Source organism: Rhineura floridana, chromosome 5, assembly GCF_030035675.1.
Source record: "Rhineura floridana isolate rRhiFlo1 chromosome 5, rRhiFlo1.hap2, whole genome shotgun sequence".
NCBI lineage: Eukaryota > Metazoa > Chordata > Lepidosauria > Squamata > Rhineuridae > Rhineura > Rhineura floridana.
This window is the reverse complement of record NC_084484.1, coordinates 158,835,549-158,907,637: the sequence shown is the minus strand read 5'-3', so window position 1 is coordinate 158,907,637 and position 72,089 is coordinate 158,835,549. Positions and strand designations below refer to the sequence as shown.

Genomic DNA, 72,089 nt, shown 5'->3' with positions numbered 1-72,089 from the left:
ACACAGTTTCTAATTCCCAGCTTCTGCCTCACCTCAGACTGCTTCTTGACTGCTCAATCCTGACACCACCACCACCCCTGTGCTCATGAGAAGGGACTGCAATTTATATACTGACATATGAACGTATAACTCTTCCATGCAAGGGTGGTGGATCCTGACTGGCCTAGGATCTCCCTTTGCACAGAACCTGTTCTTCATGCATGCTGAACATGCACAGCAAGAGGGCATGAGTGCTGGGTCTATCAGTAGTGGGGAGAGACTAGCCCATGTGGCCGCTTGGCCCCCTCACCGATTCTTTGAATACATTAAGGGGGTTGTATGAATCCCTCTTCTGTGATTGTTCATTGAGTGTCCCTTGACTAGGAATGGAATCTGTTGTCTGGTGCCAGTTCGAAAGCATTCCGTTGACCTAAGAGGATGGCATCGATTTCATCCACTAGCGGCTGCTTTTACCGATCGGTAGTTTTTTTTACTCTGAAAAAAATCAATATTATCAATATTTTTAAAGGAAATATTGATATTTTGAATATCTAAAATGGATATTTTAGAGGCAGATTCTTTTTTTTTTAAGAGTCCATTTTCAAAAATAGCCGTGGAAATTCATTACATTAAAATCTAATCCTCAACTATTGAGAATAAGTGGATTAATGGAAAATTCAGTACCAAATCTGAATTGGGAGGAATACTAGCACATTCCTACCCTCAACAAACACAGTTATTAGAGATTTGTGCAGTAGCGGCCTTCCTGATACCAGCTTTACTGCAGCTTACCTGGATAGATTGGGGGCGGGGGTAAAAAGGCAGCAAGGACAGGGCTGTGCATAGCCACCAACAGAACTGATCTGGCTCTCCTTCCTGTATATCCATGTAGCTCCAACCTCACCACTGCCCAGAGCTTGGAAAAGTTACTTTTTTGAACTACATCTCCCATCAGCCCCAGCCAGCATGGCCACTGGATTGGGCAGATGGGAGTTGTAGTTCAAAAAAGTAACTTTTCCAAGCTCTGCCACTGCCCTCCCTCACTCCTAGCCCTATCTATGCAAGCTGCAGTGATGCTGGTGTTAGAAGGCCAACTCCACAGCTCTCCCCCACCACACAGTCTACTAAAGGATTTGCAGCCCAGTTCTGTGACTGTCTACCCAGAAGTAAGTCTGACTGAGTTCGAAAGGATTTACTTCCAAGATTTCAGCCTTACATACAAATAATTGGCACTACCCCTAATGCACAGCCTTTATATGAAGTTTATCATCGTACACTGCTCCTATACAGGTCTTTCATCTAGCCACTGATTAAGTGCTCTCTTGCTTCATTTCAACAATGGCAGGGATGAAGTGGTCCCCCAACAGTCACTGGGTCCTCCTAGGGCCATTCTTGTCTAGACTGCAGGGTGATATCTGAGGGTGCTGGAGTCTGGGAAACAATTTGGGAAGGGCAATTGAACAATAAACGGTGCAGGAACAAAGATATTTCTGAAATAGGGCCACTTAGAGGGGAAATTCCTGTGCCTAATATGAATATTAGGTCTGAAGATCTAATCCAAACTAGATCACAGCATGCACTTGGAAAGGGCCCATAGACCGGCAGCCACTGTCGGAACGATCTGTTATAGGCGAATGGCTCATCATTCATGGTACAATTTAGCATCAAAAAGATGCTGAATTTTCAATTTCACTTCATGTTCCTTGGATTTTTTTTTTAACCTTGGGTATCCTTTCTCTCTTTAATTTTGCTATGAGTTCATCAAATGTTTGCTCAGATTCTTGAAGGCAGAAAAGGAAATGAGCTGAGACAAGGCTCACCAGAGCATTACTTCGCCATGCGTTGTATGGACAACAGGGAAAATGAACTCATTGCACAGAGAAGATATGCAGAACTTTAAAAAAGAAAGATATGAAATGCTCTGTTTCGTTTTGCACTCTACAGAAAGCCTTTCATGAACATTTCCAAATCCTCCCATAATGAGACAGATATGTAACAACAATGAAAACACTGTGGAGTTTTGCACTCAGTCCCCCAAATCCTGAACGGCAGACACTTTGGGCAGTTCATACTCAGAGACGATGGTTTGAGAGAACAGGGCATTTCTGTGAAAGACTTTGTGGGTTTTTATGAGGATTTCCTTGGCTCCTTATAAGATGTGTGGAAATCCTAGCCTGCCAGGAGCTGAGGGTGTTCAGGTGCCTCAATGGCTTAACATGAGGTTCTGTCTGTGTCTATACTCGACTCAAGCTGAAGAGCTACCTGTGTAACTGGAGAGGGGGGGATAAAAGACAATTGCCTGATCTGTAGGGATTTGTGTGACCATTGTTGCACAATGCCCACGTCCCCAAGCCCAGAGGCATTCTAGGGGCAGTGGTACCTGGATTGCCATCCTCTTGTGCAAGAAACCATTAGAAATGCATGTCGGTTTTTGACTTCCCGGAAGGAGTGCTGGCTGGTGGTTGTCTCTGAGGGAGCTCTGCCTCAGAGGAAGCTTTTTTCAGTTAAAAGCCGGTCAAGAGGAATCTTTGACTGGCGTAAATGTTCTCCAAGATAAAGGAGAACCGAAGAGATTATCCATGAAACTTCGTTGAGCTGCAGATGGCTGGATTTGATCAGGAATCCCCTGAGATAAGAAGGCTTATCTAGCAGCGGAAGACGGAGTCCGGACTTCCAACAAGCTGTGCTGAAAATAAGTGAGACTTTTTTTTTCTTTCAAAAAACATTTTTAACGAGCGAGCCTCCTTCTGTCTAAATCTTATCATTTGACTTAAATTACTACCGTAAAAGAGACTTGTTTACGAATCGGGAATTCAGAAATCTGGGTGAGTCACACTTTTTTTCTTTCATATAAAGTTAAGGAAGAAGGGAGCAATTAAAAGAATTTGTTTTATTTTTTATGACAAAAAACTGGCTTAAATTTGGAATTACAAAGATTAAAACGGATAAGAGGCAACTTATTAGATAAGATGATTTGATTATTTGAAGGAAATATATCTGAGACTATTTTTTTATTCCTTTTTTCTTGGATTTTTTTTTTGAACGAATCTGCTGTTCGTGTATGTTACTAGCTGTTGGATGCTGAGAACTGGATTTGTTTTACATTCCTGAACGTGCTGGAGATAAGAACCGTGCTGGTTAGATCATATTAACAGGTCTGGAATATTAACTCTTTTATTGTTGGAGGAAAAAAAGAAACAGTTTGCCTCTAAGTTTGGGAACATTGACTAATAATAGAAAAGGGTTTTTTTTTCCAAGAATGACAACCAGAAAAGCAGCTAAAGTTTTAGAGCGAAGAGGTTCAATTGATACACAAGAAGGGATAGACATGTTCCAGAAAATCATGGAGGGGATTAATGATTTTAAACAAGAGATGAAACAAGAGATGAAACAGGACAGACAAGTTTTTAAAGATGAATTTCATAATATGAAAAAGGATTTTAAAGATTTGAAAGATCATATCAAAACAGAAGTGGATCAGATTAAAGATACAATTGGGCAACTAACACAGGACGTAAAAAATGCTAAAGACAAGGTGCAAACCTTGGAGAATAGAACAGATATTTTAAATGTGGAATTGGAAAAAAATTTGGACTATATTGCCGTTATGGAACTCAGAGATAAAGAACATTGCTTGAGATTCCGTGCAATTCCTGAGGAAACAGGTGAAGATATTAGAGAGAAAATTGTTAATGCCTTGGTAAAATCCTTGGATTGGGATGAAGACCGGATAGAATTTGAAATAGATAAAGTTTATAGAATTAATTCCAGATACGCAACAATGAAAAAAATCCCAAGAGACGTGCTTGTTTACTTTCTAAAAAAGAGGACCAGAGATATGGTTTTGCAACATCATTTTAACAATGTCTTCAAAATTGACGGTAAAGAAATACTGGTGATGAAGGAAATTCCTATTAGACTTCTACGTAAGAGAAAAGAATATGCTTTCTTCACAGAAAAACTCAAACAATGTAAAATTCAATTTAGATGGGATGTTCCAGAGGGAGTGATCTTTACATTTAGACAACAGAAGTATCGACTGAATACTGTTCAAAAAGCAAGGGATTTCTTGAGAAAAGCCTCAAAAGACATGGAAGAAGACAAATTCAAAGACATGGATATAATTCCTGGGAAACAAAGTCAACAGAAACAGGTAGAGGAAGAAAAGGATGATGATGAATTAAAGGGAGCAACAGGTACAGACTTTTCTAAAATACATGCCTAAAAATGGATTACAAATTTCTAACTTGGAATATAAATGGAGCTAATACATCGCAGAAGAGAAAGAAAGTATTTCATTATTTGAAAAAATTAAAATTGGATATAATTTGTTTACAAGAAACTCATATTAAGAAGAAAGATTCTAAATATTTGATCTGTAAAAATGTGGGTGAAGAATTTATTTCGGCAGGATCTAAAAAAAAAATGGTGTTGTTCTTTATATTAACTCACAGTTGTCTCCTAAATTGATATTATTGGATGATAGTGGCAGATTTGTGGGAGTTGAAATCACCATACAGGGTACAAAAATTTTGATAGTGGGCATATATGCCCCTAATGAAGATAAAACAAGGTTTTATACAGGACTCATGGAAAAATTATCAGAGTTTGCATATGATCATTGGTGTGTCATGGGTGATTGGAATGGGGTAATTTCACCAAAAATGGATAGACTTTCTGAGAAAAATATTAAAGAGACACAGGGCAAACTGCCGAAGATCTGCTTTGAATTGATGGGAAATTTAGAATTGGTGGATGCTTGGAGATATATAAATGACAATGCAAAGGAATTTACTTACTTTTCAGAAAGACATAAAACATTTTCGAGGATTGATATGATTTGGATGTCTAAAAATTTAGTGAAAGACATTTCCAAGATGGATGTATTACCAAAAACTTTTTCGGATCATAACCCTGTGATACTGACTTTTTTTTAAAAAAAATCTTGGATTTAGATGGAGACTAAATGAATCTTTATTACAGAATGATAAAGTAGTGCAAGAATGTAAGAAGAAATTAAAAGAGTTTTTTTTAACACAATTTATACAAAGGAACAGATGAAAATATTGTTTGGGATACAAGTAAAGCATTTATGAGGGGATATTTTATTAAATGTAATTCTGAACTAAAAAAGAAGAAACAACAGAAAATGCAATTAATTTTGGAAGAAATAAAACAGAAAGAGGAAGAATTGAAAAAGAATCCAACTAAAGTTTTCATTATAAATCAAATTAAAATGTTACAGAAACAAGTGTCAATGTTGACAATTAGAGAAATTGAAAGGAAATTAAATTTTGCTAAACAAAGGACTTTTGAATTTGCAAATAAACCGGGGAAATGGTTGGCATATAAATTAAGAAAAGAACGACAAAAAAAATCTCATTTTAAAGATACAAGAAGGAGAAGAGATGTTGACAGACAATGTAAAAATCCAAAAAGCTTTTCATCAATATTATTCAATGTTGTACAAATGTCAGGAAATTCCTTCTGAAAAAATAGAAGAGTATATATCTAAGCAGAATTTGCCTAAAATCACAGATTTCCAGAGACAAGCTATTAATGGTCCTATTACGTTAAGAGAAATATCTGATGCAATAAGTAAAATTAAACTAGGAAAGGCACCAGGACCGGATGGATTATCGGCAGCGTACTATAAATGTTTGGAGGAGGAACTCTTGTTACCTTTACAATGTACAATGAATTCAATTTTGCAAGAGGGAAAGATACCGGATAGTTGGAAAAATGCTAATATAACATTAATACCGAAAGAGGAGCAGGACCTAACTAAAACAAAAAATTATCGGCCAATATCTTTATTGAATAATGATTACAAAATTTTTACAATGATTTTGGCAGAAAGAATGAAAATAATATTGCAACAATTTATTCAGGAAGATCAAGTGGGGTTTTTACCTAAAAGACAATTACGTGGTAACGTCAGGAATGTTTTGAATGTGTTGGAATATCTAGAACAACGAAATGACATACAAGCTGCTTTGATTTTCTTGGATGCTGAGAAAGCATTTGATAATTTGAATTGGAAATTTATGTTTAAGGTTCTAGAGCAAATGGATTTTGGAGATAATTTTATAAAATGGATCAGATCGATTTATACATCACAGAAGGCACAGATAATTGTCAATGGGGATTTAACGGACTCATGTGAAATACAAAAGGGTACAAGACAGGGATGTCCACTGTCCCCTCTTTTATTTATTTTGGTTCTAGAAGTGCTGCTTAGAGACATAAGGCAAGACAAAAGGATTTCGGGAATAAAGATAAAAAAAGAGGAATATAAACTGAGAGCATTCGCTGACGACTTGATAATTGTATTAGAAAATCCCTTGGAAGGAATTAAAGTATTGATGGATAAATTAAAAGAATTTGGACCATTAGCAGGATTTAAGATCAATAACCAAAAAACAAAGATGTTGGTGAAGAATTTATCTTTAAGGGATCAAAAAGAGTTAATGGAGAAGACAGATTTTAAAATAGAAGAAAAGGTGAAATATTTAGGTATTATTATGACAAATAAAAATTCAAAGTTGTTTCATAATAATTATGAAAAATTATGGACAGAGATTAAGAAAGATTTGTTAAAATGGGTTAAATTACAGTTGTCATTAATGGGTAGAATATCTGTAATAAAAATGAATGTATTGCCGAGAATGATGTTTCTATTTCAAACAATACCTGTCATATCCTCTGATTTACCTTTTAAACATTGGCAAAAAGATATTTCTAAATTTGTTTGGCAGCGGAAAAAACCAAGAGTTAAATTTAAATTATTACAAGACGCCAAAGAAAGAGGAGGACTGGGATTACCAAATTTGAGACTTTATTTTGCTGCTTGTTGCTTAGTCTGGATAAAGGAATGGATTGTATTGAGGAACAAAAGATTATTGGATTTGGAGGGCCACAACCTGAAGTGGGGATGGCATGGATATCTATGGTATGATAAAGTAAAAGTTAATGTGGATTTTAATAATCATTTTATAAGACGTCCTTTGTTGAAAATATGGAATAAATACAAAACAAGGTTTTTTTTGAAAATACCACTATGTGTTTCAAGTCAAGAAGCATTTTATAGAAGAGAAATGGCTGGAAAAGAGAAATGGTTAACTTACCAAGAACTATTAGAAAATGTGCATGGAGAATATATAATGAAAGAGAGAGAACAACTATTAAAGGAAGGATATAGTTCTCAATGGTTTGCCTATTTACAATTGTTAGAAAGATACAAATTGGATAAGAAAATGTATGGGTTTGAAATAAATAAATCTGATTTTGAAATAGGTTTGTGTACAAATGATGAATGTATAATTGCAAAAATGTATAAATTTTTATTGAAAATGGACATGGAAGAAGAACAAGTAAAAGAATGTGTGGTCAAGTGGGCAAAAAATTTTGGTTATAATATACAAATGGATCAATGGGAAAATATGTGGAAAAAAGGTTTGAAATTTACATTATGCTATAATCTTAAAGAAATTTTTTATAAAATGATGTATCGTTGGTACATGACTCCAGAAAAGTTGTCAAAAATGTATAGTAATGTTTCTAATGTATGTTGGAAATGTAAACAACAAGAAGGATCTTTTTATCATATGTGGTGGTCGTGCAAACAGGCAAAATTATTTTGGGCACAGATAGGTAGGATGATGCAAAAAATCTTAAAGATAAATATTCAGTCAAAGCCAGAATTTTTTTTATTGGGTTTTATGGATAAACAAAAGGAAAATAAATATGGAAGAATAATATTATATATGATTACGGCAGCAATATTATTATATGCACAAAAGTGGAAAATGGAATTAATACCAACAATGGAAGAATGGCTATTGAAATTAATGGATTTAGTTGAGATGGACAAATTGACATGCCTTCTCAGAGAAAAAACGACAGATACATTTCTTAAGGAATGGAAGCCTCTTTTGGACTTTTTGTTGAAAGAAAAAAATGAAATGATGATAATGGGATTTGACGATTAATTAAGATAGACTATGGAAAAAAGTGAATTTCGTATGTTTTAGGGGATAGGTTTGATATATATTATACACTTATAGCTGATCTGTAACAAATCGGAAGTCAAGTTCTTCTTTTTATTTTTGTTGTATTGTTTTTGTTTGATTTTGTTTGTGTTTGTTTTATGAAAATTTGAATAATAAAAAAATTATTACACAAAAAAAATAAACTTAAGAAGCTGTCTGAAGGGGAAAAAAAGAAAAAAAAGAAATGCATGTCGGTTTTTTTGTAATATTGGCAGTGGAGGCTGGTCCTCAAGGGCAAATGGGGCACGCCCCACCAATTTCAGTCTGTCCTCACCCAGCCCTCATCTGCCTGCCTTTCCACTTATAACCAGCCCAGGGAGTTGCCCTGACTGTCAGCTTCCTCCTCCTTAGGCTCACTGTTGCCCTTGTAGAACTCGGCAGGGAGGAGAATGGGGAGAAAATGAGAATTAGTTGATGCCACCAGTCATTGGTTCTGGCTCCACTTATTATTGGCTTTGGCTCTACCTACTGTCGGCCTCCCTGCTTTCCATCCTTCCAGTCCAAATGGACATCAACCATCACTGAATATTGGGTTTATTGACAAGTACTGCTAGATGGAGGCAAATGGTATCAGCCAGAGGTGGTGAAGCTCCAGCCCATTGGCCTAATTAGGCCAGATAGGCCTCTCCAACCACACCCACCTGTCAGTCACCCAATAACATATGACATCAGAAAAGGAGATCTGTTATCTCCAATTTAAACACTATGATTGGAGAGAAAGGATTTCTGATCTTAGCACTAAGCATTGTTAGCAGACATGGATTTCACATTCATACATTCTAGGAGTCTTGTGAATTAGGATTTTTAGACATTGGTGTCTTGATAGATTTATCCAGTAGCTTACAGTCACACAGGTATTAAACATGAGGATATTTATTGAGCATACACACAGAGAATCAAAATATACACATTTAACACTTCATTGGAGAATAACTCAGTACCAATACATATCTATTGACATCATTAGGGATAGCTCAGTAACAATATGTGTGAGGGAATTAAGTAAACAATCTTAATCATAACTAAATTAACGTACATACACACACACACAAAGAAACAACATACAAGGCATAAGAGGAGATGACGGAGATGAGTTCAGCACAAGTGAGAAGGCACACTAGCTTGACCTTTCTCTCTCTCTGGGCTCAGTTTACAGACTAGGCCTCAGTCACACGCAGCTGGACCAGAGCATGGTTTCTGAAACACAATTGCACGCATTGCACACAGGCAGAGAGAGCAGATATGGAAGCTACAATTTGTAGGGAAAAGATCCCCAGAAGACAGGATAAAGAGCAAGATACACATTTGCCAGCCCTGGTGAGCAATCTGGAAGTAGAACTGGAGCACATTGAAACTCCTGGGTCAGGCAGAGAAACAGCAAATGCAGCAGACAGGCCCTGAAATGGCTTCTTGGATCTCTGCTTTGGGTAGCAAAGGCCCAGGGGAAAGCAGAAAAAGTAGTGGAGCCCTGAAAAGGGCGTTTGAAGCAGCTTCAGCAAGCCAGAAACCTGTTTCAGCAGGAAGGGGTCCAGAGATAATTTAGGAAAAGCAAGGGAGTCAGACCCTTGCATTCTGGCTGGCTAAGTGATTCAGCAGGTGTATTCAGGTAGACTGATATTCAGCAGAGTGGAACTGAGTGACCAAAACCCAGAACCAGTGATTCAGCAGGTAATTTCATAGTGGGACTGGGCAACCAGAACCCAGAGCCCCAGAATAGCAAATGGCTCTAGGAATCCAGTTTTTATACCTTTCTGGACAAAAGCCTCAAAGGAGAATCCAACCCTGATTCGATCAAGCAGGTATCCTTCCTTAATTTCCATACCTATTATGAATTGTATGGTCAGGGTAATGGGCTTTTATTTTTGAAGACAGGTGCTTGGTTTTAGCTAACTTGACAAGATTTGAACAATGGGCTCCTCTCCTGAGAGCCAAACGGTTACAATTGTTTTTGAGACTGCGAAAAAGACAAATAATTGGGTATTACAACAAATTAAACCAGAACTGTCAGTAGAAGCTAAAATGATGAAACTGAGGTTATCATACTTTGGACACATAATGAGAAGACCTGATTCACTAGAAAAGACAATAATGCTGGTGTTACACTCAATTCCGAGGTTCGTACCGCTGGATGAGATCCCAGTACTCAAACAACGTGAGACTCAAGGCTTCAAACCAAAGCTTTATTTCATTTGCAAACGGAGACTCACGGGCAGCTCTTGCCAGTCCAGTGAAGTCTAAAATTACAGTTCTCACAAGCATAGATATATTCTTCTATCACTAGGCAGATTGAACAAAGCACGCAGGCGGGAGTCTTGGGAATCTTGGGAGTCTTAGCCTGGCATAGTTACGCACAGCACACAAGATGATACAGTTGTATGTGAATCTCACTTGTTGTTCCAGTGTCGACCTTCATCCCTTAACCCTTGCATGTCAGACAACTTAACATTGGCTTTTACTAAAGATCTATTTCACATGGAAATTAATTCAAAATTTTCCATTCTAACAATCCTCCCTCAAAAAGCGTTTAGAGAATTAAATCATACAATCCTCTAGGGTTAGTTTCTGATACCTGAGCATCATTTGTCTTTGCACTAAATTCTTCATCGCATTTTCCATCATACATCTGACACATGGCAAAATACATGGAAGAAGCAACAAAATTAATAGTATTATACAAAAAATCACAAACATATGCCTTATCCAACCCCAATTTGGGAGCCAATTCCACAACCAGCTGATATTCACTCCATTCCAATGTTGATCCCCAACATATGTTATCCTTTTGGCATGATCCACTAACTGATTGACAATTTCAGATTTATCATCTTTTTCTATGCAGCAATCTTTACTAGTATTTAAGACTGCGCATAGTCCTCCAGAATTTGCTAATAGTAAGTCCAGTCCTTCTTGATGTAAAATTACCTTATTCCGAATCTGAGTTATTTCTTGTGTCAAGAGTTTTATGGCATCCCCAGTTGCATTTGCTACAATTTCGACCACTGCTTGTAGCCTAAGCACTCCATTTGTCAAGTGCCTGGATGTTTGTAATCCGATTGCTGACCAGGTCAACGGCTCATAATAATCTATTAAATCTTGGGGGGTCCATACTTTACTTCCCCATTGATGATTCCCTTGGTGTAATATGCTACCCCTTTTCCTTTTGTTGTTTGTATACTGGGGTCGAAATATATGGTCTCCCTTGGGCTGTATGTGTACATGTGGAATTAAATAAGCCATATAACAAGAACCTGTCCATCCCTTTGGTAGGGAAGTATATGCAGTTGTCCCACATACAAACCAATGGTGTTTGAGAGCTTTCTTTCCATCTGCCCAAATGGATGTCTGAGTCTTTGTCAAGGAACCATTAAATTCTGATAAACCTCCCTCTTGAAGGGTAGAATACCATGAACCATAAAAAGGTCTGTATGAGATACTATTTTGGGAAGTATGATTACATATTAAGAAGGCAGAATTTCTATTGGTGCCTGCCTTACATGATAAGGAGTGTTTTCCATACCATGAATCTCGGTGGGCCAGTGAGCTATTCCACACTTGTACATGACCTGATTGATTTACCCATCGTACTCTTTGTGTAACATCTTTGTAAGTACCACTGAAATTTAGATGGTGGCATATCCAGGATGAAAAGAACGAATCTGGATGGGTCTTGCACTGGCGGCATTGGCAACCTGAATTTGATTGGTTGTAACACTCTTTGATCAAGGAATCCCAAGAGTTACATGTACACTCATGGCCCTTGATGTGCGTATCATTATGAACTGAACTATTACACACAATCCCATTGGGCCAAATAGGTACTGTAGTCCATTTGCGAGTGTTCACACAGGGAGAATGTCCTACAAATGGACCTGTACCTTCGTAATTTTCCCAGCACCAAAGGCCTCTCCTAGGTGTAACTTGCACAGTATCCTCCTTTTCCCAGGTTTGATTGTTTCTTATATCCACTGCTAATTCCAAAGCTGTTAGAGGGAGTGGGTATAAGGGTACTTGTCCCTGCTGTATTACTAGTGGGGTACATATCCAGCAATTGGTCAGGTTAAACGTTTTAGAAATATTTCTGGTTAATTCCACGATGCCTCCCTCTGCTCCTGTAGAGGATATCAACAGTAAAATGGTTAAAAACATATTCTTATCTAAACAACTTATACCTAAGATATAATATAAAGGCGCTTAAAACAATAACTAAATAGTTCCACAGATGCCCACTAGATGGTGCTGAAAGATATCAAAAGTCACTGCTTTCTCCGCAATTTAATTTTCAGGCCAAAACCGGGCACTGTTTCCAAAAGCCACTTGTCTTCAGGGGTCTTCTTCCGGCCCTCAGCTGGTGGGAAACGCTGCGCTGTCTCCTCCCCGGGTTCCACTGCTTGGGAAGAAGATTTGACCCTATCTGTATGGATCCACTTTGGGTTCCCGCTGACCTTGATCGCGGCGTGGGTCGTCAATAAGACTTGTTGTGGTGGTCCCCAGTTGTCATTCAGGGAATCTCTCTGCCAGTTCTTGACACGGACCCAGTCACCTGGCTGGAACTGGTGGATTGGACCTTCCAATGGCAACCTCTGGAATTCTCTGGCGTACCTATGGAGATCATGTAAAACAGACCACAGGGCAATTACATATTCTCATAACTGTGTTTCCCCTATTATCAAAGATACTCCTTGCCCCTTCCTTATACCCAGATCAGGAGGTCTGCCATACAACATCTCATAAAGTGTTAATTTAGTCTCACCCCTTGGTGTAGATCGTAGTCGAGTCAAAGCCAATGGCAAAGCCTCAGGCCATTTTAACTTGGTTTCTCTACAGATCTTTACCACAATCAATTTCAAAGAACGATTACATCTCTCAATCTGGCCAGAGGATTGGGGTCTCCAAGGGGTGTGTAACTTCCATTGTATTCCCAAAGCGGTTGCAACACCTTGTACAATCTTTGAGACGAAATGTGGTCCTTGATCAGATTCAATTACTTCTGGTAGCATAAAACGTGGAATGATTTCTTTCAACAATGCTTTAACTACTGTTGCGGCTGTGTTATTTCTACAAGGATACACTTCTGGCCATCCTGTAAGCTGATCAATGATTACTAGCAAATATCTATACCCATTTGTTCTGGGCAATTCTGCAAAGTCAATTTGAAGACGTTGAAATGGATAAAATGCCCAAGGCCTGCCTCCCATTGGGTGTGGAGGTTTAATGCCGGCTGGGTTCTGTGCTGCACATATGGGACATTGAGTTGCCGCCCTTTGGGTTTCTACATATAGTCCTGGTGCAATTAATTGTCGCATTAGCAAGTCTCCCAAAGCGCTTCCTCCCAGGTGAGTAGCTTTGTGTGCTGCAATCACCAAGTGTCTTAACAATGGCCTGGGTATTATAATATGTCCACTGGGCACTTGCCACCATCCGTCAGCCCTTTTCTTCACTTTTGCCTCTAATGCTCTTTCCTCTTCTTTAGGAGAATAAATGGGTTTCAACTTAGCTAAGGGCAAACTAGGTAGCAGGGCCCCTTCCAGAGGAGGATCCGTCTCTCCTCCTAGGGCTGCTTCTTTAGAAGCTTCATCGGCCAATTTATTACCCTGTCTCAAGATAGGGTCCTTGCAGCACCCATGGGCTGGTACATGCATCACTGATACTTCTTTTGGCATTAATAGGGACATTAAAAAGTTCCGAATCTGTTCTCCATTTTGAATGGGTTTACCATCACTCCCTAAAAAGCCACGTTCTTTGCACAAAACTCCAAATGCATGAGCTGTTCCGAACACATATTTAGAGTCAGTGTATACATTTATTCTCCTCCCTCTCCATAATTTCAAGGCTTTCGTTGCTGCAAATAATTCTGCTTGCTGGGCAGACCAGTGTCCAGGAAGTTTTCCTGTCCAGACTACCGAAACTGCTGTTACTACTGCTGCTCCTGTAAGGCGTTTTCCAGCATAAATGCGGCTTGACCCGTCTACAAACACTTGGTCAGCTTCTAATAGTGGAATGTCTGACAGACCTGGTCTAATGGAAATATCCTGCTCCAAGACTTCTAAACAGTCATGAAGGAGACCACCAGGCTCTGGCAGGAGCGTAGCTGGATTCAAAGTGTTACAAACCGAAAGTGTCAAGCCTCGCCTTCCTGTCAAGGTTTGCTCGTATGCTGTTTGCCTGGAAGGATTCAATACTTTATCTGCCTTTGATCCCAGGATTTTTGCAACATCGTGGGGTCCTTGAATGTTTAAGGGGGCTCCCAAAACAATTTTCTCAGCCTTTTTCAGCAATACCGCTGTTGCGGCTACTGTGCATAAACAAGACGGCCACCCTTTTGCTACTGGGTCCAAAATCTTCGAGTAAAATCCCAAGGGTCTCCACCCGTTGCCCCACTTTTGGGCCAATACCCCTGAAGCCACTCCGTCCTTTTCAGTAACATAGAGTCTATAGGGCTTCTGGTCGTTAGGCAAGGCAAGCACTGGGGGTTGGCTCAGGGCTAATTTTAATTCTCTAAATGCTTTTTCCATATTGCCCCTCCATTTCCAGTCTTTTAAACTTTCCTTTGTTAATGACTCATAAAGGGCTTTAGCCTTATTTCTGTACTCGGGGATCCATTGTCAGCAAAATCCTGTTAGCCCTAAGAAGGCTCTTAGCTCTTTTGGTGTTTTTGGTTGGGGCACTCTCATGATAGCCTCCCTTCTCTTATTACTCAAGGCTCTTGATCCATACTGGATCTGATATCCCAGGAACGTCACTTCAGGTTGACACCATTGAACTTTGTCCTTTGAGACCCTGTATCCCCTTTCTCCTAATTCCTTGAGCAGTGAAATTGAAGCTATCTCACACGCTGCCCGTGTATCAGTGCACACGAGGATATCATCCACATAAACCAAAAGGGGGCTATTTCTGTGCCCATTTCTCCATTCCTCCAAATCTTTGAGAAGGGCTCTCGTAAATTCTGATGGGGACCCCAAATATCCTTGTGGCAAAACTGTCCAAGTCATTTGGCACACCCTTCCTGTTTGTGGGTTTTCCCACTGGAAGGCAAAGAAGTCCTGGCTATTTGGGTGGAGAGGGATTGAAAAGAAAGCGTCTTTTAGATCCAAAACTGTAAAGTATTTCACGGTCGGGGGTATCTGTGTTAAAATTGTGTGGGGATTTGGCACAACTGGGTGGTCTCCTTGGACTACATTATTTACAATTCTCAAATCTTGCACCAAGCGACATTGGCCAGGTCTATTAGCCTTAGGGACCCCCATTATTGGGGTATTGAAAGGGGATGTGGTTTCTCTTAGCCATCCGTCCTTTAAAAACTGACATATCAGGGGCTGTAATCCTTCTCTAACTTCTTTACGCAGTGTATACTGTCGGGTAGATTGGGGCTGACTTCCTGGCTTCAGTCTCACTTGCACAGGGTCGGCATATTTAGCTCGTGCCGGATTCCCTAAAGATGCCCATACTTTAGAGGGTATTTCTTCTGGAAGTTGCCCCTTTTCTCGGTTCTTTTCCCCTGGTTCCTTTAGCAACAACATTTGATATATGGAAGTATAGCACTTGGGGATTCTGACTCTCATTTGATCTCCTTCAAAGCTAATTTCGGCTTGCAGTTTTGTCAGAATGTCTCGTCCCAGAAGCGCTATTGGGCACTGAGGGGACACGAGGAACTGGTGCTCAATTATTTCTTCCCCTACTTTTGTCAATTGTGGCCAAGTAAAATGGAGTCTCTGCTTAACGCCTCCTATCCCTTCAATCTGCGTCTTATGGGGGCTTATTATGTCAGGCTTTGCCCCCGGTAAAACAGAAAATGTAGCTCCTGTATCCACAAGAGCTTCATATCTTCGCCCCTTCACTTCAATGGGGATGGTTGGTTCTTGACTTCCCCGGGGCAAGCCTGACCCTCTTCAATCTGAGTCCTCTAACTGTTCCCCTGCCTTTCCAAAAATCATACATTCCTTCTTTTCTTCCTCAGACTTTCGGTTGCCTTTCTTGTGCCATCCCTTTTCGCTATCTACCTTCTGGGTGCAATCCCGCGCCCAGTGGCCTCAGCGGTGACATTTTGCATATTCATCTTTCTCTAATCTCCTCCTGGGTCTCTCTCCCTCTTTTCGTCACGCTCCCATTGCTACAGCCAATACCGCGCATTCCTTTTTCCAACGTTTCTCCCCCTCCTTCCTGTCAACTTGGTCCCGATTCACATACACCTTGTAAGCCACCTCCATCAGCTGAACTATTGGCAAAGCCTGTGCCCCTGGTAATTTCTGAAGCTTCCTTCTTATGTCTGGGGCGGCTTGCCCAATAAACATTGTGGCCACCAGTCGGGCATTATCGGGGGTCATTGGGTCCATCTCACTATACTGCCGGAAGGCAATATAAAGTCTATTTAGGAAGGACGGTGGGTCCTCTGTGGGTCCTTGTCAAACCTCATATAATTTATTTACATTCACAGTCTTTGGGATAGCATTCCTTAGACCATGGAGGATTAGGCGCTTATAATTTTGCAGAGCTTGAGGTATTCCTGTCCTGCAATTCCATCCTGGGTCTTGGTCAGGGAAAGTTTGTCCCACAGGCACCCCTCCTTGTTGGCCAGCTTCTAACTCAGCCTGTCTTCTTGCTTGACTTAAAACCATGGACCTTTCCTCAGGTCCTAATAAGGTTTGCAACAAAGTTTGTATATCTCCCCATGTTGGGTTATGGCTCAGGAAAATGGACTGGAATAGGGCAGTCATTTTTGAAGAATCCTCCCTCAGAGTAGGGGTTTGATTCTTCCAATTGAACAAATCAGAGGTTGTGAAAGGAACGTATACATATGCTCTTGGGGCCCCAGCAGGCGCTGTGGGGTCAGTCACCTCTCTCATGGGGCATTGGAGCTCTCCAAAACTATCTTCTTGCTCTCGGGCCCTGGATCTAGTTCTGGTCCAGTACATCTCCTTTCACTTGTCTCTCTCATATCTTGCTCAAACTGATTCTGCATAATGTCAATTTCCCTTTGTATATTTCGTAGTAGCCTTCTCTCGCTCTGTTCACAAAGGTCCTTCATTATTTCCTCACTAGTCTGCCGCACTGTTCTTTGATAATCTACTAACAACGGAGGGGGGGTGAACGGTGGGGGTGGAAGTATACCGGGCGCGGGCGTTGCTGGCATTGCTGGCGTTGCTGGGGGATGAGCGAGTGCCGGCGGTGGGTTATAAGGTGGGGGTCAAAATATAGAGCTATCCAATAAAAGGTCCTCCTCAACAGGGAGGATAGGGCAGGGGTCTTTGGGCCTCCGGATCTGGCTACCAACATTATTTTACCAAGTTTTATACATTCATATTCAACAAGCCATTGTGGTCTAGCCTCTACCACGGCTTTCCACACTTCAGCATATGGTGCTGAATCTGCATACCCATCTGTCTTGGTTTGTTTACAAACAGCTTGAATAACATTTAAATCAAACATTCCTGCCTCTGGCCAGCCTACTCCCCAGCTTGGCCACACCTTCTGGCAACACACTTTCATCCCCTTGTTAGACACTATCCCCTCCCCATATCTCCCCAAAAACCGGTTTTTATGTTTTAACACTAAACTAAGGGGTGTCCCTCTTTTTTGTTTGGATGCCCCTACTCCCATTGCTGGGGTTTTCACCTGGTTGCTTCACAACCCTGACCCAGCATGCACACACCACTCCTCTCGCTTTGTCTTTCTCCAGCCGCTTCCCTCGCGGGATAGACAGAACTGTGAATCTAGACTCCGCACTCACTTCGCAAGCACTTTTGCGTCTCAGTCACACACACGCACCGGGTCAGATGGGGATTCCACGTCCCACAGGATCCCTGGGCTTTTCAGTAGGCTCTCATCCTCCCACCTTTCCTTAGATTCCCGCAATGCTTACCGGGTTTCGTCAGGAAGGGGAATCCGTGTCCGGAGGCGTTGGTTTGCTCGAGTCTCTAAAAGGGAGTCCTCAGTTGATACCATCATGCTACTTGCTCTCCGTCTGCCTGGCCCCAGGGCAGGCCAAAACGACCTGGAGCGCTCTACCCCTGGCTCTCCGGCGCGGCCCAAGGAGCCGACGGGTCACCAGAGGAAGCTCCTGGCCTGGCTACGCCAAGTTGTTACACTCAATTCCGAGGTTTGTACCGCTGGATGAGATCCCAATACTCAAACAATGTGAGACTCAAGGCTTCAAACCAAAGCTTTATTTTGTTTGCAAACGGAGACTCACGGGCAGCTCTTGCCAGTCCAGTGAAGTCTAAAATTACAGTTCTCACAAGCATAGATATATTCTTCTATCACTAGGCAGATTGCACAAAGCATGCAGGTGGGAGTCTTGGGAATCTTGGGAGTCTTAGCCTGGCATAGTTACGCACAGCACACAAGATGATACAGTTGTATATGAATCTCACTTGCACCAGTGTTGACCTTCATCCCTCAACCCTTGCATGTCAGACAACTTAACATTGGCTGTTACTAAAGATCTATTTCACATGGAAATTAATTCAAAATTTTCCATTCTAACACTGGGAAAAACAGAAGGGAGTAGAAAAAGAGGAAGGCCAAACAAGAGATGGATTGATTCCATCAAGGAAGCCACAGACCTGAACTTACAAGATCTGAATAGGATGGTTCACAACAGATGCTCTTGGAGGTCACTGATTCATAGGGTCGCCATAAGTTGTAACTGACTTGAAGGCACATAACAACAACAAATCACCAGAAGCTAAAATTATGAAACTGAGGTTATCATACTTTGGACACATAATGTGAAGACATGACATACTATTGGTGGTTGTTGATTCATAGGATCACCACAAGTCGTAATCGACTTGAAGGCACATGGCACACACATGATAGATATCAGACTTTCAAATTTACTTTTTTCCCTTAATGGGCCATACTTTCTTAGTAGACTTGAGACAGCCAGATTTGGAAATATTGAATGTGGTCAATCATTTAGCCTATTTAGAATTTCATTATAAGATTTAACATCTGTGTTTTATATCAGATCTTTCAGTTTATCCTTATATGAAAGGTACCATGGAGTCAGATCACCAAGCGTGCCTTGTATATGAAATATGAATTCATTACAGAATAGGGATGTAAAAAGTGACAGCCCTGGTGAAAATGTATTCCTGTATTTTTATCAATATTTAACGCTGCATAAACTGATGGGACTTTTTCTGCTATTTCATGCTAGTGTTGTTCTTGATACCATAGCATTTCATTTGGCTGTCTTGATTGTGTCAGAGTTTGAAATATTATGTTAGAGTCTTGACTCATCCATTCTTTGATTGTTGCTAATTTAGCTGCATTATAATAATCTATTAGGAAGTCTCATCCCTCCTTGCTTAATTGGCCTGTATAAACAATGGCTACTATTCTCTGAGGCTTTTTATTCCATATAAATCTAATATAATTTTACTCCATGTTTTCAGGATACTTAATGGAATTAATAATGGTATGTTAATGAAGAAAAACAAAAAAAAGGCAGTATATTCATTTTTGCTATTGCTACTCATCCCATTACCAAGAAAGTGGTAACAGACACCATAATCTTATTTCTATCTCAATTTCTCAAAACAGAGTGTCAAAATTAATTTTAACTAATTATGACAAATTTTGTGTGATCAGAATTCCTAAATACTTAACTGATTCATATAACCATGGTATATCCATCTCAACCATGGTATATCCATCTCAGTAAAGCCTTACTTTGTCTTAAACTCTACACAAATAAAACAGGAACACCATCCTATGCAACCCACATTTCAGTTTATTTAAAAATTGTTCAAGATTCCTGATTCATGTTCTAATAATGTCTGAAGTTTTGGTTTTGTTAAAAATTGCATTTTTACATGAGCTCATTCATTCAGTCTATTTCTGCTCTGTCCTGTTTGTTTTGTTTTGCAACACAAGGCCTTCACTTTTGCTTTGCACCAGTAGAGTATTTTTCAAAAGACAACAGCCTTTCAAAAGCCTCTGCAGATTCCTCCCAAAGTGCGTAATGGAAACAGGTGAAGTGTAAACAGCAGGCTCACACACTTGTCTAGTTCCTCTTAGAATATGTCAACAATTTATTTAGGGCCGATTGAGAGACACTTACAAATAGGTAGGTAAAAACTGTCCTATGATAAGAGTTTTCAAACACATAGAATAGGTATATCTGGAGGAAAATTCTTAAGATTGTAGTAAAAAATATTTTGTACAAAAACAGCAGTATATGCCAGAAATAGTTGGATTAGATTTAGTATATTCATTTTCTAAAAGTGGATACCTGACAACCAGCAAAATCTAAAAATACAGCACAGAGAAATGTATGCATTTCTTTCAAAAGAAGATATAATAACCCTACTGAAAAGCACAACACAGTATTTTTATCCTTCAGCATCAAGCTACAAAGGACTTTTATAGGCATCAAGGGAATTTGGTCAATTTCTAGTGAGATACTCTAAAAATGTTCATTTGTTTAAGATACTTATAAGCTGCCTTTCGGGGCAAAGCTCTCCCAAGACAGCTTACAAAAGATAATTAGCTTCATATACATGACAAGATAATTTAGCTTCATATACAAGTAAGATCATTGGGCTTCCAAATGATTTACAATACAATCCACTTGCAGTGTTCCTAGTCAAGGCCCTCCAGTTATCTTCCTTTTATCCATCCACCTCTGATTCGTTCTGCCATTCTTCTTGACTTCATCAAAGTTGTTCCTAGCCCTCATGTCAAGGAATGGAGAGCCTCAGGCTTAGGGGGGCAAACTTGGCCCTTCAGTCCTCTCTATCTGACTCTCACCTGGCCACACACCCTCCATGGCCGTGCACACTGCTGGCTCTGCTTTGCCCTCTCCTTGACTGTTTTTGCCTTGAACTCTGATAATTTTCTGTCTTTATTTATTTATTTAGCAAAATGTATATACCGTTTGATTATAAGAAAACCTCTAAGCGGTTTACAGAAAACATTAATATTATCAACAAAAACAGTTAAAAACAAAAAGTTAAAACATTTAAAAGACAATCCATAATGCCTCTTGCTTCCCTGGATGGAGGATAGAGAGGAGCAGGAGTGTATAGAGAAACTAGCTTGCTTATTTGTTTGTTTGTTTATTAAATTTATATCCTGCCCTTCCTCCAAAAGGAGACCAGAGTGGCAAGCATATCAACAAAACAATTTAACAAGAAAAAGAAATGTATTCTATAAAGAACTAAAAACATTCTAAAATTACAATTACAGTAGTTGTAAAATTGTGTAAAAAGGTAAAATATACATTCATTGCCCCACCCACTCTTGCCTCTGGCTCCGCCCATCCCTGGCATGGGGTTCCAAGAAGGTTGCCCTGAAGGGAATGGCACCCTTGGTCTGAAAAAGGTTCCCTGCCACGACTACCTTCCCCTACTCTGGCTCCACCTCCCACCATATATGGGCCACTGCCTCAGTCTGTGCAACTTTTGATCTAATGATGAAAAGACTTTGGGATCTGAAGAGCACTCCTTTTCAGTTATGGTTAGACTGTCTTGACTTCCTGTTCTCCAGAGCCCTTTACACTTGCATGGCAGGCAGCAGTAATTCAGCAGGTCATGGAGCTGTACCTAGGGCACAAGGGAGGAGTGCCTGAGTGCTGCTTCCTCTTCCAAGACTGCTTAATCACGCTCGGAACCAGCAAAGCTTCATTTGAAAGTCCTTAAGATAGATGCCTGCTATTTGCTGCTTGATTTGGCAACAACTGTCAATTGTCTTCAGAATGTAGGATCCTCCTCTGCTGTGAACTGCTCAGCCTTCCTTGCCTCAGTGCTATGGCAGCTCGCTGTTTGGCCCACTTTCTGACTGTAAACACCACTACTTGCCAGTTCAAAGGGTTAGCCACACCCTGAGGGGGAACGGGTTTATCTGCCGATCAGCTGTGAACTTCCTTTGAAGCTGAAATTTTTTAAAAGTGCACTCAAACAGCTCCCCATAACATTTCACAGTAAAAAGGGGTGAAGTTTGACTAGCGCCGTGTGCCCCAGTTTTCTAAAGAGAGAGGTAGAGGCACAGCGGAACTGGCAGAACAGTGAGTGTGTTTCTACCCTCTCATTGTTTATTCCACTGTTGGAAGCAACGGTTCATCATTCAGTGTAGAGCAAGTGGTGGCGAAGCAGTTGCAAGCGCACTTGGAGGAAGCGGATTATCTGGATCCATTTCAGTCGGGACATGGGACTGAAACAGCCTTGGTCCCCTTGGTGGATGATATGAGGAGAGCGTTGGATAGGGGTGAATGCACCTTCCTCGTCCTCATGGATCTCTCAGCGGCTTTTGACACCATTGACCACGGTATCCTTTTGTACCGATTGCAGGGGTTAGCCATAGGGGGCACTGTTCTGTAGTGGTTCTGTTCCTTCCTCTCTGATAGGTACCAGAGAGTGGCATTGGGGGATGAGGTTTCGGATCCTTGGCCTCTCACTTGTGGAGTGCCGCAGGGCTCCATCCTCTCCCCGATGCTATTTAACATCTATAAAGCCGCTGGGGGCTATCATTAGGAGATTTGGGCTGCAGTGTCACCAATATGCGGATGACACACAGCTCTATCTCTCATTTAAATCTTCACCGAGGTTGGCTGTAGAAACCATGTCCAAGTGCCTGGAGTCAGTGAGTGCCTGGATGGGAAGGAATAAGCTGAAACTGAACCCTGACAAAACTGAGGTACTGTTCATGGGAGACAAGGGAAGGTTAGGGGATTTGGACCTGGTGCTCAATGGGGTACAACTGCCCCTAAAAGAACAGGTCCGCAGCCTCGGGGTCATTCTTGACTCCAAACTGTCCATGGAAGCTCAGGTTTCGGCTGTGAGCTGGGCAGCACTGTTTCAATTCCATCTGATACGGAGGCTATGCCCCTACCTTCCCAATCATCTGCTCCCATCAGTGGTACATGCCCTGGTCTCCTCTCGCCTTGACTACTGTAATGCGCTCTACGTGGGGTTACCCTTGAAAACGGTCCGGAAGCTGCAACTGGTTCAGAACGCGGCGGTGCGCCTGATTAAAGGCAGCCGCCGGCGAGATCGCATAACTCCTGTGCTCAGAGAGTTGCACTGGCTACCAGTTAATTGCCAGGCCCAATTCAAGGTGTTGGTTTTGACCTTTAAATCCCTACACGGTTTTGGCCCAGTCTATCTGAAGGAGCACCTACAGCATTATCAGCTATGCCGCCTAACAAGATCGGCCTCAAAAGACCTTCTCTCTATCCCACCAGTCAAAACAGCTAGACTGGTGAGGACCAGAGAGAGGGCTTTTTCAATTGTGGCTCCCCACCCTATGGAACTCCCTTCCAAATGATCTCCGCCAGGCCCCCTCTACAATGAGTTTCCGCTGGGCCGTGAAGACCTGACTCTTCAGGCAGGCCTTTGGGTTGGGTTAGATTTTATCATTATTGCTTTTAGATTTTAATGTTATTGTATTGGTGTGTTATTTTGTTTATTTTGTACATCTCCCAGAGTGGCTGGATGGCCAGCTAGATGGGCGACTAAGAAATCCAATACATTAAATTAAATTAAGTTTGCATGCAGAAGTCCCTAGCTTTTGTCTAGTTGTAGCCAGTGTGCTGGGGGCAGAGGTGCCCACGTGACATCAGCATCAGTGTTGCTTATTTAAACAGTGGCCAGGTCAGGGCTGCAGACGCATAGCGGAATCAATCTGGCATTCCTGTGTCTGCACAGTCCCAACCTTGCCGCCACCCTGCCCCACTCCAGCGCTATCTAGTTGAGCTGCAGTGTTGCTGGTATTGGGAGGTAGCTCCCACTCCGTCCCACTAGCCTCTACTGGTTTCATCTCCAGCATCCCCAGTGGGGGTATGGCTAACTCCAGTACAAAGGCTGCTGCTAAAGATGCCAGAGACTAAGGCCCCACTTCTGCTACACATATAAAGCAGTATCATCCCACTTTAAACTGTCATGTCTTTCCCCAAAGAATCCTGGGAATTGTTTGTTAAGGGTGCTGAGAGTTGTTAAGAGACCCATGTTGCCCTCACAGAGCTAGAGTTCCCTAGGAAGAGGGATTGATTGTTAAACCTGTCTGGGAAGTGTAGCTGTGTGAGGGGAATAGGGGATCTCCTAACAACTCACAGCACCCTCAACAGTCCCCAGGATTCTTTGGGGGAAGCCCTGATTGTTTAAAATGGTATGCTGTTGCTTGAAATGGGTAGTGCAAATGGAGACCCTCTTTCCATTAATCCTGCAGGATCTGGTCCCTGCTGTCTGTCTGGTCCCTCTCCACTCCGCCTGGGAGGGCAGGGTCTTGACTGACTCCAGCTACACAGGCTGCTTCTGCTGCTCAAGGTGTGAAATTGTTACATTGAAGTTTGAATTAAAAGTTTCCTGTACCTATAGAAATGCTGACAATACATGTAGAAGGATGACAATGACCTTTCGTAAGTTGGCAACATTAGGTCATTGACCATTTGCTAGAAGTCAGCAAAACTGAGGATAATACAATGAATGATTCAGAGGATACAGTTTGCTTATCTTGTAGCCTTGTGCACAGTGTAAAAGCACAGAGCATGACTAACTCCCACCTTCGGAATTTGTGTGTACTGCCAAATGCTTAGAAGATAGGGTATAACTATATGCCTCTGAAAATGTGTGCTTTAGATCTCACAGACTGGCATGAGCTTCTGTGGGTTCTCCACTTGCAAGTGACAATAAACTAGGCCTTGGTTGCTATTCTGAGTCTCCGTTGTTTGATATTGGGCCTCAACCAATGGGAACGAACCTTACTTCTAGTGTAACAGTTCTGGCGAGCCAGCCAGGAGTCCTCTGGTAAACCTTGTGGGTGCTTGGGCCGTGCCGGAGAGCTAGGGTAAGAGCGCTCCAGGTCATTTTGACCTGTCCCTAGGGCCAGGCAGACGGAGAGCAAGCACCACGTAAGTAGTAATCGAGGGCTCCCATTAAAGACTCAGACAAACCAACGCCTCTCATCCGGACGCGGATTGCCCCTCACAACGGACTTTACCAACGTGTGGGAGAGGGAGGTAAGGGAAAGGCCACTGCCCAGGGATCCTGTGGGACGTGGAATCCCCATCTGACCCGGTGCGTGTGTGTGACTGAGACGCAAAAGTGCTTGCGAAGTGAGTGTGGAGTCTGGATTCACGTTTCCACCTACCGTGAGGGAAGCGGCTGGAGAAAGACGAAGCGAGAAAAGTGGTGTGTGCTTGCTGGGTCAGGGTTGTGAAGCAACCAGGTGAAAACCCCGAGAATGGGCGTGGGAACATCCAACAGGGGGACCCCTTTAGGTTTAGTGTTGCAACATAAGAACCGGTTCATGGGAAGATACGGGGAAGGTATGGTGTCTGACAAAGGAATGAGACTGTGTTGTGAAAAGTTATGGCCCAGCTGGGACATAGGCTGGCCTAAAGAAGGAACATTCAAAATAGATATAGTGAAAGCCGTTTGCAAACAGACTCGAGAAAGTGGCTATGTGGATTCAGCCGTATATGCTGAAATTTGGCTGACAATGGTAGATTGAGTATAAATGCAAACACGAGTGTAAAATTTTAAAGTGATATGAGTATCCAAATCAGGAGGTCGGAAGCCCAATAAGCCCTGTCCTACCCTCCCTGTTGAGGACGACCCTTTATTGGATACTCTCCAAATTCACCCCTCGTTATATAATAATCCATCAGCCTCTTTCAAGCACCTAGTCCTCAAGCATACATTCCTCAATTATTGTAGCCAATCCCTCAGTATTCCCACCTGCAGTCTTGTTGGAATATAGAAGATTAATACAACAGGCAAGTGAACAGACATTGGCCAGTCAGCAGAGACTACGCGCCATACAAGAAGAAATAAATAGGGCATGGTCCCAATTTAATCAGAACTTCAGAGAAGAGAGTGAAAATAGACCCCAGGGTCCGTTAACCAGGTCTTGTGCTCAACAGCAAGGACAGGAAGAAATTCCAGATGTTTTGGAATGCCCTATGAGAGAAGTGGCAGACTCTGCTTACCACTTCTGATTTATTTAATTGGAAGAATCAGAATCCCACCCTGAGGGAGGACTCTGCAAAATGACTGCTTTATTAAAATCTATTTTCTTGAGTTATAACTCAACTTGGGGACATATAGACTTTATTGCAAACCCTGTTAGGACCAGAAGAAAAGCCACAGTATTAAGTCAGGCAAGAAGACAAGCAGGCCAACAAGGGGGTTGCCTGTAGCCCAAACACTCCCTGACAATGTGAGATTGACGGGTAGCTACAATGTTTATTGAGCAAGCGGCCCCAGATGTTAGAAAGAAAAAGAAAAGAAAGAGAGAGAAACGTTGGAAGAAAAGGAAGGTGTGTGGGATGAAGACAGAAGAGGCTGGCAGAAGAATGGAAGTTAGAAAATAAGGATTTTTGGAGGAGCAAAAGAGGAATTTGAAGATTCCGATTGATAGGGGTCAGGCTCGCCCTGGGGAAGTCAAGAACCAACTATTCCCATTGAAGTTAAGGGGCAAAAATATAATGCTCTTGTGGACACTGGAGCTATATATTCTGTTTTACTGGGGGCCCAGCCTGACTTGATTAGCCCCCATTGTATTCAAATTGAAGGAATTGGAGGAGTGAAGCAAAAGTTACATTTACTTGGCCCCAATTGACTATGGTGGGAGAGGATGTTCTTGAACATCAATTCCTTGTATCCCCTTAGTGCCCAGTAGTATTACTAGGGCGAAATATTCTCACCAAGTTGCAAGCTGAAATAAGCTTTAAGAAGGACAAAATGAAAGTATGCATTCCCAAGTGCTATACCTCCACGTACCAGATGTTACTCAGTAGCCCAGCTGGGAATAATAACAAAGATCAGTTAATATTGCCAGAGGGTATTTCTTTGCAAGTATGGGCAGCACAAGGGAATCCAGATCGAGCCAAATATGCTGAACCAGTAAAAGGTGAAGCTAAAGCATGGAAGCTCGCCCCAAGTTATCTGACAATACCCACTGAAGAAGGAGGTCAGAAAGGGACTGCAGCTTCTGATACAGCAGCTCCTGTGGGATGGGTAGCTAAAAGAAACCACATCTCCCTTTAACACGTTAATCATGAGAGTCCCCAAGCCAAAGAACTCTGAAGAAATAAGAGCTTTTGAGATTAATAGGCTAAACACTCTGAATCCTTAACACAAAGCAAGGCTTAAAGGACTCCAAAGATGATAGCTCTCCTGCTATCATGGAGAACGATGGTCTCAGGGAAGGAGAGCATCCAGCTGAGGAAGAGGGAAACGATCCCTTAGAAGGGACCCATTCCTTGGGGAATGAACAGCTATCCTCTCGTGCCGAGGATATATCTCCAGGGGGTGGAGGGATCCTTGTAGTGGGTGATTCGATCATTAGGAACATAGACAGTGGGGTGTGTGATGGGCGTGTAGACCACAAGGTGTTTTGCCTGCCTGGTGCGAAGGTTGCGGATATCGCCCGTCGTTTAGATAGTTTGGTAGACAGTGCTGGGAAGGAGTCAGTGGTCGTGGTGCACGTTGGCACCAACGACATAGGGAAATGCAGCCATGAGGTCCTGGAAGCAAAATTTAGGTTGCTAGGTAGGATGCTGAAAGCCAGGACCTCCAAGGTGGCTTTCTCTGAAATGCTACCAGTTCCACGCGCAGGACCAGCCAGACAGGCCCAGCTTCGCAGTCTCAATGCGTGGATGAGACGATGGTGTCGGGTGGAAGGGTTCAGATTTGTTAAGCACTGGGGAACATTTTGGGACAAGCTGGGCCTGTACAAAAGGGACGGGCTCCACTTGAACCAGAATGGAACCAGACTGCTGGCACTTAAAATTAAAAAGGTAGCAGAGCAGCTTTTAAACTGACTGAGGGGGGAAACCCAACAGGGGCTGAGGAAGGTCCGGTTCAGAATAAACCTCCCCCCTGGGATAAAAACCAAAGAAATGATGAAACTTTAAAAGGGGTAGGCCTAGAAGTAGGCATTGTGAGAGCAGGGGCACAGGATATAAATTCAGAAGAGCAAAATTACCACAGGCCTAACCACAAGTGCCAAAGACACTTGAAGAGAGACACTGCTTACAAGTGCCTGTACGCTAATGCTAGGAGCCTCCGAACCAAGATGGGAGAACTGGAGTGCTTGGTCTTAGAGAAGAGCATTGATATAGTGAGCATAACCGAGACCTGGTGGAATGGAGAAAACCAGTGGGATACGGTTATCCCTGGATATAAACTATATCGGAAGGACAGGGAAGGACGTATTGGTGGCGGAGTCGCTCTATACGTGAAAGAAGGCATTGAATCCAGCAAGCTCAAAACCCCAAAAGAGGCAGACTCCTCCACAGAATCGTTGTGGGTGGTGATACCGTGCCCCAGGAGGGATTTAATACTGGGAACGATCTATCGTCCCCCTGATCAAAATGCTCAGGGAGACCTGGAGATGAGATATGAAATTGAGGAAGCATCCAAACTGGGAAATGTGGTAGTAATGGGTGACTTCAACTACCCGGACATAGACTGGCTGCATATATGTTCCAGTCATGACAAAGAAGCAAAGTTTCTAGATATTCTAAATGACTATTCCCTAGATCAATTGGTCATGGAACCGACCAGAGGGACGGCAACCCTGGACTTAATCCTCAGTGGGGACCGGGACCTGGTGCGAGATGTAAGTGTTGTTGAACCGATTGGGAGCAGTGACCACAGTGCTATTAAATTAAACATACATGTAACTGGCCAATTGCCAAGAAAATCCAACACGGTCACATTTGACTTCAAAAGAGGAAACTTCACAAAAATGAGGGGATTGGTAAAAAGAAAGCTGAAAAACAAAGTCCAGAGGGTCACATCACTCGAAAATGCTTGGAAGTTGTTTAAAAACACTCTATTAGAAGCTCAACTGGAGTGCATACCGCAGATCAGAAAAGGTCCCGCCAGGGCCAAGAAGATGCCAGCATGGTTAACGAGCAAAGTCAAGGAAGCTCTTAGAGGCAAAAAGTCTTCCTTCAGAAAATGGAAGTCTTGTCCGAATGAAGAAAATAAAAAAGAACACAAACTCTGGCAAAAGAAATGCAAGAAGACAATAAGGGATGCTAAAAAAGAATTTGAGGAGCACATTGCTAAGAACATAAAAACCAACAACAAAAAATTCTATAAATACATTCAAAGCAGGAGACCATCTAGGGAGACAATTGGACCTTTGGATGATAAGGGAGTCAAAGGTGTACTAAAGAACGATAAGGAGATTGCAGAGAAGCTAAATGAATTCTTTGCATCTGTCTTCACAGTGGAAGATATAGGGCAGATCCCTGAACCTGAACTAACATTTGCAGGAAGGGATTCTGAGGAACTGAGACAAATAGTGGTAACGAGAGAGGAAGTTCTAAGCTTAATGGACAATATAAAAACTGACAAATCACCGGGCCCGGATGGCATCCACCCGAGAGTTCTCAAAGAACTCAAAGGTGAAATTGCTGATCTGCTAACTAAAATATGTAACTTGTCCCTCGGGTCCTCCTCCGTGCCTGAGGACTGGAAAGTGGCAAATGTAACGCCAATCTTCAAAAAGGGATCCAGAGGGGATCCCGGAAATTACAGGCCAGTTAGCTTAACTTCTGTCCCTGGAAAACTGGTAGAAAGTATTATTAAAGCTAGATTAACTAAGCACATAGAAGAACAAGCCTTGCTGAAGCAGAGCCAGCATGGCTTCTGCAAGGGAAAGTCCTGTCTCAGTAACCTATTCGAATTCTTTGAGAGTGTCAACAAGCATATAGATAGAGGTGATCCAGTGGACATAGTGTACTTAGACTTTCAAAAAGCGTTTGACAAGGTACCTCACCAAAGGCTTCTGAGGAAGCTTAGCAGTCATGGAATAAGAGGAGAGGTCCTCTTGTGGATAAGGAATTGGTTAAGAAGCAGAAAGCAGAGAGTAGGAATAAACGGACAGTTCTCCCAATGGACGGCTGTAGAAAGTGGAGTCCCTCAAGGATCGGTATTGGGACCTGTACTTTTCAACTTGTTCATTAATGACCTAGAATTAGGAGTGAGCAGTGAAGTGGCCAAGTTTGCTGACGACACTAAATTGTTCAGGGTTGTTAAAACAAAAAGGGATTGCGAAGAGCTCCAAAAAGACCTCTCCAAACTGAGTGAATGGGTGGAAAAATGGCAAATGCAATTCAATATAAACAAGTGTAAAATTATGCATATTGGAGCAAAAAATCTGAATTTCACATATACGCTCATGGGGTCTGAACTGGCGGTGACCGACCAGGAGAGAGACCTCGGGGTTGTAGTGGACAGAATGATGAAAATGTCGACCCAGTGTGCAGCAGCTGTGAAAAAGGCAAATTCCATGCTAGCGATAATTAGGAAAGGTATTGAAAATAAAACAGCCGATATCATAATGCCGTTGTATAAATCTATGGTGCGGCCGCATTTGGAATACTGTGTACAGTTCTGGTCGCCTCATCTCAAAAAGGATATTATAGAGTTGGAAAAGGTTCAGAAGAGGGCAACCAGAATGATCAAGGGGATGGAGCGACTCCCTTATGAGGAAAGGTTGCAGCATTTGGGGCTTTTTAGTTTAGAGAAAAGGCGGGTCAGAGGAGACATGATAGAAGTGTATAAAATTATGCATGGCATTGAGAAAGTGGATAGAGAAAAGTTTTTCTCCCTCTCTCATAATACTAGAACTCGTGGACATTCAAAGAAGCTGAATGTTGGAAGATTCAGGACAGACAAAAGGAAGTACTTCTTTACTCAGCGCATAGTTAAACTATGGAATTTGCTCCCACAAGATGCAGTAATGGCCACCAGCTTGGATGGCTTTAAAAGAAGATTAGACAAATTCATGGAGGACAGGGCTATCAATGGCTACTAGCCATGATGGCTGTGCTCTGCCACCCTAGTCAGAGGCAGCATGCTTCTGAAAACCAGTTGCCGGAAGCCTCAGGAGGGGAGAGTGTTCTTGCACTCGGGTCCTGCTTGTGGGCTTCCCCCAGGCACCTGGTTGGCCACTGTGAGAACAGGATGCTGGACTAGATGGGCCACTGGCCTGATCCAGTAGGCTCTTCTTATGTTCTTATGTTCTTATGACTGAAAGTGGAGAGGCGATATGGAAAAGCATAAAGAGAATTAAAAATTGGCCCTATAGATTATACAATATTATTGAAATATGTGGCCTACCTGCTTGGGAGCAGAGCAGCCACAGCCTCCATAGTGAAAAGGCAAAACGCTGAACTAAAGCTGTAGTTGCCAGGGCAATTGTTTGGCAGATCAAGTTTCAGAGAAAACAACTTTGGGAAAATCAAGGAGCCACAGAGGGAGGGCAGATTTTCACTTCCTGTTTTTGTTAAGGAATGTGCACAGAGTTGCGCATTTGGGAGGAAGAGATTTGATGATTTATTACATCATTGCACCAGAACTGTACCTGGAAACTTGATGGGTTTTTTTATCCTTTCTAACGCATCCAAATGGACTTTGCTGAATTTTCCCAGGATTATAGGAGTGCGTTATTTGTTAAGTTATTGTGAACCAATTAACCTGATGGGTGAAAGCTTTTTCTTGTCCCATGCAACAGTGCAGACTGTGGCGAAAATTTTATTAAAGAAAATCATATCATGCTTTTTGTTATCTGAATGCATTGAATCAGATCAAGGCCCTCACTTTGTTTCAAAGGTAGTACAGCATGTAGCAGCCTTTTTGGGAATACAATGGAAGCCACAATCACCTGGTCAAGATCGATGCTTAACAAGAACAACAAAAAAGAGTTTAAGATCTGTAGAGAAACTAGAATTTGTTGTAGCCTCCTGAGGAGAGACTAAATTGACACCTTATGAGTTGGTATATGGCAGACCACCTGAGTTGGGAATAGCTAAGAGACAGAGCATGTCTTTTGTAGTGAGGGAAGCACAATTACGAGAATATGTAATTGCCCTGCAGTTTTTTACATGATCTCCACAGGTATTCTAGGAAATTCCAGAGATTGTCATTGGAGGGACCTATCTATTCCTGAAGCCTGGAGACGGGGTCAGGGTTCGAAAGTGACAGCAGGAACCTTTTAAAGACACGTGGAGTGACCAGAAGCAGATCTTATTGGCAACCCATGCAGTGGTCAAGATCTAAGGAATATCCAAGTGGATTCACGTCAGCAGACTCAAGGGAGTACCCCTCCAGTGGAACCAGATGAAGGAGGTAGCGAAGGACCTCCCCACTTGCTGAGGGACGGGATAAGAACCCTGAAAACAAGTGGCCCTCGAAGATCGTGATCAATCTTGGCCTGAAGATTAGATTCAAGAAGAAAGGAGTGAAATAAAGTTTCCTTCCTTAGTTCCAGTAGCTTGGGAAATAAATTGGGCAGAGACAATAGGTGGATTTGTGGGAGCTGTGATTGTGTTCATATTTTTGTATTGCCTTTGTTGTAAGCAATTGCCTTAAACAAGCAAGGGTACGTGTGAAGTTCCCCCAAGCCAGCCTTCACAACTATGGTAGAAATGTATAATAAGATGTGGTTGTTGTGGATATGTGAGTTTTTTCTGCTTATAGGAGGAGAAGGATCAGAGAATCCGGAACCACAACCAGAGAATTCAGTTTTCCACTTAATGCGAAAGGTGGTGCAAGAATTCAATTTTTCCAATTGTTGGGTGTGTGCGCATGCAGGAGGAAATAGCATAGATCCCCTCCCTTTTAGGCCTCTTTCCCTGACGGCATATGGACATGTGTATAATGAATCTGTCCTACATGTGCAGTATGGAGATGTAAATGATACATGGAAAACATATAATTTCACCACCAGAAAAGATTGGTATTGGGTAAATCCTAAGTGGGAACATGGTGTTTCCAAAGAGATCCACATAAGGGTGAGACAAGCATCTCTGTTGGAACATCCAAATGTTCTGTTACTCTCAAATGGCATCCAACTCCACATTGGGACAAAGGCCTTAATTGTACTCAGTACAAAGGTATGTGGAACGTGACCCATATAAAAGGAATTAGATCCCCAAAGGGAACGACTGTTTATGATTGTTGGAAATATAATATCAAGGAGATGACATACATATGTGTGTGTAGATATCTCAAGTGTACTACCATGTATATTGATAATACCCAAACTCTCCATTGGGTGTGGTCAAATGGTACATGGGTGGATGGGTTTAAGGACTCATGGTTTGAAGTGGGAGCAGCATATCTATCTCACTCAAGAGAAAGAGTGTCCTGCCAAGGAGAAAAAGACCAACCAGTACTCTGTGTGAGAAATGATGGCACAAAATACATTAGCCCTTTTTATGAAGGATGGTATGATCCAATGAAACATAGATGATCTCTTGTTTCACATCTTAATGGCTCTCGACCATGGGATAAGGGACCTTTCCCTAAGGGCATCAAAGCTAGGTTGGGACATCATTTTGTTTGTGGTTCACGGGCGTATAAAGAGCTTCCAGCCAATTGGACTGGAACATACTATGTGGCCCTATTGTTGCCCCCAATTTCAATTCATCATGGGACTGATGTAAGAATCTATGGTCCTGTACATCAAAGAGTAGTCAGAAAAGCTGGAACTGTCATCTCTAAAATAGATTGGATTGGGCCTGCAACTTGGGAACCTAATGTTGCTGGTAGAACTGCCCATTATTTGACCAATCGTGTTATTCGTTTGCAAGCAGTAGTGGAAATAGTTGCCAATGAAACTGTATCAGCTTTCAGACTGCTAGCTGAGGATGTTAGAGCCCTGAAGCAAAGCCTTCTTCAAATTAAATTGGGAATGGATTTTTTATTGGCATCGCAAGGTGGACTTTGTGGATTTTTGAATGTTTCAGACTGTTGTGTATTTGCAGATGAAAATGGTGAATTACTGGAGAATCATCTCAAGAGAATTGAGGAAGTGGCGTATGTTGAACCCCAAAGGTGGGATGGTTTGAATTTGAATTGGTTGACAAATTGGCTTCCTAATTTTGCTTGGCTTAAGAATGGATTCATGATATTGTGTGTAATCCTGTTGATTTTATTAATTTTGCCTTGCTTTATTCCACGTATTCGTTTGCTTATACAACGCATGGTTGAAAATATAACACATAAACAATTGCTTATGGTGTATTATAGCCTTCCACAAGAGGAAGATAATAGAGTTTCAAACCCCTAAATTGCCTGTTGAGGAGGGATTTGTGATATAAGCCAAGATAGTTTGGAAACTGAGTATGCGATGTTAATTTGATATGGAGAAAATCAATTCAGAAGTAAATGACAATATATTAATTCTCTTCATGCTTTTGAGGGAGGATTGTTACATTGAAGTTTGAATTAAAAGTTTCCTGTACCTATAGAAATGCTGACAATACATGTAGAAGGATGACAATGACCTTTCGTAAGTTGGCAACATTAGGTCATTGACCATTTGCTAGAAGTCAGCAAAACTGAGGATAGTACAATGAATGATTCAGAGGATACAGTTTGCTTATCTTGTAGCCTTGTGCACAGTGTAAAAGCACAGAGCATGACTAACTCCCACCTTCGGAATTTGTGTGTACTGCCAAATGCTTAGAAGATAGGGTATAACTATATGCCTCTGAAAATGTGTGCTTTAGATCTCACAGACTGGCATGAACTTCTGTGGGTTCTCCACTTGCAAGTGACAATAAACTAGGCCTTGGTTGCTATTCTGAGTCTCCGTTGTTTGATATTGGGCCTCAACCAGCGGGAACGAACCTTACTTCTAGTGTAACAAGACCATTGTGGTAGGATATTGTTATGGCATTGTTGGCTGGGATCAAGATTTAGTTTTAATTTTTAATATTCCTTTTGCTGTTATCTGGATTATATTCTTGAATATGTATTGTGAGAATTTACTATGGGTTGCTTAATTTTATTGTGTATTAGTATGAGAAGGCAGGTCAGGAGTAGCAGGACCATGGATCGCCACCCTGGGCTCCTACTGGGAAAAGAGCAGGATATATGTATATAAAAATAAATGTTTTATTTTTATATGACAATTTTGTTTTCTTATGTAAGTGAATTATTTTATGTAACTGTTTTGATATTGTAGGCTGCTTTGAGCATGGCTTACCATGGAAAAACAGTATACAAATGAACAATGATGATTATGATGATGCTGTCCAGTTCAAACAACCACCCGTTGCCTTTCTTACATCCCAGCTTCTCCTGCTTGATCATTAATAAGAACTAGCTACAAAAGTCCTTTTTAGGCAGCAGTGTGAATAATACACAAACACATTTTTAAAATGCTTTCATTGCCTAGTCCCTACCAATATGTTTAACTGGCATGGGAAGCAGATTAGATCTTAAATATGCTTATCCCTCATTCTGTAAAACCTTTTGGAATCAAATGACTTGCAGCTACAAAGCCACTGCTTTGCATTTTAAAATCAAACTTCATTGAGGCCTGTGGTAAGAAATGCCTTTTCTTTTCAAATTTTTTCCTGCACGTTCCACCTTTAATGTAAACATCCTATTTTATTCACCCACAAGGCTCTTCTTATTGGAGGTAAGGTTTAATTATGCCTCCAGTCACTCATTTTTAGAGAGAGAGAAAGAAAATGGAAATTAGTTATAATTATGCTTGCTTATATCATTTTTGTTCTTCAAGATGAAACTGCCAGTCCCTATCATTTGGCATTTTCTCTGAGATAAATAGCATGAAATGAATTAGCCAATTCTTTTTGTTCACATTAAAATATATGTATGCATTTTGAATTGCTTTTGAAATGCCCAGTACTTTGTCATTTAGACTTTAGGACTTTGTAGCTTGCTTGATTAGTTAACGGACTTCTCTGCTGAGACTCTGTGGCTGTTAGAGCATCGCCCACATTGCCACAGTCTGTGAATAGCAGACAAGTTTCATATCCTCACAGGAGGTCAAACAAAAGTATCTACAACTCCTCCAGAACTTTTTTTTTTTTTAAATCAGCCACTCAGAAACTCAGTGTACAAATAGTGATTTACTGGTTCCTTATAGGGTGTGCATGTACTTTATTACTTTGCAGGACCCCATTCAGCCAGCTCAGCTTTATACCACTATCATTAGAAGCTAAAATGATGAAACTGAGGTTATCATACTTTGGACACATCATGAGAAGATTCACTAGAAAAGACAATAGTGCTGGGGAAAACAGAAGGAAGTAGAAAAAAGAGGAAGGCCAAACAAGCGATGGGTTGATTCCATAAAGGAAGCCACAGACCTGAACTTACAAGATCTGAACAGGGTGGAGGTTGCTGATTCATAGGGTCACCATAAGTTGTAGTCAACTTGGAGGCACATAACAACAACAACAAGCAGCATGGTGATAGCAGAGTTATGAACCTCCCAGAACCACAGAGCCAGTTCTGGATCTAAGGGCCAAACTACATGCTGTTAGCTATATAGTTCTGCCTTTTAGTGAAGGGAACCTTTCTTTTTAATGCAAATTGTCAGCATGAGGGGTTCAATTTGTGGTAATAAGAGGTTATAACCCTTTACCACCACCACCACCACCACCAGTGGTTCAACCTGGATATTCAGGGGATGGATGTCAATCAGGATCACAGCAGGGGGTAAATGGTTAAACTCCCCACTAACCCCTTCCTCCCAAAGCAGGTCAGGAGTTGCAGGATTATGGATCGCTCCAAGTGAGCCTCTTGCTCCAAGACAGGTTGAGAGTAGACTGATCCTTTTTAAGCCTCTGCCTCTAGATTATCTCTCCTTCCCTTTGTGGAAAACCTTCAGATTCCTAAAGGGCCAACCCTCTGGGCTGGGCACTCCTTTCACTTGATGCGCTCCCTGCACCCATGACATACTGTGGTGGTATGGAAGGATTTGTTGGGTGCTCCTGTCTGACAGCCTCAGGTACAGTAGTCTCATGCTGTCCAGCCACAGGCCCAGAGCCCTGAACCTCCAACTTTGAACCTTGATTGGAACATAGTAAGCTGCCTTATACTGAGTCAGACCATTGGTCTATCTAGCTCAGTATTGGCTACACTGACTGGCAGCAGCTCTCCATTAGGAGTCTCTCTCAGCCCTACTTGGATATGCTGGGGATTGAACCTGGGACCTTCTGCATGCAAAGCAGATGCTCTGCCACTGAGCTATGGCCCTTCCCCATTATTGCTGCTGGATTCTGGGGTCATGATAGGAGATCTGTGAATAGAATCTTTTTTTAAGACACTAAAAGCCCTCCTCCGGGTGCCTACTCCGAGGGAAGCTCAGAGGATGGCAACAAGGGAGAGGGCCTTCTCAGTGGTGGCCCCCAAATTATGGAGTAATTCTTCTGACGAGGTGTGCCTGGCGCCAACACTGTTATCTCTTCAGCACCAGGTCAAGACTTTCCTCTTCTTCCAGGCATTTTAGCATGTGTTTTTAAATTGCTTTTTTAAAATGTGTTTTTTAAATTTGTATATTTGTTTTTAATGTTTTTAATTGTTGTAAACCACCCAGAGAGCTTCAGCTATGGGGCGGTATATAAATGCAATTATTAATAACTAATAAATAATAATAATAATAATAATAATAATAATAATAATAATAATAATAATAATAATAATAATAATAATAATAATAATAATAAAAGCAACCACAAGAGGGAGAGGATCAGACCTTTCCACCTACACCATTTTTTCCTCCAGGCCTAAGAAGCCAGCAGACAAGAGCAACCCTCATGTCACAAAGCCCTGTAGGAAAGAGTTTTAAGCAAGCTTCTTGAGGCTCTTGTGGTCAAGTCCCTGGAAGTAAAAGGAATCTTTCTTTATCTCCAGGCTGCTGGTGCATGGGGCAGCAAACCAGGTTCATGACAGCAGTGGGTGCCAGGAGGAGCCAAACCTCTTTCTCCCCTGTAAGTAGTAACACTTAACTGGATTGTTTTGAATTCTTCCAAGACTTCTACCTGAGTGCTGGACTTGACCCTAAGTGTGAGGAGGGGGGGGTGCCGTGTAAAAAAAGGAGACTTAGAGTTGACCGAGAAGGACTTTTGATGTTCTGGTACACATACCAGTTTAAGACACTCAACTAACCTGGACTATTCATGGACCGTTCTGCCACAGGGGATGCAAAGGATTAATGGTGTAACATTAATCCAGTAATGGCTGACACCATATATACATTAGGACCCACCCTATTCTTTTGATTGTATTTGATTTAAACTGATATTAATATTGTATTTTTAAATAGCAGTAACCTGCCTTGAGCCCTTATGGTGAAGGGCTGGTAAGAAATGAATGAATGAATGAATAATAAGTGGAAGGAAGTCATGCCACAAAGGAAGAGTACAGACAGATAGCACAGAATTACAGAGATGGTGTCAGGAAGGCTAAAGCTGAGAATGAACTGAGGTTAGCGAGAGATGCCAAAAGCAACAAAAAAAGCTTTCTTCAGGTACATCCATAGTAAAAGACAGAAGAAAGAAATGGTGGCACAGGTACTCAAAGAGGATGGCAAAATGATAACAGATGACAAAGAAAAGGCAGAAGTGCTCAATGCTTTTGCTTAATCTTCCAAAAAAGGGTCTATGACCCTCCTGGGAAACATGAAGTTGAAGGGGCAGGATTACAGCTTGAAATTGGTAGACAAATGGTCAAGGAATACCTAATCACTTTGAATGAGTTCAAATCTCCAGGGCCCAATTAACTTCATCGTAAAGTATTGAAGGAACTGGCTGAAGAACTCTCGGAATCACTGTCTATTATCTTTGCAAAATCATGGAGGATGGGTGAAATGCCAGATGACTGAAGGAGGGCTAATGGCCCTATCTTCAGCAGAGCTTGAAAAAGTTACTTTTTTGAACTACAACTCCCATCAGCCCAATCCAGTGGCCATGCTGGCTGGGGCTGATGGGAGTTGTAGTTCAAAAAAGTAACTTTTCCAAGCTCTGATCTTCAGAAAGGAGGAACTTGGGAACTATAGACCAGTCAGCCTGACATCAATCCCTGTGAAAATTCTAGAGCAGGTTAAAAAGCAGTCAGTCTGTAAGCACCTTGAAAACAATGCAGTGATTACTAGAAGCCAACATGGATATATCAAGAACAAATCCTGCCACATGAATCTTATCTCATTTTTTGATCAGGTAAACCTCCTTGGTAGACTGTGGGAATGTTGTGGATGTAATATATCTCTTTAGCAAAGCTTTTGAAAAAGTGCCTCATGATATTCTGATTAGCAAGCTAGCTGAATGTGGGCTGGATGGAACAACTATCAGGTGGATCCACAGTTGGCTACAGAATCGTACTCAAAGAGTGCTTATCAATGGTTCCTTCTAAAACCGGGGGGGAAGTAACAACAGCATACCGCAGGGCTCGGTCCTGGGCCCAATGCTCTTCAACATTTTTATTAATGACTTGGATGAGGAGGTGCAGGTAATGCTTATCAAATTTGCTGATGATACAAAATTGGGAGGGAGGGATAAAACTAGCTAGCTAATCAAAGGGATCTTGATAGGCTGGAGCATTGGGCTGAAAACAGCAGAATGAAATCTAACAGGAATAAGTACAAAGTTCTACACCTAGGAAAAACAAACCCAATGCACAGTTATAAGATAGGGGATACTTGGCTCAGCAATACTACATGTGAGAGGGATTGTTGTTGATCACAAGCTGAATATGAGCCAACGGTATAATGTGGCTGCAAAAAAGGCAAATGCTATTTTAGGCTGCATTTACAAAAATATAGTTTCCAAATTATTATTATTAGTTCCCCTCTATTCAGCAATGGATAGGCCTCATATTGAATCCTACATCCAGTTATGATCACCACATTTTAAGAAGGATGCAGACAAACTGGAACAGGTTCAGAGGAGGGCAACAAGGATGATCAAGGGACTGGAAACAAAGCCCTGTGAGCAGAGACTGAAAGAATTGGGCTTGTTTAGCCTTAAGAAGAGAAGACTGAGAGTGAATATGATAGCACTCTTCAAGTACTTGAAAGGTTGCCTCACAGAGCAGGGCCAGGATCTCTTCTCAATCATCCCAGAGTACAGGACATGGAATAATGGGCTCAAGTTGCAGGAAGACAGATTTCAACTGAGCATCAGAAAAAACTTCCTAACTTTTGGAGCGGTATGAAAATGGGACCAATTACCTAGGGACGTGATGGGCTCTCCATCACTGGAGGCATTCAAGAGGCAGCTGGACAGCCACCTCTCCAGTATGCTTTAATTTAGATTCCTGCATTGAGCAGGAGGTTGGACTCTATGGCCTTATAGGCTCCTTTCAACTTTATGATTCTATGAATGATGATGATGATAATGATGCACGTAAGCTGCCCAATAAATAATTATGCTTTTTAACTTTCTGATAGTACCTCTCCTCAATTTTTGCCTGACACAGTATAAGCCATCTGCTCATAACTTGATTTACAGTTAAAGTTTGCAGCAGTAAATATCACACACATCTTGCTTTGATAACGGGACTTTAGTTTTACAATCTCTTTAACTAGAACTGAAAGCTCATAAGGAACTAAATTGCATTACAATAAAAGAAACTAGCTATTACTCAGGAGTGAACTTTGCAATTCTTTGCTCTTCAGTGCCATTTGGCAAAATGTGGTCTGAGTCACCTACAACTAGAATTGCTTTTCTCCATGGAGGGAGAGGGAGGAAACAAATTTACAAGCTGTGAAGGAACTTTTCTATGTGAATGTTATAGATGCGCTCCTCACCTCAGGCTGCAACGTGATGACTGGAGCTGATTTAAAAAAAATACTGAGAATAATAAAAACAGCAATTAATAAAAAAAAGGTCAAGCCAACTTGCTCTTAGATTATCCTGGGTTGGGGAAGTTTTCTATCTCTAATTCAGGATTTTGCATCTTCATTTTCTTGAGTTGCCTTAGGTCTTGCTAGTACTCATCAGTTGTTACATGATTTTGTTCTATTAATTACTGCTAATAACTTCTTCAGTAATATCATGCTACCACATACTGAGTCTGGTCACATCCACCCCATACTTTTAAAGCACATGTGATGTAATGCAGATTTAAAGTACCTTCCCAGCACCCTTAAGAAACTACCGTTCCCAAGATTCTTTGGGGGATGTCATGTGCTTTAAATGTGTGTTAAATATGCTTTAAACATATGGTGTGGTCTGTCTGTAGCCCAGTGCTATCTTATCTTATTGGCAGCAACTGTCCAGGGTCTCAGACAGAGGTCCTTCTCATCACCTGCTGACCTTTTAATTGGACCTCAAGGTATAGACCCTCCCAATAGGTATGCACCTACCGCCATGACCATGCCTTCTACCTCACTCGTCTGCCCATAGCCCTTGCTAGAAGCCTTTGGGAGAACTGCATCTCCCGTAGTCTCCTGTATCCTGGCACACTTGTTAGTCAGCATTCTCCCACATGCCAAATTCACTGCTGTTCCTACTATCACCAATTTAAGGGAAGGGAAAGGGAAGGATTGTGTTTGGGGAGAATGACATTTGGGGACGTTGTGGGGGGAGCTGGGAATTCTTCTCTGGCTCAGATTGAAATCTGAACTAGAAAATAACTTTTGGGTCTTATAAAGCCTGCCTCTTGATTTGAGGCAGGCTTTATGAATCTTCAGTGCCCTTTTCTGAATCTGGCTTGGCAGAAATTTGCAGCATCTCCAGCTTAGATATTGGCCAAGTGCTCATTCCTTTTTGCAATTAGAGAAGAGAAAAATGAACACCAGGGCAGATCTCAAAAGTCCTAAAGGTCACCCTTTGTAAAGTTCCTAAAGCCTTCAGTTATAGCACAAAACCTGTGAGGGTGTCTGGTCCATTCTTTCTATCCAATTGATTTTAGTTAGCTTTCTAAAGAGCACGCTTTTCTCCAGCTCATGTTTCAATTTGTTGTTCACCTCATGGCCCTCTTGATACCATATAGACTCCCCACAAACACTGTCATCATTAAATATAATATCTTTCTCCATTATTCAAGGCCCTATTTATCTTGCGGCCCCAGAGACACTAGGCAGGATGAATTAATGCTAACAGCTCTAAATCCGCAGATAATCTCTAGTGCTATTTTGCCGTACACAGTTCCTAGAAAGGTCCTTGTCAACCACTTGCTGCTCAGCTCCAGGTCTGGAAATCATCACTATTCAGAGCATGTTCTTAGAAACATTTATTTATTTTTAATAAGGCATGGTCACAAAACTGGTTTTGATTCTTATGCGTTGCCAAAGATTTGAGCAAATGAACCAGGAAAAACGGACTTTGTGCAAAAGTATTTGATTCCATAACTCCTTCTCAAGTTAAATCGCTCCACAGAGGCCTGCCTCGATCCAGAAATTCTCAAATGCACCAGGAGGAAGTATATACAGCTGAATGCCAGTCATTACAAATATCTCCCCATGCATGCCAAATATGGTGCATTAATAGTATTGTTAAAGAAGGTGCTGTTTGCTGGAGTGTAATAGGGCATGCCTTAGGGAGCATGCCCTCTAGGTTTGCTTTCACTTGAAGGAGGAGTGAGCTGAGATCAGCCCTCTGTACTTCACTGTGCGTTTGTCCTCCTCTTTGCATGGATGCAGTTCACACTCACAAAATATTTCCATGCTTCCAAATCCCTTCTCAAACTATACTGCCTTTTCTGAGAAACCTTTGTCAAAACCGCTTGCATATTCAAGCATCCCTGCTTCAGATGTTTGGTCCTAAAACCAGGAGTATGGAACCCTATTTCTAGGAAGGGTCAGTGACCTATGGAAAAAATCCTTTGGGGGATGCAAACCAACAGTTGACAGACCCAGATCCAAATGTCAATGAAGCCAAAGCCAAAATTGAGCAGGTCATTCCTTCTTTCTACCACTCCCCTCACACAACTTCCTTCCTTTCTTTGTCTGCTTCCATTAGATAGTTGGAGCTCAAATCGCCCAGCAGATAAAGGGAAAGCAACAAATGCTGCCCTCCACCCACATACAAAGCATATAAAATCATATATCTATTTTATTATAAATTAGAGCACAATGTGGTAGGGTTAAAGAAGACGCACACATCTAGGGATGGATGAATATGTCAAATGCGGTTTCTCTCAGCTTCTAGTTTTTCCAGTCTTAAGTTCAGTTCTGCACATTTCCACACAGGTTGTGATTTTTTTTTAAAGTCTTCATTAAAATTCCTCAGTGTTTTAGTATAAACTTCTCAGAATATGCAATTTTGTATGCAATTTTGCCTAATATACACATTATTGCGAAACAATTCCCCCTATTATAAAAATAAAAGCATTTTTGGTATGTTATTTTTCACTAATATATGCATTTGTATGCACACTTTAGTATATGCATTTTTGCACACATTACCTGGCTGGAGAACTGCATTGCAAAATTCACAGAAGTGGAAATTTCAAAGGCTGTGTTTCGGTTTCCCTATTGTTTCAGAAAGTGCAAATCAGGCAAGTTCATTTTTAAATGCAAAGAGAATTAAGTTTCTTCCCCATTCCTATGCATGCCACCATTGTCTTAAGCAGAACATAGAGCATGACCCCTGGACTTGAAAGGCTTTCCTTTTATTAGATGCTCCTACAACCTAAGAACTGTGAACGATGAGAATTCTATGATCACTCCACATTTCCCTTCCTTTATAACCAAAACATAGATCTAACATTACAACTCCCATTAAAAGCAAGTTTTCAAAATTGCATTCAACTGCATTGCTGTCGCCATTAGCCATTTATATGAAAACCTTCTGATGAGCCCCTCTGGCACATTTTTCCTAGCACTTAAAAAAAAAAAAAAAAAGCATTATCCCCTTTTTGTGTTATTCTTGGATCTCTTTGCTAATAAAACACCTTCCCAGTTTTGGTGGAGTCCTTGAGAAGGAAAGGATGTCTGTTTCTAATTGTTTTCTAATTGTTGGCTTTCAACATCACGTCTTTTCTGCTGATGTCTGCTTCAGAATCCCTTCTGAGGGAATATAGTGTTTCTTCCATGAGATGGTGATCAGAATTCATGGCAGGATGTTTATCTGAAGAAAAAAATGTTTTGATCTATGGCTATCATCTTGGATCTTGCATGTGTTAATTTGGATACAGTTGGGTTTGATGGATTATTTTACATGGTTTTATCTTGTATTATAATTAGGGGCCATTTTACCAATAGCCATTATTCTTCTACTTTTTCAGTTAGAGTGGCAAACGTTATACGTTCAGCAATTAATTTTATTGAGCAATTCACATTTCAGCATGATGTAAGGAGTTCCAAACTCACTGCTGTGAAATTTGCTGTTTTTGGTTCAGAACAGATGCCACCATGACATTGGCTATGTATTTTTTGCTTGTAAAGAATGTGTTAATTTTTTTAATGAAAAAAGTGCAATCCCTGCATAGTTGTAGTCTTGGAGTGATCCTGGATCCACCTCTGTCACCCATAGAGGCCATGTGACCTCAGTAGCCAGGAGTGCCTTTTTCCAGCTTTGGCTGGTCAGAGAGCTACTGCCATTTCTGGAGCAGGATAGCCTGACAACTGTTGTTCATGTGCTGGTAACATCCAGGTTGGACTACTGCAATGCAGTTATATGTGAACCTGCCCCTGAGGGTGGCCTAGAACCTGCAGCTAGTGCAAAATGCACTAGCTCCACTGCTCACGGGGACAGACTATTACCATTGTGTCACACCACTGCTGAAGGAATTACACTGGCTGCTAGTTAGCTACCAGGCTAAGTTCAAAGTCCTGGCGCTAGTATATAAACCCCTGTACAGCTTAGGATCAGGATACCTACATATCTACTTACCCCTTATATATCAACTGATCACTGCACTTTGCAAGAGAGGGCTTCCTGCAGATACCATTTCATCAGGAGGTACATTTGTATGATATGGGAATTGGGCTTTACCATGGTGGCATCTATCATTTGGAACTCCTTCCCATTACATTTCACAAAAGCGTGATCTCTATTGTCTTTTCCGTGCCTACTGAAGACCTCTGCTTTTCAACAAGCCTTATAAATGAAGATGTTTTACACAGCCTCTATCTGTATTCGATTTGAAATTGTGTGTGTGTGTGTGTATGCTTTAATTGTCTTTATATATGAACATGCTTCACATATGCTTTTAATGTTGTTTTTACTGGTAAATCACTTTGAGATGTTTTTATAGGAATAAATTAATAAATGGAATTAAATAAATAATAATGCTACCAAGAAGAAAGCAGGGGGAGGGGGAAAGAGATAGAAATGCACAGCTTTAATTTTTCACTTTGCCTTCAGCCATGAAAAAGCCTTGCCAGAATGGATCACTTCTCTAGTAGGTCTGCCTTTGGCAGTATCCAGTATACAATTATTCAAAAAGAAGTTTAAAAGTAAAAATAAAAATGAACATCCAGATCCACAGTCATCAACCCAATTTTGCAATGTGCATAGCTTGTGAGAGTTATTTCTCAAGAGCTCTGTAGACAATACAGAGCTCTGGAGAAATAGCTCTGGAGAAATAATACTTGTAAGGCACAAAATCTGAATTATATTTATCCTAAACATTCAGGAAAAGAAAGCAAGAGGTTCAAAATGAAATCAAGGGATATTAACTGTATTAATGCACAGCACGCACGCACCCTTCAATGCACAGCACTCTGTGATTCGTTATTATTTTGTAAGGCAGAACATCAGCCACAGGAACAAAACAGCCAACTACAATTGGTGCATGAAAACAGGCCATGCCTTGATTGGCTTACAGCAATTAAGCAGAGTTGGCATGGCAGTAGGGTGAGGATCCGCTTTCATTCCACCAACCCTTGCTGTAGGAATGTTTGTCTCCCCCAACTACTAGTTGGGGGAGCCACCCTTCAGTGTTGGCCAGTGTTAGACCCCCAGTGTGGTGCAACACAATGCACCTGGGATCCTTCTGGGCAACCAGTAGGTGCATGCTGGATGAGGCCCAGCCCCTCCTAAACTAGGGCTGTGGCCCACACATACCCCACTATGACCAAATGATCACCCCAAATGATCCTTTACCTTTGATCTGAGCTCTAGGCATGACTCATACCAACCACACATAGACTCAAACCTCTCCTTGGATTAGCATTTTATTTATTTATTATTACATTAATATTCCACCTTTTCTCCAAGGAGCTCAAAGCTACGTGCACGGTTCTCTCCCTCCCCATTTTAGCCTCACTACAACCCTATAAGGTAGGTTAGGCTAAGAGATAGTGACTGGCCCAGGGTCACCCAGTGAACTACGTAGCTGAATGGGATTTTAACCCTGGTCTTCCAGGTCCTAGTCCAACACTCTAACCATTATACACTGCTGTGTTCCCGTCATCTGTCCACTAGGATTTGTATATCTTATTTGTGCAATCTGCCTCCTTCACCACTACAGGGGAGAAAACATTCATACTTGGTCTATATACAGAAGGATGTATGGGGAGAAACGCACACTCCTGTTCTCTCCCCCCCCCCAAAGATCCTCAATCAAGTGACAGGACAAACTACTCCCTAGTTCTTCATTCAGGTTATCCTCCCACTGAGAACATTAATTTTTATTTTATTTATGTAATTATTACATTTATATCCCACCTTTCTTCCAAGGAGCTCAGAACAGTGTGCAAAGATGGTCTTCCCCCTCCCATTTTTATCCTCACAGCAACCCTGTGAGGTAGGTTAGGCAGAGAGACAGTGACTGGCCCAAGGTTACCCAGTGAGCTCCATGGCTGAGTGTGGATTTGAACCCTGGTCTCCCAGGTCCCAGTCTGATAGTCTAACCACTACACAACACATGACATTCCACTGACCATTGTACCTTGAGTCCTGATCTTTTTTATCCCAGTGTCTGGTCACCAAACCTTGCACCTTGCAGACTGTGAAGAGTGAAATCAACATTAACACACACAGTCCTGCCCATTGATAAGCTGATGTCACTGCTGTGGTCAGTCGTGATATCTCAATGAGGAGAGAGGTCAAAAGATTTTTTGGAATGTGACATCCAGCTTCAGAACAGCAAGACGACATAAAGGGATTTAATTGTTTTTTCCTTCTGAAATTAAGCCTGCTCACTTTCTTTGGGGGAGGGGGAGTTGTAAGTCTTACTAAGAACCCCAGATTATTAATTATGATTTTACTCTTTTGGCCCTTAGATATTGTGCATTAGACAGATGAGATCACTAGCAAGAGAATAATCAGTTTTCCAGATGTGCAACCAATAGTTCTGGTGTATGTGTGTGTGTATATATATATATATATATATATATATATATATATATATATGCCCATTGGAGGTTTCAACAAGTAATAAAATATGTGTATGGAGATGCATGTTTATTTTAATAATAGGCTAGTAATACTTGTTGCTTCAGTTTGGGAATAATTGCCATGATTAATCTACGGCTGTGCTCCTATGTTTAGAGAAGTCTCCCAAAAAGTACGAAGGAAAGATAGTCTAGTAAGGAATACGCTCTGAGCAAATGAATTCTACAACATGTATTGAATTTGGATAAAGCCTCTGATTAGATCATGATTTGTTTTATAGGTTAAAAGAAAAAGCATTCCAAGTATTTTTAGTGTTTTGTGGGCCCAAGATCCCACAAGTGCTTAATATGGCCTTCTTATTTGCTAGAACAGGAATGGCTTGGAGCAGGGGGAATCAATGATATATCACTACAGTAAGTGAGGGAATGCTGAATAGTATAAACCAAGCACTATCAGGTGTATTTGACCAATAGACCTGTCTAATAAATTATTCCTTGGCAAATGTCTTATAAACATGGATTTTAATGTTTTCAACTCACATTTTTATGGCTTCATTTTTAGCCATATCAGTTGTCACTAAAGAGTGTTTGGCTCTGATTTTTGTTTTAAATATTAAAGGGCATTTGGATTCATAACCTTCAGAAGTTACTTTTCCTGCTTAGCTCCTACCCACACCAGGTAGAAACATCATTCTTTTTTCTTCTTTCTTTCATGAAATATTACAGTCATTGCAAGCAAATAGGTTGATGTCTCACACTGAATACATTCACACAGGCACAAAGGCAAATGAGGCTGAACAAGTTAGACAGAAGTGAATATGGTACAGGAAACATTTCCTATTTTTAGTTTGGGATATTTTAAACCTGACCCCTTATACTCTTAACATTAAGGACCAGTTCAAATATAATGGCCCTGGTCCAGTGCTAGTTATGAACAACTAGTGGCCTTGAATGGACTATGCATCTCCATCCACATCAAAAGCAGCATTTGGCCCCTTCCATTAAACCCAAATGAATTTTGCAATGTTCATTGGCTGCAGATGTGAAAGCTGGCATCCGCACAGGAAACTTCCTTACTGGAATAGAGTAATAGCCTGGCACTCATGCAGAGACGTTTTAAGCATTCATGCTGTTCAGATAAAAGAGTGAGGTCACTTCCACATCATACATTGAAAGCATATTTAAAGCACATAACTTCTCCCAAAGAATCCTGGGAACTGTAGTTTGTTAAGGATACTGGGAATTATAGATCTGTGAGGGGTAAACTACAGTTCCTAGGATTCTTTGGGGGAAGCAATGTGCTTTAAATGTTCTTTCAGTGTAGGGAGTGAATGTGACCAACAACCCTCTGGTGTTTGTGCAGCCAGGAGAAATGAGGAAACTCAGTTATAATCCTCTGCTGTGGCTTCTTGATGCTATCTCACTACAATCAGGAGCTGGCAGTTCTGAAAAAGACAGAAAGACAGGAAACTGAAAGAATGGCTGAGATACAGGTTGTACCTCAGAAACTGAGTTCAGAAAGCATGTGTCCCTGATGGCATTCCAGAGAGATTGCAGAATGGCCTTTGCCAGCAATCATGCTGTGCTGTGCTGCAGCTTATCTTGCTCAATTACTCACTGCTACACTTCCAATGTACCCAATCCATGGCATGCTTCCATATGGCTAAGCATCCAGTGAAAAACCAATCCATAGACTTGTACTCTTGCAGACACAGCCTTACTTTTATGAGAAATCTATCAAGAAACAGAGAGGCTGGGCTAAAAGCACAGCCAGGAAGCTTCAAAGTTAATAGTTCCAAGAACATTTAAAGCAAATGCAATTTTAACATGTAATTTTATTATGTATAATTGTTTTTTAAATTGTTGATTATGTTAAAAAATTAATGTCAAATTGTTTTTAATATTTGCTTTTATTTGTATTTTATGAATATTTTAAATTGCTTTTTGTAAATTACTTAGAGAACTTCTGTCAAGTAAGCAGTACATAAATAAAAAGGAACCCTGTCTGACCAGAAATGATGGTGGGACTGAAGAAAATCATGTATATACCATAACGAACAATAGCTCTTTCATACCACCTTCAGTTCTCTTTCAAACCATTGCCTGCTTTCAGTCAACGATGTAGATCATGCAATATATCTAGGAACCTTACAAAGGCACAGGGTTAGATCCAAATTAATGGGTTGGATACAGTGATGCCCTTCTGCTCACAGAAGTCATTCCAAAGGCTGAAACCTCCTCCCATAAACAGAAGGACACATTTTGCTCCAACCCTCTCCTTTGGATCCAACAAATTAGAAGTCATGACCAACAAACAAGCCATAACTTGTGTGCAGCAATCTGCCTTGCTTGTAGAATGACCTTAGTTGAATTCTCATTATTAATTGTTAAAACAGTGTCAGGCAGCAACAGGACAGTCAAGAGTAGCATAGACGTCTCTACATTAAACTCTAGAACAACCTTCCACAACATGGTATTCCCCAGATGTTTTGGATCACAATTCCCATAATCCCATGAGGGCTATGGCTGAAGTGAGTTGTAGTCCAAAACGTGTAGAGGGTACAAGTTGGGGAAGATTCTGCTGAAGATTCAAAGCAGATAGTACAAGCCACGCCAAAAGGATCATTACTCTGAAGGCTAGGACTGGGGAGGGCAGCTATGAGAGAACTAGAAAAGGTCCTCAAATGTAAAGATGTATCACTGAACACTAAAATCAGGATCATTCAGACCATAGTATTTCTGATCTCTATGTATGGATGTGAAAGTTGGACAGTGAAAGAAGCGGAGAAGAGAAAAATCAACTCGTTTGAAATGTGGTGTTGGAGAAGAGCTTTGAGGATACCATGGATTGCAAAAAAGACAAATAATTGGGTATTAGAACAAATTAAACCAGAACTATCACCAGAAGCTAAAATGATGAAACTGAGGTTATCATACTTTGGACACATAATGAGAAGACATGATTCATTAGAAAAGATAATAATGCTTGGAAAAACAGAAGGAAGTAGAAAAAGAGGAAGGCCAAACAAGAGATGGATTTATTCCATAAAGGAAGCCACAGACCTGAACTTACAAGTGGTTCATGACAGATGCTCTTGGAGGTCACTGATTCATAGGGTCGCCATAAGTCGTAGTCAACTTGGAGGTACATAACAACAACAACAACAACAACAGTAGTTGTTGTCGTCATCGTCATTGTAGCAGTAGTATCCAACATAATATAAGGCATCCCACACACCTTTATTTATTTATTTGTGTTGATATTACATTTATATCCCACCTTTCCTCTAAGGAGCTCAAGGTGGCATACATGGTTCTCCTCCCTCTCTATTTCATCATTGCAACAACCCTGTGAGATAGCTTAGCCTGAGAGGCTGTGACTGACCCAAGGTCACCCAACAAGCTGCATGGCTGGACTGGGGATTTGAACCCTGGTTTCCCAGGTCATAGTCCACACTCTAACCACTATACCATGCTGGCTCTCTTTTTGTGGCAGTTCATCAGAATCCTCTTTATCTGATGGCAATATTGCTGTGATCTGCTTTCAAAGGAAGGAGATTGAATATACAATAAAAAGTGTATATTTGTTTTCCAACTTGTACATAACATCCCCAAACATGCCAAGGATCTCTCTCTTCAGCCAGTGCATATTACATAAACATATCAATATTGTAGCATATAGCACTGTAATCAATTATATCCAAACTTTAAACATAAACATTCTTATACAGAGTTCTCTCAAATTTTCACCGATAGTTGCATTATATATGCACACTTTACCCGTTTCCCTTTTTTCATATATTACTTGGCTGGAGAACTGCATTGCAAGATTGACCGAAGTACAAATTTCGAGTAATAGCTGTCTTTTGGCTTTCATATTGTTTCAAAAAGTGCAGATTAGGTAGATTGGTCTTTAAATGCAAAGTGATTTGAATTTCTCCCCCATCCTGATTCCAGTTCTTGGTCCTACTGATGAAAATGGCCTTGGCAAGAAAATGCATAGGAGAGGCAGATCCTTTGTTACTAGTTTTGGTGAGTGGTCTTTGTGACGCCCTTCCCTGGCTGTCCCTGTCAGGTTCCTACCTGCACGTGGCTACTGCCTGTCACTAGGCACCACCAGGGACTCCACCAGTCCGGACTGTCCTTTTTTTATTGTTTCTCTCCCCGCTCTAGCACAGATCTCAACAGATCCCCCTGCTAGGCAACCACCAGTCACGTCCTAATACTAGTATTCCCAGAGACTCTGAATACTGGTATTGTTATTTTCTTCACCGCTGCCACCATTTGTTACAGTTTCCCTTCAGCCTTGGTCATTACCTTACCCTCCCTTCTGGTCTGTGAAACCCCAGCCAAGGATCAGGCCTTTGGTAAACCAAATTAAGTATTTATTAAAGATAACAAAGCTAACAAGATTAACAAGATTTCTTCTTAAGGCACATAAGCATATGGTTTTACTCAATACTAATCCGAACTCCACCCCCCTCCTTCTCCACTCTCTCCCGGCAAACAACTCTCTAAACCCCACCAAGCAACCCACTCAGTTCACCTCATCCACCACCACCACCTCTCAGATTCCACTGTCTCTCTTCCTTTTATACGTTCAGCCATTTTAAACACTCAGCCAATCATCTAGCATTCTACTCCCCATTCACTCCCCCTCCTCTTTCACTCCACTTACCATGTATCTTCTAAACAACCAACACTTACCATATATACATTAATATAGGAACATCACATTTCCCCCCCCTTAAAACAACGGCAGAGTATTATTCCTGTTCCAGGATTTATACATCGCGTTAACAAATAAAAGTCTCTATGGGGAAAATGTCTTTCTTTGTTCCTCCGTCTGGTCACGTCACTGCAGTCCCAGCCACTTGCCTGGAAAGTCCATCGGCCAGTACATTGTCCTTGCCTTTTATGAACTGGAAGTCCACTTGATAGTCCTGTAGGGCACAGGACCACCTCTGCAGCATAGTGTTATGGTTTTTCATAGTCTGCAACCATAACAAGGCCCGATGATCCGTAGTCACTGTGAATCTTCGTCCCCACACGTATGGGCGCAACTTGTTCAGTCCCCACACGACCGCTAGGCACTCCTTCTGGACCGACGAATAATTTTTCTCCCTGTGCGTCAGCTTGCGACTCAGGTACGCCACTGGATGTCTGGTGCCTTCTCTCTCCTGTAGCAAGACGACTCCCAGCACGAGGTCCGACGCATCTGTAGCCACGATGAATGGTTTCTCATAGTCTGGTGCTATTAATATGGGTCCTTGGCACAAGGCTTGCTTCAGTAGATCAAAAGCCTTCTGACATTCATCCGTCCATACCACACGCTCAAAACACTTCTTCTTTATCAATTCATGCAAGGGGATAGGCCACGATTGCACTGCCTCTACCTTGCTCCATAAGGGGGTGACTTTCCCACTCCCCACCTCATGTCCTACACAGATTACTTCACTCACAACTTTCCCATTCACACAGCACGGTACAGATCTGACTGGGGCATGCTCTCCAGTATTAATGGAATGTTTGGCTATACTGGTTTGGCCAGGTTTATTACTAAAGAGATTCCCATAGTTTTTCAAAACTCTCAGAATCTCTTCTTTTACTTCCTTCTTCACCTCTTCTGACCATTCCACTTGATCTACCCCTCCTTTGTCTTTGCTTTCCTGTACCAAATCTGGAAGTTCAGGCCCACTTCCCTCAGGGAATAAGGTAACTTGCAACACCTGTACATCCCTGGTATGGTAAGGCTTCAACATATTTACATGAACCACTTTGCTTTTGTTTAATTGGTCTGTGGTGATTACATACGTCACTGTGTCAAGCCGTTCTCTGATGGTATATGGTCCTTCCCAGTTAGCCTGTAATTTGTCATGTTTCCTTGGTATGAACGCCATAACCATATCTCCCACATCATACACACGTTCCCTGGCTGTTCTGTCATACCAGTAACGTTGCTTCTCCTGTGCTTGACTCAAATTCTTTTCCACCACCTCCATCATTGATGTTAATTTATTGTGGAATTCCAATACAAAGTCTACTACAGATGTTTTGTACTCTCCCAGGGTTCCTTCCCATGAATTTTTTAATAGTTCCAAAGGTCCCCTCACTTTTCTAGTGAACATGAGTTCAAAGGGTGAGAAGCCTGTTGACTCTTGAGGGACTTCTCTATATGCAAATAAGAAGCATCCCAAACGTTCATCCCAGTCTTGTGGGTGATCTTGAACATAGCTTCTGATCATGCCCTTCAAAATGCCATTGAATCTCTCTGTTAACCCATTAGTGGCGGGATGGTAAGTAGTGGTCTTTAGATGTTTTAGACCACAACATTTCCACATACATTGCATCACTTCTCCCATGAATACACTGCCTTGATCCGTCAGCACTTCATGAGGGAAACCCAGCCTCATAAAGATTTTTAATAAAGCCTCTGCCACTACAGGGGCTTCTACAGATCTTAGTGCTTCTGCGTCTGGGTACCTGGTGGCAAAATCCACCACTACCACTAGATATTTCTTGCCATGCCTTGTGGGTTTGGAAAAAGGGCCCACCAAATCTATTCCCACTCTATAAAAGGGTTGTCCAATTATAGGAAGAGGCTTTAAGGGTGCCTTAGTCTTTACTCCACTTTTTCCCACCTTTTGGCAGATACCACAAGATAGACAATGTTGTTTTACATCTTTGGAGATGTTTGGCCAATAATAGTGTGCAGCCAATCTCCTCTTGGTCTTTTTTATTCCCAGATGTCCTGCACATGGGACATCGTGGGCTACCTCTAGCAATCTGGTTCTGTATTTGCTAGGTACTATCAATTGCTTCACTGGTTCACATTCATCCTTTCTCTCAGCAGGCATCCACAGTCTATATAAAATCCCATTTTCACACACAACTTGATTCCTCAGTTTGTCAGTGAAAGGAATCTGTTGGGTCAGAGCTTGTTCCTTTATCTGCTTCAAACTTATATCTTTATGCAGCTCTTCCCTGAATTGCTCTGCTTCTTTCTTATCAGAGACCACTTGATACAGTTTGTCTCCTTCAGCAGGCCTGCTAGTGGTTGCTATGGTGACCTGAGGCTGGTTAACAGATTCCACCCTGTTTGTTTCAGCCCCCCTTAATATGACTTCTTTTTCTCTGCCAATTTGCTGTCTGGTCACTACATAGATCTTTCCTTGGGCTCCCATTACATCTCTTCCCAGTATTACTGGTTCTTGTTGCTGGGCATTAATGCCTACTTTATATCGGCCCTCTCGGCCTCTCCAAGTCATTTCCACCAGGGCCACAGGCAAACTTTCTGGTTGACCCCTCACTCCTTGGATAGTTACAGTTTCCTGAGGTAATATTACCTCAGATTTTATTAAATCTGGCCTCAGTAATGTCTGAGCGGCACCAGTATCAAGCAATGCCCAATAATTTGCCCCTTGTACACTCACTTCCTCTCTCAGACTTGAATCAAGGTCTGTTACTTCTGTCCAGTTTATCTGGCAGAACTGAACCTTTTTCGCTGTTTCTAAAGCCTTGGGCTCTGTTTTCACTGCCCTTGTCTGAGCAGGATTACTAATGGGGTTGGCAACCTCACATTGAAAACGTAGGTGCCCCGGTCTACCACATTTGTAGCATAATTTCTCCTCACTTTTAGGGTACACAGATCCACTCTGGGGTGTCCTGTGCCCTTCAGATTTTACTGGAGGACTCACTCGCTGTGGTACCACATCCCTTCTGCCAGCATTATATGGTCTGGGTTTAAAATCTCTTGATGTTTTCCCCACCCAGCCAGTTCTGTTGGAGGCGAAGTGATCCGCCATCTCTGCGGCCTCCTGCACCGATGTAGGGGAACGGTCTTTGACCAGGAGCCTTATTTCTGGTGGTAACTGATGGTATAATTGATCCAATATCATGAGGTTTTTCACCTCCTCCACAGACTGAGCTTTTGCACTTGTCAGCCATTTCCCAAATATGTCCATCAGTTTTGCCCCCAGCTCCACGAAAGACCTCCCTGTCTGTATCTGGCAGTTTCTGAAAAGCTTTCTAAAATAATCAGGCCCCAGTCTGAATCTTTTAAACACTGCTTCTTTGAATTCAGCATAGGTGACGGGCCTGTCTGAGGGGAAATATTGGTATACCTCAGTCAATTCCCCTTTAATCAGGTTTGATAAATACTGCATGTATTTATCTTCAGGTAGCCCCCACAACTGAGCTGCTTTTTCAAAGGTGCTGAGGTAAATTTGAGGATCTTGACCAGGCTCATAGACAGCAAAGTCCTTTGGAGTAATTTTTATTTTTGCTCCATCTCTGTCTTTTCTTGTCTCATCAGAATGAAACTTCTCTTTCAAATTTTAACTTTTCTACTTGTAATTCAGCATCCAATGCTCGTTGCTTCTCCCTCTCCTCAAACCCCCTTCTCATTCTCTCAGTTTCCAACTCCCTCTGTTTGTCTTTTTCCTCAGCCTCCATCCTTAACTTCTCTCTCAAATACTCTATATAAGCGGGATTGCTTAAATATCCTTCTGGGGTCTCTTCCCTGACAGGTTGTTTTTGTTGGGCAGTAGCAAATCCTATAAGTGCTACCCTCAATTCATCTACCCCTTTACCCTCGTGAGGTAAATTGAATGTTATGCACTTCTCCAGCAGCTCCTCTCTTTTCATTTTTATGTATTCAGCCATGGTGTTTGAGTTCACTCACTCTTTGCCACACACTCTTTGCCAGTCACTCTCACAAGTAATCTTGTTTTGTTATTTCTGTTTGCCACACCACTGTTAGGGATTCTATAGTATTCGTATCTGGATTCTCTGTTGTTCGTATCCCACCGCTACTGCCACCACATGTGACACCCTTCCCTGGCTGTCCCTGTCAGGTTCCTACCTGCACGTGGCTACTGCCTGTCACTAGGCACCACCAGGGACTCCACCAGTCCAGACTGTCCTTTTTTTATTGTTTCTCTCCCCGCTCTAGCACAGATCTCAACAGATTCCCCCTGCTAGGCAACCACCAGTCACGTCCTAATACTAGTATTCCCAGAGACTCTGAATACTGGTATTGTTATTTTCTTCACCGCTGCCACCATTTGTTACAGTTTCCCTTCAGCCTTGGTCATTACCTTACCCTCCCTTCTGGTCTGTGAAACCCCAGCCAAGGATCAGGCCTTTGGTAAACCAAATTAAGTATTTATTAAAGATAACAAAGCTAACAAGATTAACAAGATTTCTTCTTAAGGCACATAAGCATATGGTTTTACTCAATACTAATCCGAACTCCACCCCCTTCCTTCTCCACTCTCTCCTGGCAAACAACTCTCTAAACCCCACCAAGCAACCCACTCAGTTCACCTCATCCACCACCACCACCTCTCAGATTCCACTGTCTCTCTTCCTTTTATACGTTCAGCCATTTTAAACACTCAGCCAATCATCTAGCATTCTACTGCCCATTCACTCCCCCTCCTCTTTCACTCCACTTACCATGTATCTTCTAAACAACCAACACTTACCATATATACATTAATATAGGAACATCACAGTCTTCTCCTTTAAAGACAGAAGTAGCTTACTTAATCAAATGAATATTGATTTACGAATCAAGAATTAGGTTTTGAATTTTACCCAGTAATTTTATTCCTCTTGGACATGACATTTACATTCCATTTTAAAAGGAACTAGATTATTTCAGGAGGTTAGTGGGTTGATTTCATGAAGTGTTTTATATATAACAATTTGAGAGAACTTTGTATAATAATGTTTATAAAAGTGATTACATTAGAGAAGATTGCTTTGCAAAAATGTGTTGATTAGCCGATACTGCACAGAAAAAAGTGTATATTCAGAGAAATTCACACTGAAATGCAGCTGAATTTTCATGAGGATTTTTTTAAATTGCAAACTAATGTGGAAATATGAAGAGCAGAATTTAAGATTGGAAAAATTAGAAATCTGAGAGATACCAAAACTGACAGATTCACCCATCCCTAATTGGAAATATAGCAAAATTTGTTAAAATCTTGTGCTGTCATCTTTTTTCTCTGGTAGAATCCTTTCCTGGCAAAAAATTTATAGGGTTTTACCACAAGGGAAATAAGTGACAACAAATTGACAGTTTGTGAACTATAGAGTTTCTCAAGAAAATGGTACAATTCCCCATAACTAAAGCTATAGGAACACCACAGGTCAGCCAATGTCCTATGGGTGCTAGTGAGATGGTTTAGGGCAACTTCAGCCACACTCAGTCATAAAGCTTCCTGGGTGACTATGGGTCAGCCACAAACTCTTAGCATAAACTACCTCTTGGGGGGGGTTGGCGGGGGGAACAGGACAAGCTCATGTATGCTGTCTTGAGATCCTTGGAGAAAGGCCAGCATACACATGTAATAAATCATTTACAGACATTAGATATACTCACTCTGAGATGTCAAGACTGCAGCTTTGATTAAAAATAAGATATGGAATGTAATATTTATTCTTGCTTTTGCATGTCATCAAAATATGGATGGTGTCTCTGACATAGTTTGCCATTTCCTTTTACAATTTTGCAGTGCTGAGCTGAGCCCTCTTTGCCTGACAACAATGCTTTAGGGATCTAACCTGCAATGAAGCAGGAGACCACTTTGATGTGTCTCTGCAGTTGCTAAAACTGGTGTCTGTCATGCCTCATCTGGATGCAAGAATGATTTATGCTTGAAGATTATCTCTCATTAGCATGAGTGAGAATTATGCCCATAAATCCCTCTATAGCATTAACACACCAGAGCGTATTGAGATCTCAGCAGGCCTCACAGCCTGTAATACAGGGGAATTAAGATGGAACAGTTGTGCCATTCCACTCATCTGTAGCAAATCAACGTAAATTACTGCCATTTCACAGCAAAACATATTATTAAATATTTACCTGGAGGCATAAACAATTTGAATATTTAGTTTAATTAGCTTATAAATTTGGTAAGTCAGAATGGTTCACCACTGCCTAAACCTAAATCTGTTTTCTTACAGTACATATTTCAGAGTTGTATACTTAAGGTTACGTCTTATCATTCTGAGTGAAATATTTAAAAAATCAATTTGTTTATTAATTTGAAACACTCTTTATACCAGACCATGAGATTTAGGCAAGCATTTAGTAGTTGCGGACAACTGCCAAAGTTGCAGGCAACTATGATCTCACAACATGGACAGCTGCTATATATCATGAATATGCCAGAATTAGGAGGTTGTGCACTCCCAGGAAGGGCCAGCCCAGGAGTGCTCCGTGTAGTGGGGTGGAACTGCAAAGTCGACCTCCTGACACTAGTGTCACTGCAGGGCAGCAGTGAGGATGGAGCACTGTAGGTGCACCAGCGGGACTGCCACTGCCAACCCAGTGCTCCCACTGGTATAGTTTATTTATTTACTTATTTAATTAATTAAATTTCTATACCGCCCCATAGCTGAAGCTCTCTGGGCGGTTTACAACAAATAAAACATCTAACATACACTTAAAACCGCGTATCAAGCAATGTAAACAAATTAATTATATCAAAAATTAAAACATATTTAAACACAAACTGAGATACATATTGTATGCTAAAATACTAAAAATACTAAAATGCTAAAAATGCCTGGGAGAAGAGGAAGGTTTTTACCTGGTGCCGAAAATATAATAATGTTGGCGCCAGGCGTATCTCATCAGGAAGAGTATTCCATAGTTCAGGGGCCACCACTGAGAAGGCTCTTTTTCTTGTTGTCACCCTCCGGGCTTCTCTCTGAGTAGGCACCCGGAGGAGGGCCTTCGATGTTGAGCGCAGTGTACAGGTAGGTTCATATCGGGAGAGGCATTCCATCAGGTATTGTGGCCCCATGCCGTGCAAGGCTTTATAGGTTAAAATCAGCACCTTGAATCGAGTCTGGAAACATATAGGCAACCAGTGCAAGCGGGTCAGAATCGGTGTTATATGTTCGGACCGCCTGGTCCCGGTTATCAGTCTGGCCGCTGCATTTTGCACGAGCTGCAGTTTCTGAACCGTCTTCAAGGGCAGCCCCACGTAGAGTGCATTGCAGTAATCTAATTTAGAGGTTACCAGAGCATGAACAACTGAAGTATGGTTTTCCCTGTCCAGATAGGGGCGTAGCTGGGCCACCAGCCAAAGTTGGTAGAAAACACTCCGTGCCACTGAGGCTACCTGAGCCTCCAGTGACAGGTATGGTTCTAAAAGAACTCCCAAGCTACGAACCCGCTCCTTCAGGGGGAGTGCAACCACATCCAGGACAGGATGAACATCCACCATCTGGTCAGGGAAACCACCTACTAACAGCATCTCAGTCTTGTCTGGATTGAGCTTCAATTTATTCGCTCTCATCCAGTCCATTATTGCAGCCAGGCATCGGTTCAGCACCTTGACAGCCTCACCTGAAGAAGATGAAAAGGAGAAGTAGAGCTGCGTGTCATCAGCATACTGATGGCAACGCACTCCAAAACTCCTGATGACAGCACCCAGCGGCTTCATGTAGATGTTAAAGAGCATGGGGGACAGAACTGACCCCTGCGGAACTCCATATTGGAGATCCCAGGGTGCCGAGCAGTGTTCCCCAAGCACTACCTTCTGGAGATGACCCGCCAAGTAGGAGCAGAACCACTGCCAAGCAGTCCCTCCCACTCCCAAATCCGCAAGTCTCCCCAGAAGAATACCATGGTCGATGGTATCGAAAGCCGCTGAGAGATCAAGGAGAATCAACAGAGTTACACTCCCCCTGTCTTTCTCCCGACAAAGGTCATCATACAGGGCAACCAAGGCCGTCTCCGTGCCAAAACCGGGCCTGAAGCCCGATTGAAATGGATCCAGATAATCGGTCTCATCCAAGAGTGTCTGGAGCTGGTCCGCAACCACTCTTTCTAGGACCTTGCCCAGGAATGGGACATTTGCTACCGGCCTATAATTGTTAAGATTTTCTGGGTCCAGGGAAGATTTCTTCAAAAGTGGTCTCACTACTGCTGCCTTCAGGCAGCCAGGGACCTCTCCCTCACGCAGTGAGGCATTAATCACTTCCCTGGCCCAGCCGGCTGTTCCATCCCTGCTAGCTTTTATTAGCCAAGAGGGGCAAGGATCCAACACAGAAGTGGTTGCACATACCTGTCCAAGCACCTTGTCAACGTCCTCAAGCTGCACCAATTGAAACTCATCCAAAAAATCATGACCCGGCTGTGCTCCGGATACCTCATTTGAATTCAACTGCTATAACATTGGAGTCCAAATCCTGATGGATGCAAGAGATTTTATCCTGAAAGTGCCTAGCAAATTCATCACAGCATGCTTTGGATGGTTCTACCGTGTCCCTAGTGCCAGAATGTAATAGCCCTCTAACAACTTTAAAAAGCTCCGCCAGACGGCAGATAGAAGAGTTAATAGTGGCAACAAAATATTGTTTTTTTGCTGCCCGCACTGCTCCTAAATACAACTTGGTATAGGCACTTACTAATGCATAGTTGCATCCATCAGGAGTTCGTCTCCATCTGCACTCAAGCCGTCTCCTATACTGTTTCATCACTCTCAGCTCTGGAGTATACCAAGGAGCTGTATGAGCTCTACATAGGAGAGGGCGCACAGGAGCGATCATGTCAGCTGCCCGGGTCATTTCAGTATTCCACAGTTCAACCAGGGTTTCGACAGGAGCGCCAGCCCTATCAGCCGGAAAACTCCCCAGAGCCTTTTGAAAACCATCCGGATTCATTAGTCTCCGGGGGCGGACCATCTTAATAGGTCCCCCACCCTTGCAGAGGGGAAAAGTCGCTGTAAGTCTAAACTTCAACAAGCGGTGATCTGTCCATGACAAAGGGGCTGATGTAAGACTCCCTACATTCAGGTCACCATCTCCATGTCCAGTTGCTGTTAGCATTTGGACTTTATTATTATTATTAGTTTATTTATACCCCGCCTTTTGGCCAAAGGCCCTTAAGGCGGCTTACAAAAAACACAGATATAAAATACAATATAAAAATGCATCATAAAACAATACCAAATTCCAAATACAATCTGTAAAAGGACTTGAATGCTTAGCATCCAAAACACCCAGAGAGAGTAGTTGTTCTTAGTCAGTCTGGTTAGCGGCAGCTTCAGGATTTCAACCCTTCCTTGTCTGTATCTTTCTCATCTTAACTTAGTCTCTTAATTGTGTGGGAAGGCACTCAAACTAAGTCAAACTATGGCTTCTTTTTATATTGCTTTGATGTTTCCTTTATATTGGAATGAATGCCGCCCTGGGCTCCTGCTGGGAGGAAAGGCGGGATATAAATCAAATAATAAATAAATAAATGTCATTTATGTAAATAGTTGCCTAACTTGCCTAACTTATGTTACATAGTGGGCAGCAAGATGAATAATGTTGTATTTGATGGAAACCAAACTGCAGCAGAAAGGAAACAGCACTGATTGTGACAAATACAGGTCGGAATGGAAATTGCTGCCATCTTACATCCCAAGACCTGAGATAGCCATTTCCCTTTGCCTAATGGTAGGGCCAGCACTGCTCCCAAGAACAAAGCAGAAAGCTAAACAATACAAATATAACACTTTATCATGATAATTAGCAGAAGTAGTTAGCAGAATCCCTGTCTACAGCCTGAAGCAGATTTACTACCTCAGTGAGAGCTAGTTTCCTATTTTACTGAGGACAATCCTCTATTTGAAAAGCTGCCCAATTCACACCTGATCTGAAGAGAAAGAACACTAAGAATTTGCCTGTCATCAGTTAGCAGATTGTTGGACAGCAAACTAAGCAGGCACACAGATCACCTGTCACAGTCTTCCACACTATGGTGGGATGTATTATATTTCTATTTAAGTTACAAGAATTATTTCTAAATTTGCAGCTACACAGATAAATTAGCATATGCAAATGTTGTGCAAATCCAACTCCTCTTTTTAGTGATGCATTTCCTCTTTATTGGTAATGCACAAGTTCCACCAGGGATCTTGACATAATCCAGTGATGTTTATTTTAAAGAGAAGCATGTGCCCTTTGGAGGTTAATCAACCTAGATGAAGGCACTTCCAGGCAACCTGTTTATTGAGCGTTCATCGTGATTTATTTGCAGAAAGATTAAATTATGTTGGCTATGTAATAAGCATTAATTCTGATTTGTCTGCAGGGAGGTTAGATGATGTTGCATCTAAGCAAGTGTTATCCCACACTATCCAGTGCATCCAATGCAAACCCTGGACAGCTGCTGCCAGTCAGTGTAGACAATACTGAGCTAGATGGTCTGGCTCAGTATCAGGAAGCTTCCTATGTTTCTATGTTCCGTTATAATCAAAGATTACTATAAAGCTCAGAAGTCACTCTGAATGGCTGTCACAACAGCTTCCTGAGGCTATTGTTAAGATTAATAGAATTATTGTATCAAATCTTATCTAAGACCTCTTTGTATATTCCTAAGAGATATATACTGAGTTTTTTCCTGAAACAATGACCAATCTTGGCTTATGATATGGGTACTGAGGATTTCTGAAGTTTTGTCAACAGCTAGGGGTTCAAATGCTTTAAAGTCTTGCCCTATGTTTCTCTGAAAATATATATCCAGCTGTAAGAAGCATTATTTCACCTTCACATGAACAGAACTTTTATTTTGATTTGTCATTCACTGGGTATGTTTCCATAAAGAGACTAAACACATATCCCAATGGGTGTGTTATTCATGCTACAGATTGTCAAAATTAATTGCTCTCTCAGCTGCAGTGCACTTATTCACTCAAATCATGCACAAACAGGAGTTTCAGAAAAATCCATTGTTCCAAGGAAAATTACACTCTAGATGCAATGTCAAAAATATTAGGCAACTCTTTAATTGCATCTTTCAATATAGATGACTGACAGATCTTATGGGATTTGTGCCAGCAAATACGCAACTAATGATGGAGCTCAACTGACCATTGCACCAGCATAATGTCATAATCAATGGCATCAGACCAGGAAACACACTGGAAATAGTCTGGCATTGTAGTGTGATGCTACATTCACATTCTAACACAGCAATGTACAGAGATGGGACTGATGGTGGTGGACCTTCTATGACTGTTCTGTCAATCAGCCTAAAGCTTTTTAGCCACAAATGAGGCATCTACGTCAGTGCAAATCCACATGCCTAACACTTGGTTGTAGAGATGGGAGAGAAATTAGGTTCAGTTTGCATTTAAATCAAATGTATCAAATTAGTACTTTCTGAGACAATATGAGAACCAAAACACAGCCATCCTTTGAAATTTGCACTAATCCAATTTTTGCAATACAGTCCTCCAGCCAAGCAATGTTTGCAAAAATATTACGATGAAATGTGCATGAAGCTGAACATGTCAGTGAAAATAACCTACAACAATGCTTTATATTATTTATTTATTTAAAATATTTCTATCCCGCCCTTCTACCCTACAATAGGGCACTCAGGGCGGCTCACAATAAAATCATACACATACATAATAAAATTATACACAATAAACACAAAACATTACAGTAAATTAAAATATATACCGTATATTCTGGCGTATAAGACGACTTTTTAACCCAGGAAAATCTTCTCAAAAGTCAGGGGTCGTCTTATACGCCGGGTGCAGCAGCAGCGGCAGTCAACTAGCCTCCCAACAGCTGCGGTATGAGGAAGTCAGGGAGAGGCGCCCTCGCCTCGCTGGTCTCCTGATCCCGAGAGCAGCGAGGGTGGAGAAGCCGAGGACGTGAGTACCGCGCTGTCCCAGGGAAAAGCGGATCTGGCAGGGATGGGGTTGGCAGTGACTTTCCTTCCTCCGTGGGAGGGGTTCTTCCTTTGCAGCAGCGGCGGTGCTGGTGGTTGTATCCCCTCCCGGTGTTATGGCACTACGACTACTTCAGCACGGGCGTCAGTAGTGCCTCCTCCCTTCCAAACTCTTGTCACTCAGAAGACGACGGAGGAGGTGGAGGATCTTGGCCCCCAAACCCTCTCTGCAGTCCCCTTTCCAAGGGGGAAGAGGAACACCCCGATTGTTGATAAACTCTCCGGTTTCCATGCCCTCTGCCTCTTTTTAGACTCGGTCGGGCCTGATTTTGCTTCTGTCGGTAACACTGGCTGGGCTCTCGTGCCATTCTTTTCTTTGATGCCCTGCGAAAGTTGTTTCTTCCATGGGCGGGCCCCGCCGTGCTTTGGCCGACGGCGTGAGGTGGAGTGTGGAGAAGCAGCTCCTTCAGTTGTAGGCGAGGGCGGCTCGAAGATATTGGGGCAGCCGGGAGCTATTAAACGTAAGAATTAGTTGTTCTCCCTCCCGCCTCCCCGGCGGATTTGCTTGCTGCTACTAAGTTGCAACTGGAGGGGAAGGGGGGGAGAAAAGAATTCAAGATTTTTGTTTTATAGCCCTGGGAGTCAGGGGGGTGGAGTAATGTTGGGTGTTAGACATGCACTAGGGGAAGGCGGTGTTGCTGGATGCCTTAAGCCGGACGTGCTAGGCAGCTGTTGGGTGGCCCCCTCAGCTTCTGCGGCTCCCGGCGGAGCTAATGCACTGGTAGATGGTGCGTCTCTCATTCTTCCGCCTCCTGTGCAACTTTTGCACAACTCGTACATCGCCACTGACTTGGCGCGCAGCGCTGGGTGCTACTGAGCTGTGCTGCTTCCCGCAGCCCGGCTCCATCGCGCTCAAGACAAACCCTCCTCTGGATTTTTTTTTATTACCGTATATTCCGGCGTATAAGATGACTTTTTAACCCAGGAAAATCTTCTCAAAAGTCGGGGGTCGTCTTATACGCCCAGTCGTCTTATACGCCGGAATATACGGTATATTAGGAGAAATTGCTTGCAAAAATGTGTAATTAATCAACACTGCATACAAAAAAATGTGTCTATTAGGATAAATTTGCACTAAAATGTTGAACAGTGTTCATGAGGATTAAAAAAAATCCACAAATTTCTGCATAAACACGGAGAACTGAATCTAAGATTGGAAAATGAGAAAATGAGAGAACTGAATTTGACATTCCTAATCTGGAGGGCCAAAAATCTTCACACCTGGACTAGGTGGACTCTTGAGCCAATCTAGCTATTCTAGAATAGATAGTAGCTGACTCACAATTTATCAAGACAGCCTTACCATGATTTGCTCTATATAGATACTCTAACTATATATGTTGATTCTCACTGCTCTGTGAACCATTCACACCTATGTCTTTTTTTTAAGGCTCAGGACAAACTAAACATTCCTTCACAGCTCCAACAGCTCCTCTTTTGCAAAGTACCTGGGCTAGGGGGCACTTTGAAGCATAGAAGCAACAATGGGGAAGTGAATGCTTAATTTTTTACCTGGGAGCCCAGATGCTGTTGGACTAAAACTCCCATCAGACTTAGCCAGCATGGTCAATGATCAGGGATGGTGGGAGTTGTAGTCTAACAATTTCTGAATGTTTTCTAGCTCTACAATATCCTTGTCTCATGTACATTATTTGTCTCACTTGTGTTAGGCTGCTATATGCAGGTTGATTGATTCATTCATTCATTGGCGATCACTCGTGGCCGAGTAAGATTGTCTTCCAAGATAAGGCCTATAACAGTGGGTCCGTAAGTGACTATGGAGGCCAATTCTGGATCCACACAGCCTCCCACAGTGAGGACATAGGTTTCCAGATGGAAGATGGTCGCGATGAGGATTTGTTTGATGTGCCTTCCGCTTTGGTTGACCCATGTCTATGACTGGCCGTTTTTCATCAGTGCCAATTCTGCTTAGCTGTAAGCCCTGTTCAAGAGTTCTAAATCCCTTGTGCTTATGTGAGAGAGATGGACCAGTGTGCTAGTTCCAACTGTCACTTGCACAAGTTGGAGGGATAACTTCTGAAGCTATATTTACGCATTTGTGTGTACATAAGCAGAGCAGACTCCCTGAATCAGACGTTATCCTTCCAATTCATGGAGACTAACAGGATTGGGGGGTGGGGTGGAGGTAGCACATTCACCTCTCTGTCCTCATTGTGAGGTATTTAGAATGCCTGAATAGGAACCATCATCTAAAAGGTGCATGCATGATTAAAGGCTCACATGGATTAGATTCTATATTTTTATGTGACTTTGTTCATTTATATTAAAGCCTACATTTTACCACATGTTGAATCATAGAATCATAGAGTTGGAAGGGGCCTTGTAGGCCATTGAGTCCAACCCCCTGCTCACAGCAGGAAATCCACAGCTAGAGCATCTCCCACAGATGGCTGTCCAGCCTCTGCTTGAAGACATCCAGCGAAGGGCATCCCACCACCTCCCTAGGCAGTCGGTTCCATTGCCAAACTGCCCTTACTGTCAAGAAGTTCCTTCCTGAAAAGAAGTATTTCCTGAAAATACTCTTGTTCTCTGAAAATCCTCCCACCTTATCTTCCCTTCTCCCATCTTATCACTTATGATTCCTTGTTTGTGTAAATGTTTATCTTGCAGACCCAGAACTGGAATAGTTTGCCCTGCGTTGCAAGTAGGAATGGAAAGATCTGTCAGTTTTGGTTTTCTGTTTCTCATTTTTCTAATCTTAGATTTGGTTCTCCTCTACAGTTCTGCAGCAATTTGTGATTTCTTTAAAATCCTCATGAAAAGTATCCAGTATTTTAGTGCAAATTTCTTCTAAAAAAATCTTGGTAGGTGGTTTTGACTAATGTATGCAATTTATCATAATGCATTTTTGTATGTTATTTTCACTCATACATTCATTTTTATGCACACTTCCCCCTAATATGCATTTTTGTAAGCAGTGTTTGGCTGGCAAAATTTGAATAAGTGCAGATTTTGAAGGATGGCTGTGTTTCATTTCTCATATTATTTTGGAAAGTGTGAATTTGATAGATTTGGCTTTAAATGCAAACTGAATTGAAATTCTTGCCCATCCCTACTTGCAAGTGATGGATAGAAGGGCTGTTCTTCCATGAAGGCTAAAGTTTGTACTCTGAGTCTGGCTCCCATGCTCTAGTGGCACCTGGTGACACAAGCAAGCATTACACGGTATTAGAACACCAGTGGTAGACTTAAGAAGAAATTCTCACATATTCCAATGTCTAGAAGTCAAAACCTTCCTATTTTATCAGGCATTTTAGCTTTTCTTAAACATGTTTTAATTGGTTTTAGATTGTGGATTTGCATTTATATTTTTTGTATTGTTCTGTGTGATTCTATTGTATTTATTGGAATGGTTGTACACCGCCCAGAGAGCTATGCTAGTGGGGCAGTATAAAAATTCAATAAATAAAATATAAATAAATAAATAAATAGAAGTCATGCATGAAATTAAGATTCAGCTGTAAGTTCTAATGCATTCTGTTTCCTGCAGACCATTCTTCAAATCCAAATACATCAAACATACAGATTTATTTATTCTGTGCCCTTCATTCTCCCTGTAAGCTGGTATGACTGGAATAAATCTGCTGGTATCAACTGAGCAGAATTCATTCTTCACATAAGGAAGAAGGCCTTTGATGCCTTGTAGACTACATACATTGGACAAGCAACATTTTAAAAAAAAATCCTTGCAGTCATTGAAGATTTTTATCCACATGAGGAGCTGTGTGAGCACCATATTCAAATCAGTTGGACATGTAATTGCATTACATGAAAATTCAACAGCTGGAAAGTATTTTCTTTTGTGAGCTATGGGCCATATGTGAAGCTGGATCTATGTATACAAATGAAATTCCCTCAGCACATTAGCTATTGAAAAGAAACTGGAGTGATAGAGAAATGAATCTGTTCTTATTTTTGCATAAAGCTCTCGATATTCATATGTCCAGATGGCATACAAGAATCAGTCAGCAGAAAAAACAAAATTGTTTGACGATATGTAGCTTTTCATGGTAGGCTACTCCTCTCTGTACTCTTCCTAGCCTTGTGATCAAAGAACTCTCCAAATGTTTAAAATGGAAAAAGGTTGAATAAATTAGAGTTTAATTTTGTATTGCCTGAGATGCTTTACAGATGAATCGTAATGACCTGCACACTGGCAACATAGCAATTGTAGAAGCATGCTTTAGACTCTTTATGTACTCAGCAACTCCTCAAGTTGGTGTAGTCTTTTATGTTAGCCATCAATCCTTTCTCTGAAAGAGAGAATGTGAAAGGCACCACCACCATTATCTCCATATTTTTCTAGAAGGTACCAGAGGATTGTTTACTAAATAAAAACCTTTCAGTTTCTTTTAACAAACACCTGCTCTCTGACAATACTCTCTGTTAGCAGAATATGTAAGTTTTATATCTGGTTATAGTGTAGTATAGCTTAGCAATTTGTGAACTAAGGATAATAACATAGCTGGCATTATCTATCTAGATGTTCCAGATTCATCCAGCCTGGCTACAGATACCTTGTTAGTATCAGAGCCATGTTTCACAAAAAATTAAATGGCTAGTAGCAGCTGCAGGTCAGTGAATGGACTGGTCAGTATTTTACTACACAAGAATCATCAGGGTGTCAGAGAGTAAGATGGCGTATTATAGTTGCTTTAAAAGGCTCCCTATGTTGGTGTCATGGGGATAACTGCCAAACTAAATCAGGAAGGGGAGATAATGAGTTGGATGACAGAACCCCAAGACAGAATGTAACCATGCTGTGGAAGGTAGAAAGGACCTAGAGTTGTGGGCAGTATTGATTGATTGATTGATTGATTGCACTTGTGTACCGCCCCATAGCCGAAGCTCTCTGGGCAGTTTACAGCAATCAAAAACATTAAAACAAATATACAATTTAAAACACATATTTTAAAAACAATTTAAAACACAATTTTAAAATTTAAAACAATATAAAAACAGTTTGAAACACATGCTAAAATGCCTGGAAGAAGAGGAAAGTCTTGACCTGGCGCTGGAAAGATAACAGTGTTGGCGCCAGGCACGTCTCGTCAGGAACATCATTCCATAATTTGGGGGCCACCACTGAGAAGGCCATCTCCCTTGTTGCCACCCTCCGAGCTTCCCTTGGAGTAGACACCCGGAGGAGGGCCTTTGATCTTGAACGTTGTGTACGGGTGGGTTCGTATCGGGAGAGGAGTTCCATCAGGTATTGTGGTCCCAAGCCGTGTAAGGCTTTATAGGTCAAAACCAGCACCTTGAATTGAGCTCGGAAACATACAGGCAGCTAATGCAAGCAGGCCAGAATTGGTTTTGTATGTTCGGACCATCTGGTCCCTGTTACCAATCTGGCTACTGCATTTTGCATAAGCTGCAGTTTCCGAACCGTCTTCAAAGGCAGCCCCACGTAGAGCGCATTGCAGTAATCTAATTTGGAGGTTACCAGAGCATGGACAACTGAAGCCAGGTTATCCCTGTCCAGATAGGGACATAGTTGGGCCACCAACCGAAGTTGGTAGAAGGCACTTCGTGCCACTGAGGCTACCTGAGCCTCAAGTGACAGAGATGGTTCTAGGAGAACCCCCAAGCTATGAACCTGCTCCTTCAGGGGGAGTGCAACCCCGTCCAGGACAGGTTGGACATCCACCATCTGGTCAGAAGAACCACCCACTAACAGCATCTCAGTCTTGTCTGGATTGAGCCTCAGGTTATTAGCCCTCATCCAGTCCATTGTCGCAGCCAGGCACCAGTTCAGCACATTGACAGCCTCACCTGAAGAAGATGAAAAGGAGAAATAGAGCTGCGTGTCATCAGCATACTGATGGCAACGCACTCCAAAGCTCCGGATGACCGCACCCAACGGTTTCATGTAGATGTTGAACAGCATGGGGGACAGAACTGACCCCTGCAGAACCCCATACTGGAGAGTCCAGGGTGCTGAGCAATGTTCCCCAAGCACCACCTTCTGGAGGCGACCTGCCAAGTAGGAGTGGAACCACCGCAATGCAGTCCAGAGCTTGGAAAGTTACATTTTTTAACTACACCTCCCATCAGCCTAATCTAGTGGCCATGCTGGCTGGGGCTGATGGGAGTTGTAGTTCAAAAAAGTAACTTTTCCAAGCGCTGATGCAGTCCCTCCCACTCCCAACTCAGCCAGTCTCCCCAGAAGGATACCATGGTTGATGGTATCGAAAGCCGCTGAGAGATCAAGGAGAATCAACATAGTCGCACTCCCCCTGTCTCTCTCCCGACAAAGGTCATCATACAGGGCGACCAAGGCTGTTTCTGTGCCAAAACCAGGCCTGAACCCTGACTGAAATGGATCCAGATAATCGGTCTCATCCAAGAGTGTCTGGAGCTGGCCTGCAACCACTCATTCCAGGACCTTGCCCAGGAATGGAACATTTGCCACCGGCATATAATTAAGATTTTCTGGGTCCAGGGAGGGCCTCTTCAGGAGTGGTCTCACTACTGCCTCTTTCAGGCAGCCAGGGACCACTCACTCTCGCAGAGAGGCATTAATCACTTCCCTGGCCCAGCAGGCTGTTCCATCTCTGCTAGCTTTTATTAACCAAGAAGGGCAAGGATCCAGCACAGAAGTGGTTGCATGAACCTGTCCAAGCACCTTGTCAATGTCCTCAAGCTGCACCAACTGAAACTCATTCAAGAAATCGGGACAAGGCTGTGCTCTGGAAACCTCGCTTGATTCACCTGCTATAACACTGGAGTCTAAGTCCTGGCGGATGCTAAAGCTTTTATCCTGGAAGTGGAAAATATAAGCTTTTCCCATAAGAAGAGGCAGAACCACTCATCAGGCTGATACCTGGGGATAATTTGGCAAGGAAGAAAGGGGTACTTAAAAACACCTGGGGAAACACAATGCATATGCAGGGTATAGCTAGGCTGTAACGACCTGACATTTCAAGGATATTTTAGAGGGACAAAATCTCAACAGAGTTCTTTTAAATTCCACACATCCCATCACTTCCCACAGAAGCCAAGGATCAAATGGACAGAAACAGACAACTGGAGTCCTACCTGGCATCCAGGATTTGCATAGGTACTTTCCTAGCAAAATGGTAGAGCAGGGATGGGGAATGGTAGAGCAGGAATGGTAGAGCAGGGATGTGAGGGCCACATGCCAGTGGTGGCTGGTGCCAGAAGCAAAAGTGGACAGAGCAGTAAATATCAATTTTACCTTTATACAATAGGGAATGTTCTACACACACTCACATACACTCTTTATCATCCATCCAGGCAAGAAAAAGGTATTATCAGGATTCAAGGACATATTCCAGCCAGGCAAAATTGGTCCAGGAGGGTGCAAACAGGGCCGGTGGGGTGTGTGGCCTGATGAGAGGTGATGTGGCTGGAGAGAATCCCAGGAGCAAGACAGAGAAGCTTGGGGAGATGGATTTGGCCCCTAGGCCTGTGGTTCCCCATCCTTGTGGTAGAGGGATGATCCAAAGAATGAAAGAGCTCTTAATCTGAATTTTATAAATGGAAAGTTATTAGCAAAAAATAATGAAAATGATTATTTTAGCATCTCAAGGAATATTAAAGACTTACAAGTAGTCAACATAGCTATATTGGGTTGTATTCCACATACCACTAAGCAGATCATTCAATCAGCACGAGGATTTCTCCTTGTGCAACAGTTTCACTTTTGGATGCAATACATCAGAGAGAGGTTAGGTTTCCAAGCTTCCTCCTGCTCCAGGCAAGGCCCAAGTCCTCACTACCACTTTTCAGTGCGAGGCCTCCTGCTCAACAACAGCCCAGTGCGGGCCTCCTGCACAGGCCCTCCCGGCACAGGGTCTTCTGCTCAATGACAGCCCAGTGCCTCCTGCCCAACAACAGCCTGGCACGGGACCTCCAGGAACTGGGCCTCCTGCTCAACAACAGCCGCCACCACCGCCGCTTCCTTCTCCTCCTCCTGCTCCAGGCAATGCCCAGGTCCCTGAGCCCAAGCTCCCGCAGCAGCCCCCCAACATAAACCATCAGCAGCAACAGAAGCCTGCGGAGCAGCAGCTGAGCGAGCCCGAGGACATGGAGAGGAAGACAACATTGAAACAGCAAACAGCTTCGCTATAACAAATACCTGTCACCCTTCTGCCTCTCGGGAGCTGCTCCTCTTTCTTGGCGCTGCCGATAATGATAATGTTATTTGTTATTTAATTTTATTTGTTATTATAATGTTATTTGTTATTTAATTTAATATTTGTAAATTGTATTGCTTTTATTGTATTTTTATTGTATTTTTATATTGT

At 42.0% G+C, this 72,089-nt stretch overlaps 1 long non-coding RNA gene across 1 annotated transcript; it reads left to right on the top strand.

Moving 5' to 3' along the window:
- Positions 1–34,528: 34,528 nt before the first annotated feature.
- On the top strand, positions 34,529–68,075 carry LOC133385984 (uncharacterized). The gene is made up of 3 exons (XR_009763043.1): positions 34,529–34,656; positions 37,667–37,743; positions 67,310–68,075. It is a non-coding gene; the product is annotated as an uncharacterized LOC133385984 (long non-coding RNA).
- Positions 68,076–72,089: the final 4,014 nt, after the last annotated feature.